The sequence below is a fragment of the Castanea sativa genome, chromosome 11 (assembly GCF_040712315.1).
Source record: "Castanea sativa cultivar Marrone di Chiusa Pesio chromosome 11, ASM4071231v1".
Classification (NCBI taxonomy): Eukaryota; Viridiplantae; Streptophyta; class Magnoliopsida; order Fagales; family Fagaceae; genus Castanea; species Castanea sativa.
The window spans coordinates 24,251,944-24,324,032 of record NC_134023.1 but is presented as its reverse complement, the minus strand read 5'-3'; the positions used below and the strand labels follow the sequence as shown (position 1 = coordinate 24,324,032).

The window sequence follows — 72,089 nt, the reverse complement described above, 5'->3', positions numbered from 1 at the left end:
ATTAAATGACACAGTGATTTGTTTACGAATGGGGAAAACCTGCACGGCAAAAACCCCACCAGGTGATTTTAAGGTCACCACTCCCTAAATTCCATTATTATCACAACAAGTGGTTACAAGTAAAGGAATCCCAAGTACCTTACCAACCTACAGTTGAACCCTTACCCCAATACCCAATTGGACTTGTTCTATAGTGACAATTTCTCCTTTCAATGCACGGCTCCCAAGTACGTGACTAACCAATTGCGCGGATCTCAGTACGCGACTTCAATCACCAACTAGAGAAGATTGTTGGCTGCAAAGTTCTTCAATTCATCCACACGATGAAAATCAAGAAGATGCTTGGTTACAAAACCCTACGGTGCACATTACAGAGCAACTTCTTCACAAGAGAGATGAACTAGGGCAAGAACTTTGTCTCTAGTCACAATTTGCTTGAACAAGGATTTCTCAATGCTTGTGCAACTTGTGACCACTTTGACGGCCCTTAAAATAATCCTTTTATATGTCTAGGGTTAGGACAAAAGAAGGCCCAAAGACACATCTACGGATTGGAATCAAAACAGAACTCAAAATCTGTTTTTCTTAAACCTCGACAGATAGAGGTGTTGAGATTACTGTCGAGCAGTAGTCGAGCCATCGGGCTGGAACAGCTTTTTAAACCTCGATACATGCTAGCTGTCGAGCTTTAATGAACTTGCACTTTTCTGCTTGTTTTTTGGACAGAATTGATGACTTCAACACTTGATCTTGAAACACAGTTTCTTAAATCATAAAACTCATCCTAAATCTACCCAAATACAAGTAAAGTGCATTTTGTCAAAGGATTAGCCAATTATATAAAAGAATGACATATGTTCTAAACAAGTGAAATACATATGTCCTAACACAATGCTCCCTCACTGAAGTACCTTGAGCCATTTTGGTATTATAAATCTGCCTCATAGTTTCTTGCCTTGCAGAACGGCATTGCTCACCAAACATCTCCTTTAGACTTAGCATAATATTCTAAACCAATTCTACATCCTGCATTTGATGTTTTAGAACATTTGAGATAGATGCCAGGATATAGCACTTGGCCATCTCATTATATTTTTGCCAACGATCATATCGATGTTTTTCCTCAAGAGGAGCATCTAATGATGGAAAGGTAGGACATGGTTGAGTAAGCACATATTTGTGCTCTTTGGCAGTAAGAACAATGTCCAAATTTCTCTTCCAGTTTGTTTTGATCCATTCAGTTTGTTTTGATTAAGAATAGAAACAAGTGAGATAAATGATGCCATGATTTAAATCTGAAAACAATAAACATGAATATAATAAGTAAACTGGACATTATCAATTTAGCATATAAACATATAGCATGGAACCTTAATAAAACCATTTTATAATTTATGCAACGACAACCCAATCCCATATTCAATATCCCTTAGCATTGAGTGAATCTTAAATACTATGATTGATTGAGAATTTTTCTCATTATTAGTGCTATCATGATAACTCTTATCAAACACTAATAATATGTCGTATACATTTGGCCTCTAAATAATAATAGTAAGAACTCAGCATAGAGGATACTATAATATTTAGTCTAGTGTATACTATTGTCTAGAATCATGTGTAGCCGCATTTCATCTCACTTAACAGGCTTATTTTGTAGTACCATGATACAAAACACCATTTGCATGGAATGCAAAGCTTAAGGCTAAGACAAGGTGTTTGATCAAACTACTATAAACTAGGAAATTCAATCTTGTAGGACCATCAAATAAATACTCTCTGCATGGAATGCTAAGTTTGAAGCAAAGACAAAGTATATATTTCACACTACTATGAACCGACAATGGAGGCCATGAGATCCAATCCTTGTATCTCTCTCCCACTAGATGTTTTAAAAAGAAAGGTTTTTATTTTGTAAACATGTGTAATCTAATCACACACAACCTTGCACTTTATACATTTGAAAACACTTAGAAAAAAAAAAAATCAAAATTTCCCTTTCAGAAGCATTTTCGCGAGAATCTCGCGACTAAGCTCTTCCCGTGAAAATGGGTTAAGGAAAAATAGTGAAAACACAAAATTCAGATAGAATCTTTCGCAACTGTCTCGCCACTGTTTCGCGAGTAAAGCTTCCCTACGAAAAGTTTTTCATGAACAAACAACCACCATATGAACATAATAGATAGAATTTGATATCAAAACTTTATTTCATTGATGTTATAGCCTTAAAGATCAATTTAACATACTTAGATTCAAAATTAAACAACATCATAATATCAATATCAATTTTCATCAAATCATAGTTTCAACTACCATGGGGAAAATTAAATGCATAATCTTCTAACAACATGAAACTATTATCTCTAATTCCAAAACACACAAAACATGTTATACAAATTCAAAATTGAAGACCACTCTGATACCAATTATTGGTTAAATACATGTTTGTATCGCATACAAAACATACGCAGTGAAAAATTAACGGATCTACTTCATTCGCAATTGTTAACATGTACTATGCAAATTTCGGAATTGAATAACAAGAGAGCGTACCTTGGTGTGGTGAAATTCAAAACAAAAGATCAGAAGTACTCGAGACCACTTTTAATCTTCACTCCAATTCCACTTTATGCCCAAGAAGTGTGATCTCTCAATCAGTTTTCAAATGGAGAATAAGAGAGTGTCTCACACTCACATACATACCATTTCATGTTCTTACCAAAAATTCTGTATGTTTCTCTCTTTATAACTAATTATTTAATTAGGCTAGCATTTTGGGCCTTTTTAATTGGGCTTTAGTATGTGAATTGGAGTGGGACCAAAAAGACACTGGGACCAAAAAGACACTAGCTCCAATGGGCCTTGGGCTTTTCTGTCAACTCTTTACAAATTCAAAGTTACCATTAACTACATTTAATACCACTATATAAATAAAGTTGCACTCTAGGCCTTATTTATAAATTATATCCTAAGACTTTATTATACATGCAACCCCTTCATAAAATATTCGTAGTAATACAAAGTCATGAATGTAGACTGCCACTTTGTAAATTACTACATCTTAATCCTTGAGTACCTAGTTTAATCCTCTATGTTATTCATCATATATTTATGAAATCCAATTTCATAAATATATACTTTAGTAACTCCTTACTAAAGTGGTTAAACCTAACACTCTGAATAACCAAATCCATTAAACTTATCTCAATGGAATATTTTGTATCTCCGTTAAGAGACTATGAATTCCATCTTGAGAATATATATTCCATCAACACTAAATGTGGCTGCCCAACATATTGAGGTTTTGATCCTATCTTTAGATCTCACTCCTGATATATCAAAGCAACCTACATTTCATGATCAGGTCCATTATCCTCTCAGGATTAAGAGTTCATGTAAATAAAAATCGTGAGATTAATTATTCATTTGACAGTCGTTAGGAGAATAATAAATCTCATAGCGGTTCAGTTCAATATGTCTTAACTCTTAAAACATATCAACATACCAACTAGAAGTCTCCACTTCCATGATAAAGACAAATCATCTTAATTGATATGTTATAGTCTTCACAAATGAAATGCTCGATTTCATTACCAACTACGAACTATAATTCTGAGTTTACAAAGAACTTGTGATTTATATCTTCTATGACTTTTCACATAAATCACATACTATGCATCTCATAGACTATATGATAATGTCCAATATTCATGTTACCGTTATTTTAGATTATAATAAAACAATTTTACTAATTACAACATTAAGTCATACATAATGTCATACATAGCATCATACAATAGGATTTAAGGGCATACATCCTAACAGTGTTTTCTATGTATTCTCCTTTGTGACGGCCTTTAAAATAAGTCTTATATGTGTCTAAGGTTGTGAGAAAAGAAACCCTACACAAATACACTTGGATATGCGTGAAAACAAATCTGGAAATCTGAATTTCGTAATTCTCGATAGATACTGTTTCTGTTGAGCTGCTGTCGAGCAAACATATTAAACCTTAATAGATATTATCTGTCGAGATATCTGTCGTGCTTTGCTGAACAACACTTTATTCACTTGTTTCTTGGACAGTTTTGCATAGCTTCAATAGTAGACTTGAACTTTTGTTCCTTGAAGTATTAAACTCATCCTAGATCTACCCAATTACAAGTAAAGTGTGTTTTGTCAAAGGATTTATCCAATATACAATAATATATGTTCTAACAAGTTTCACATATGTCCTAAAAAGGTTCAAGTTGAAACCACTATATCAAAAGGTGAAGGCCAAAACCTTAAGGCTAGAAAGGTAAAACATGTGACAGATGAACCCAAGAGTAAGAGAGGGCATGAGAAATTGTGCAGGTAAAAATTATATATGACTAATTTAATTCACACAACTATGGGCATACATATTAGCTCCATTGGATAAAATGTTCAACATTAGATACTTCATTAAAACATAGTTGGAAACCATAAACGATTCTTTACCTTGATTGAATTTGCAAGCACACCAACTATCCACACAATCAAATACAAAGCTGAAATCAAACTCAAGTAATATTTCCCACTTTCACATAACTTAAAGACAATGATACTCAAAACCAAAAGAAAGTTTCCACAACATTGGTTCTCACCTGAAAAAATATAGAACAGAAAAAAGCCATTTGTTGGAGTAGCACAGAGCAAAGGTTGTGATGTTCATAATGACCCTTAGATATCCTGCACTCAATTAAGTATAAAATCATTCAACCAATACACAAATATCATAAAAAGAAGGCCAAAATACACGGTTAGTCCCCCAAACTTTAGCTCATGGGCAATTTGAGCCCTTGAAGTTTAAAGAAATTGCTTTTAGTCCCTAACAAAATTAAAGTGGTCACTTTTAGACCCTAAAAAAATAAAAATGATCAATTTTTGTCCCTGGCAAACTTAAAGTGATCATGTCTAGTCCCATTGAGTGATGAGGTGTCAATTTTTAGTTTGGCCACGTCATCTAAGGGACAAAAGTGACCTATTTAAACATAGAGGATGCTCATGGGCTAAACCTTAGGGACCAATCTTTAAGAAAAATAATTGTATTAGAACATAATGAATTCAATTGATTCACACTTCTGTTGCAGCAATCAAAGGGAGGAAAAAGGATAGCGAAAAAGGATAAAAGAATAAACCACAAGTAAGGAAAAAACATTGTCTCAAATCAATTGAACTCTGTAAATCCACTCAAATATATTCAATATCCAAAGACTCGTACTTTAAACCTAATGATGCATAAGTTCATCATACAAACCCCAATAACTCCTTCGTGTATACCCAAAACGACAGACAATTAACAGAACGGTTTATTAATCAAAAAACCAAAACATAACATAAATATAGTTATTTAATATACCAAGGCCAAAAACAGATGGCCTAAACCGAATGAGGCATCAAGCTTAAATAGTTACAAGTCAAAAGATGTACTCTATTCATAAGCTCATGTGTGTGTGTGTGTGTGTGTGTGTGTGTATATGCTACAAAGGAAAAAAAAAATAGTAAAAGGGCTTTGGGAAGTACCTTGAGATGTTGCCATTTCAACATCTTCCATGCTAACTAGACCCTTCTCTATAACATCCTTCTGCCCCTAATTTTTTTCAAAAATAAGAAAAAGAAAAAAAGAAACAAAATCTTAAAAACCAATAACAGAAAACAAGTGCAACAACCATTCGCTTCACCAAATCCAAACCCTAATTTCACAAAATTCATAAATAAAGAAAATTAAATAAAGAATTTACATGTTACAACAAAAAATCCAAACCCATATTTCATAATAATCAAAACAAAAAATCAAATAAATAACTTACCAAGCAAAAATCAAAATGGGTATGGGTATGGTGAGGAAAAAGGAATGGGTATGGGGGTGGCTGAGGGCAGCGGAGAGATTGAGGAGGAGAGGAGTCGACGAGCTAGGTTTTACTCGACATCGGCACTAGGTTGGGTTAGGATCGGCGGCGCTGGGTCAGGCTCGGCTTGGCTCATCGATGCTGGGCTAGGCTTTGCTCGTCAACACTAGTAGGGTGTGTGTGTGTGTGTGTGTGTGTGTGTGTGTGTGTGTGTGTGTGAGAGAGAGAGAGAGAGAGAGAGAGAGAGAGAGAGAGAGAGAGAGAGGCCATGTGAGATATAGAGAAAATGAGAGAGTTTTGTGTAGTGGGAAATGAAATATTTGTGTAGTGGAAAATGAAAGGTTAAGTGGGAAATGAAATATTTTAAGTGGGAAATGGAATATGATTTAAAAAGGAGTTTGAATCTAATTTGAGGCCTTGTGGGTAGGTGGTAATGTGTGGTTATAGATTTAAGGGAAATTAAAAAAAATAAAAAAAATAAAAATAAAAACAAAAGAAAACAAGAGTAAACATGTGTGAGTCAATGAGTGTGAAAATTGCTATGAAAGTAAGTAAGGTAATGAATGACTTGTCTAGTCATTTTGACATTTACAGCTTTGGTTTTGGTTTTTTTTTTTAATAAATAATTAAAAGTTGAAAGTTAAATATCAAACTATTATTTATATAATTCAGCAAAAAAATATTATTTATATTATATATATATATATATATATGTGTGTGTGTGTGTGTGTGTGTGTGTGTGTGTGTGTGTGTGTGGAACTTAAATAGCAAATTATACTTTTTCAACAATTATTAATTAGGAAAAAATGAAGAATAAAGAAAATCTTTAATTTTTTAAATACTTTCTTAATGTAATTTATGAAAAATAAAAATTCACATAAAATTTATTTAAATATTTTAAGTTAAATTATTTATGACATCATCAGTTCAACCATCAATTTAGCCCCAGTCAAACCATAAAACTGATAACGAATCCATTTACCGATTCTTTGACCATACTTGTTTTTTAAAACCATGGTTTCCCCCCTTTTATTTCATTAATTTAATTATGATATATAAAAAAATAGTGGTTTTAATAATTAATTAAGTAAAAAATCTTAAAATTCACTTAATTTTTCTTTAAAATGAATGCATAATATATAGAACATTTTGAGGGAAAAAAATAAACCTAAAAGAAGGGTGTCACTAAATGTTATGTTTTGAAAATAATTTTTGGTTATTGTTTATTTACGTTTGGTTATTAGTGTTTTCTACATGTAAGATGTAAAAACTCACATAATTTTTTAAAAAATATGTTATATTTTTTTTTAACATAATATTATAAGTAATAATCTTATTATATATTTTATTAACTATTTTTATAATTTTAAAATTATTAATTAAATATTTATGACATCACCGATTAATGTTGTATGAAGAATGTGTCAAAAAAATTAAAACAAAAAAACCACATTCCAATTAATGTTCCTCCAAATTTTCTACAAAACACATATGGGTTTCTTCATCAATTCTTGAAAATAGAGGCACATGGACAAATAAAGCCAAATAAAAAATCATGAGATTCTTACAAGAGATTGGCGGTGGCATGAGTAGCAGTGGGTCTCTATTGAGTTCGATCTCCGGCGTGAGTAGCAGTGGGTCTTCGGCGATGTGAGGTTTGGAGATTTTGAGAGTGAAAGAGATTTTGACAGAGAGAGAGTGTGTGTGGGTTTTTCCTTAGAGCTAACGGGGGGAAAATGAAAAGAGGAGGGAAAATGAAAAGCCATTAAAATGAAACGACAAAAGTTATGTGTCTACCTTTCTTTTTCTTTTTCCTTTTTTTCATTTTTCTTTCATTCCTTCACCTTTTTTTCCTTCAATTCATTACTTTTTTTTTCTTCAATTCATTCTTAAATGGTTAGTATCTAACGCTATTTTTTCCCTCAAAATTTAAAAGTAAATACTGTTTTTGAAAATGTGGAAAGGATGATGATTTTTTAGAAAGTAAATTTGAATATATATATATATATATATATATATATATACCAGATAAACTCGTTAAAAGTATAACTTGAGTATTTTGAAAACCATTGACCTTTCATTGGCCTATTCTTATACTACCACACAAGTTTTTAAAACCTTTATTTTGGTCATTTTTTGGGTTTCAGGGGTATTTTGGTCATTTTTAGGTTTCGGGGCCATTTCCGTCATTTTTTAGGCTTCAGGGTTATTTTGGTCACTTTTAGGTTTCCAGGTTATTTTGGTCAATTTTAGGCTTCAGCGTTATTTTGGTCAATTTTAGGCTTCAACGTTATTTTGGCCATTTTTAAGGTTTTGGGGGTATTTTGGTCATTTTTTGGATTTTTAGGGGGTATTATGGTCATTTTTTGGGTTTTGGGAGTATATTGGTCACTTTGTAGGTTTTGGGGTATTTTGGTAATTTTTAGGTTTTGGGGGTATTTTAGTCCTTTTTTAGGTTTTGGGTGTATTTTGGTCATTTTTGAAGATTTTAGAGTACTTTGGTCATTTTCATTTTAGGGCATTTTGGTAATTTTGATAATTGGGTAATTGGGTGGGTTGGGGTTTACCCATAATAATTGAGTTGGGTTGGGTTTGGGTTAGAAGAAATTAGTTAATGGGTTTTAATGGGTAAATGGGTTTTATATACTCAACACAATTATGCCCACTCCAAACACACCCACTTGACACCCCTAATGTTAATATATACAAATTATAATTTATATATAAAAAAACTTATATTTATTTATTTATTTATTTATATATATATCGGTATTAATTGGTATCGAAATATTTCGTTTTTTTTATCAAACCGAAATAATCTTCAGTAGGGTATTAACTCCCTTGATAGAAATGCCGCTAAAACATTTATATTGCGGGGGTTTTTAATACTGCCACTGTAGAGGACCACAAATTATAACACAAATTCTTCGATCAATAACAATTAATTAAAATAACATTTTATTAAGAATTTTCTCGCACAATCATATACTCAAAAAAATTGATTCTCCAACTTTTCTAGCTAAGACATTCGCAATCCTTCCTCTCTCCCTCTCTCCATTTTCCAAAATTATTAGAACTCTCTCTAACTCCATGACTAAGCATTGCCATCTTTGCTCTTTGCTCTTCACTCTTCGCACATTTCGCTTATCGATCCACTCTCTTTGTCTCTCACTTTTGCCCAAACTCATACCCAAATATGCCTCAAAGTCCTCCACTCTCATACTAACTCTCTCTCTCTCTCTCTCTCTCTCTCTCTCTCTCTCTTAAATCGATGTCTCTCTCTCAAAGATCGATGCTTCACTCACGCTTTGCTCAAATCAGTGTCTCTCTTTTAGTGGGTCGCTCTCTCAATGGGTCTCTCTCTTTCTGCCTTGTCCCCCCATGGTGGACCATGGCGATTGGTGGTTGTGGAAGTGGTGGTCATTTAGGTTCGGTGATAAGTCGTGGGGTAGGTTGTGGACGTGTTATTGAAAGTCATTCCTATATTCCTAGTCAAGCCTCAATGGCTGTTTTTGGGGCTTCAATCAGCTAGTGGTAGCGGTGAGTGCTAATAGAGACAAACCCAATCTAGGGTTTGAGAGTGAGAATGCGTGGCGATGGTGGGAAGATCAATTGTTAGGTTTTGAGTTCAATGACGTGAGATTTTAATTTGAGAGTAAGAGAGAGAGAGTGTGTGTGTGTGTGTGTGTGTGTGTGTTTTTTTTTTTTTTTTAGAGGGAGACAAACAGATGAGAAATGAAAAGGTTGGGGTCTAAATTGATAAGTTTATATGAAAAAAAAGGGGGGGGGAAATTGGCCTTTTGGGCAATTAACAGGTCTGTTGCGGCAGTCGCTTGAACCATCGCTATAACTAAATCAAACGCCGCTAAAACTAATATATTGCGGCGGTTTTATATACCGCCACTATAGCATGCCGCAAAAGGATATATTTATTGTGGCAGGTTTATAGAGCACCACCATAGCTATGTCTAACGCCGCTAAAACACGTATATTGCGGCGGTTTATATAACGCCGCTGTAGTACGCCGCAAAAGGCTAGATCTATTGCGGCGGTCTAATGAAACGCTGCAGTATATCACATCTATAGCGGCGGGCCAAAAAAGAGCCGCAATATGTGACATATAGCAGCAGTTTTCGCACCCGCCGCAATAGCTCGATTTTCTTATTTAGGTTAAAATATTTTTTCCTCCCTAAAGTTTGCACAAATTCTTTTTTTCGGTCCTAAATCTTTAAAGGTTCACTTTTTGTCCCCAACTATTGAAAATATTACACATTCTATCCTTCGACTTTTTTTTTATTCAAAAAATATAAATAATAATAATCTTTAAACTATTTTCATTCTTAAACTATTGAAAAAAAAAAAAAAAAAACTCCTTTTAAAAATTAGGAATGAAAACCAAACTTGTAAAAGTTAAATAATGGAAAAACAAATATATGCATACCAACTTTGGAGATGGAAATAATATTTAGGGTCTGTTTGGATTGAGGGGGAAAGGGAGGGAAGTGGAGAGGAGTAGAGTAGAGTTAGTTTAAAATAGGTAATTTTGAGCTAAATCTACTCTACTCTCCCCTCTCCTCCTCAATCTAAACAAACCATTAGTTTACTATTAATTAACCGATCAAAAAAAAAAAAAGTAGCTTACTGTTTATTAAAGTCTACTCTCTCCATGTCTTTTAATTAAGGACTAGCGGACTATGAGCCTATGAGTTTAATTTGCCATGTTTCCTCCATTTTAAAAAAACAAAACAAAACAAAAACAAAAACAAAACTAAATGATAAATTTATGAAAGGTTTGTCCTTTCATATAAAATAAAGAATATATATATATATATATATATATATATATACATATATATATATATACATATATATATATATATCCAAAAAATTCATTAATAACCATGTTTTGTCAAAAGCTTTATAGTTCAATTATTGATAACCCATTCACCTCCATTTCTTCTTTACCTATAAAAAAAAATAATCCAACTTGAAAATGGTGTTGCATTAAAAAAAATTAATGAGTTTAATCAAATATATATCTTAAATAAAATAAGTACTAGCTGTAATTGTAATTACCGCACTTGGTCCACCTGCCTACTTTTTCCCCCCCTTCTGTGAAGAGTGGTGGAGTGGTGAACCGTGAAGTAGAGAAAAGAAGACATGTTGGGAGAAAATCAAAAGAAGGAAGTCATTTTTGTGTGCCCAAATTAATTTGATTGCGGAGCAAAAAACTTTATTAGCCAAAACTAGCAACCTTACTAGCAATTTCAAAAGCTGATTTATAATTTTTGATGTGTGAAGGTGTTACGGATAAGAACCAAAACTAATCCAGCTGTGATATTGTGTTGTACTTCAGCAGCTGTGATAAATCAAATATGGATTACAAATTGTAACCACTCTATATTGTGATAAGATAGGATAGGATAGGATAAAGGTATTTGTAATTCAAACTCTTTTGTATTTGAGTCCTTGTACCTGCACAACTCTATATAAATGATAAGGCCTAAACTGAATTGGGTAAGGCAGAAAATATTTCAAGATATTATTGTGTTTACAGAAGGCAATGCGATGAAATGAACGTGATTACTCTTCTTTCAACAATAGAGAATAATTAAATAAATAAATAAATAATTGGTGTCCAGAATATGTTGGATAAATACATGTTTGTATCGCATACAAAACACACTCAGCGGAAAAATAACGGATCTACTTCTTTCATAAATGTTAACACGTATTATATAAGTTTTAGAATTTAAGAACAGGAGAGTGTACCTTGGTGCGGTGAATTTCAAAAACGAAGATCAAAATCACTTGGGAACAATTTTAATCTTCACTCCAATTCCACTAACGCCCAAGAAGTGTGGTCTCTCAATTAGTTTTCTAAGGGAGAATGTCAAAGTGTCTAACACTTCTTACACACCTTTTCACAATAGTGTTATTATTTTTCACACAAAAAATTCAGTATGTTTCTCCCTTTGTATCTAATTAATTATCTAATTAGGCTAGCCTTTTGGGCTTTTCCAATTGGGCTAAAGTGTGTGGCTTGGAGTGGGACCAAAAAGGACCAATAAGACACTAGTTCCAATGGGCCTTGGGCTTTTTTGTCAATTCTTAAGAAATCCAAAATTACCATTAATTATATTTAATACCACTATATAAATATAATGGCACTCTAGGCATTATTTATAAATTATATTCCAAGACTTTATTGTACATGCAACCCTTTCATAAAATATTCGTAGTAATACAAAATCATGAATATAGACTGCCACTTTGAAGATTACTATATCTTAATTTATTGAGTACCCGGTTTAATCCTTTAAAATTATTCATCATATATTTATGAAATCCAATTCCATAAATATATACTTTAGTAACTTCTTACCAAAGTGGTTAGACCTAACTCTCTGAATAACTGAACCCATTAAACTTATCTCAAGAGAATATTTTATATCTCCATTAAGAGATTATGAATTTCATCTTGAAAATATATGTTTCATCAACACTAAATGTGATTGTCCAACATACTGAGGTTTTGATCATTTCTTTAAATCTCACTCCTGATATATTAAAGTAACCTACACTTCATAATCAGATCCATTATCCTCTCAGGATTAAGAGTTCATGTAAATAGAAATCGTGAGTTTATTATTCATTTGACAATCGTTAGGAGAATAATAAATCTCACAGTGGTCTAGTTCAATATGTTTTAATTCTTAAAACATATCAACATACCAACTATAAATCTCCATTTCCATGATCAAGACAAACCATCTTAGTTGATATGTTATAGTCTTTGCAGATGAAATGCCCAATTTTATCATTCAATATAAACTAAAATTTTAAGTTTACAAATAACTTGTGGTATACATCTTCTATGACTAAATCACATAAATCACATACTATGCTTCTTATGGACTATATGATAATGTCTCAATATTCATGTTACCATTATTTTTAGATAATAATAAAACAATTTTATTAACCACGACATTAAGTCATACATAACATCATACAATAGGATTTAAGGGCACACATCCTAACAATCTCCCACTTGCCCTAAAGACTATTGTATACTAATCTAACTCTCATTTCCTCCAAATGTGACTCAAAAGTCCTTTGAGGCAAGGCTTTGGTAAAGGGATCTGCTAGATTCTTTGCACCATTAATCTTTACGACTACTACATCTCCACAAGCAACAATGTCTCGAATGATTTGGTACTCTCTTTCTATGTGCTTTCCGTTTTTGTGATTTCTTGGATCCTTGGATTGTGCAACCACTCCACTATTGTCGCAGAACAAAGTAATAGGAACTTGCTCAATTCTCACAACATCAAGATCAGAAAGGAATTTTTTGAGCCAAACTGCCTCCTTTGCTGTGTCACAAGCAGCAACATATTCTGCTTCCATAGTGGAGTCAGCAATACAAGATTGCTTAACACTCTTCCAACTTATGGCTCCACCTCCCAAGGTGAATATACAACCTGAAGTGAACTTTTTGAAATCAAGATCCGATTGAAAATCTGAATTTGTATAGCCAATGGGAATCAAATTCTCACACCGATAAACAAGCATATAATCTCTTGTTCTCCTTAGATACTTGAGAATATGTTTTACAGCTTGCCAACGTTTTGGTCCTAGATTTGATTGATATCGGCTGACCGTACCAACTAAATAACAAATATCCGGTCTAGTACAAAGCATGGTATACATGAGACTTCCTATCGCAGAAGCGTAAGGAATTTATCTCATCATGTTTTCTTCCTCAAGAGTCTTAGGCCTTTGGTCATCAGACAGAGGAACTCCATGTTTGAAAGGAAGTAACCCTTTCTTGGAGTTTTGCATGCTAAACCGTTCTAGAACCTTATCTATATATCCAGCTTGTGACAAACTTAACATCCCATTCTTTCGATCTCACCAAAGCTTGATCCCTAGAATATAGTTAGCTTCACCCAAGTCCTTCATATCATATTGGCTTGACAACCAAACTTTAACGATGACATTACCCCTACATCATTTCCAATGAGTAAAATATCATCAACATAAAGCACTAGGAACATTACTACTTTATCTCGATGTCTTTTGTACACACATGGTTCATCAAGATTTTGTTCAAAACCAAATGACTTGATTGTTTGATCAAATCTGATGTTTCATGACCTACATGCTTGTTTAGGTCCATAAATGGACCTTTTCAACTTGCATACCATATGTTGTTGGTTCTTTACTATGAAACCTTCCAATTGCAACATGTAAATTTCTTCTTCAAGATTGTCATTAAGAAATGCAGTCTTGACATCCATTTGCCAGATCTCATAATCATAATGAGCAGCAATGGATAAGAGAATTCTGATAGATTTAAGCATGGCTACTAGCAAAAAAGTTTCATCATAGTCAATGCCTTATTTTTGTGTATACCCTTTCACCACTAGTCTTACTTTAAAGGTTTCAACATTTCCATCTATCCCTCTCTTCCTCTTGTAAACTCATTTGCAACCAACTGGTTTAATGCCATTATACGCCTTTACAAGATCTCATACATGATTGTAATACATAGAATCCAATTCATACTTCATAGCTTGGACCCAATGATGTGCATCTATATCATTCATTGCCTCCTCATAAGTGTGGGGATCCGATTCAGCCTCTTTTGAGATAGCTTTATAAGTTTCTCCCAAACCTATAAATCTTATAGAAGGCTGAACAATTCTCCCACTATGATGAGGTACTTGTGTACTAAGACATCTCATAAGTAGTATCTTATGGTGTATCTAATACAACTACATCATTCCGAGTTTCATCCATTGATTGTTCAACTACAAGTTCATCTATTTCAGCCAAAACAACTTTACTCCTAGGATTAAAGTTATTCACATAATCATCTTTCAAAAATTTGGCATGGGTACTAACAAACACTTTGTTATCCTTATGATTATAGAATAAATAACCCTTATTTTCCTTTGAATACCCTAAAAACATGCATACTTCTGTTTTTGCTTCCAACTTATCAAACTTCCCTTTTAACGCATGTCATTAAGAAATGCAGTCTTGACATCCATTTGCCAGATCTCATAATCATAATGAGCAGCAATGGATAAGAGAATTCTAATAGATTTAAGCATGGCTACTAGCGAAAAAGTTTCATCATAGTCAATGCCTTCTTTTTGTGTATACCCTTTCATCACTAGTCTTACTTTAAAGGTTTCAACCTTTCCATCTATCCCTCTCTTCCTCTTGTAAACCCATTTGCAACCAACTGGTTTAATGCCATTATACGCCTTTACAAGATCCCATACATGATTGTAATACATAGAATCCAATTCATATTGCATAGCTTGGACCCAATGATGTGCATCTATATCATTCATTGCCTCCTCATAAGTGTGGGGATCCGATTCAGCCTCTTCTGAGATAGCTTTATAAGTTTCTCCCAAACCTATAAATCTTATAGAAGGCTGAACAATTCTCCCACTATGATGAGGTACTTGTGTGCTAAGACATCTCATAAGTAGTATCTTATGGTGTATCTAATACAACTACATCATTCCGAGTTCATCCATTGATTGTTCAACTACAAGTTCATCTATTTCAGCCAAAACAACTTTACTCCTAGGATTAAAGTTATTCACATAATCATCTTTCAAAAATTTGGCATGGGTACTAACAAACACTTTGTTATCCTTATGATTATAGAATAAATAACCCTTATTTTCCTTTGAATACCCTAAAAACATGCATACTTCTGTTTTTGCTTCCAACTTATCAAACTTCCCTTTTAACACATGTGCTGGACATCCCCAAATGTGGAGATATTTCTACTAGACTTGCGCCTACTCCACAATTCCTTAGGTGTGTTAGGAATAGATTTTGATGGAACTAAATTTAAAATATGCATTGCCGTTTTTAGTGTATATCCCCAAAAAGAAACTAATAAAGTTGAATAACTCATCATGAACCTAACCATTTCCAAAAGAGTCTTATTCCTTCTTTCTGCTACACCATTTTGTTGAGGAGTTCTAGGTGCAGTCAATTGGGATACAATCCTATTTTGAATTAGATAATCCTTGAAATCCCCAAGGTATTTACCACCTCGATCAGATCAAATGGCCTTTATGCGTCTACCCAATTGATTCTCAACCTTAGCCCTAAATTCTTTGAACTTGTCAAAGGCTTTAGACTTCTGTCTCATTAGGTACACATAATCATATCTTGAGTAATCATTCGTAAAAGTGATGAAGTACTCATAACCACCTTTTGCTTAGGTTGACATAGGACCACATACATCCATATGAACTAATTCAAGCAACTCTTGGGCTCTTCTACCTTTTGCATTAAAAGGTTGTTTGGTCATTTTACCCTTCAAACAAGATTCACAAACTGGAAATTCATCAAAGTTGATGGGCTCTAAGAGTCCATCTTTGATCAGTCTTTGAATTCTATTTGAATTAATATGACCTTAACGCAAGTGCCAAAGATATGCATCACTAGAAGGAAACTTTCTCTCTAATAATTTTACATGAGAGTTATTATCTAATTTAGAATTGAATAATTCATGCTTATCAGGAGTTAAAATATAAAGACCATCCACAATATTGCCAAAACAGATAAACACTTTATCCTTCTTTATTACAACATTGTCGTTCAGGATAACACAATACTCATGTTTGCCTAAATAAGTTGAAGAAATTAAATTCTTAAGAACATTAAGTACAAATAGACAGTCTTCCAATATTAAAACTCTAGAACTAAAACATAAATTAAACACTCCAATAGCTACAACCGGAATCCTGCTCCCATCAGCCAAAGTAAGAAAAAGTTCTCCCTCATTCAGTCTTCTGGTCTCTTGGAACCCCTATAAAGAATTGCAGATATGATTAGTACAACCTGAATCTACACACCAAAAATTCGTGGGATTTTGTACTAAACATATTTCAAGAAGGAATGAACATTTCATACCCTTATTCTTGGCAGCTATGAATTTTGGACAATTCCTCTTCCAATGCCTTTTCTCACCACAATGGAAACACTTTCCTTTGGTTTACTCCTTCTTCTTTCCCTTATTGACAACTCTCAAGGAAATTGTTTACCATCCTGCTTGGTGAAGTCCTTCTTCTTCTTCTTACCTTTGCCTTTCGACTTAGGTTAAGAAGTAGAAGCTTCACCAATATTGGCTTCAACACTAGAATTACAAAGAATGTCTTCCACCGCCACTAACTCATTCATTAATTCAGACAAAAAATAAATCTTTTTGTTCATGTTATAATTAAGTCTGAATTCTTTGAATGATTCTGGTAGTGACTGGAGTATCATATCCACTTGAGATTCTCCATCAATGTCGGCACCTAGAACTTCCAATGTGTTCAGATTAGAGATCATTATAAGACAATGCTCCTTCACTGAACCACCTTCAGCCATTTTAGTATTATAAATTTGCTTCATATTTTCTTGCCTTGTAGAACGACCTTGCTCACCAAACATCTCCTTCAGACTTAACATAATGTCCGAAGCTAGTTTTACATCTTGCATTTGATGCTGTAGAACATTTGAAATAGATGTTAGAATATAGCACTTGGCTATCTCATTATATTTATGCCAACGATCATATCGCTGTTTTTCCTTAAGGGAAGCATCTAATGAATGAAAGTTAGGACATGGTTGAGTAAGTACATATTTGTGCTCTTTAGCAATTAAAACAATATCCAAATTTCTTTTATAGTCAACATAGTTAGATCCAGTCAATTTGTTTTGATTAAGAATAGCAACAAGTGAGCTAAAAGATGTCATGTTAAAATCTGAAAACAATAAACGTGAATATAATAAGTGAATTGGACATCATCTATTTAGCATATAAGCATATAATATGGAACCTTAATAAAACCATAATATAATATATGCAATGACAATCCAATCCCATGTTTATAATTCCTTCGTAGCAAGTTTATTAGAAACACTATGATTGATTGAGAACTATTCTCATTATTGGTGTCATCATGATAACTCTTATCAAACACTAATAATATGTCGTATTACCTTCAGCCTCTAAGTAATAATGACATAGCTCTTTTGGGAGGTTAACATTACACTCAGTCTAGTGTACACCATTATCTAGAATCATGTGTAGCCACATTTCATCTCCCTTTATAGTGTTTAAACTTGTAGTACCATAAAACAAAGCACCCTCCTTTGGGATCATGAGGCATATACATCAAAACGAGGTGCTTGTCCACACTACTTTAAATGGGTAAGTTCAATCTTGTAGTACTATGAAATAAACACCCTCCTTTGGAATCGCGAGGCATATACGCCAAGACGAGATGCTTATCCCATACTACTATGAACCGATAATGGAGGCCGTGAGATCCAACCCATGTATCTCTCTCCCACTAGATGTTTTAATAATAAAGGTTTTTAATTTAAAATATGCGTAAAAAAATTACACATAGCCTTGCTCTTTATATATGTAAAAAACACTTAGAGAAAATTCTAAATCTTGAGTCCTCGATCGATCGAGGATGTACCTCTATTGATCGAGAAAAATTCTGCCAGCTCGATTGATTCTCGATAGATCCTCGATTGGTCAAGAAAAATTCTATCAGCTTGATCGATTCTCGATAGATGCTCGATCGATCGAGCTTCGCAAATTTTGAATTTTCCAGAATTTTTCTAAGACAGTTTTTTAACCTTTTTTTATGAACAAACAATCATCATATGAACATAATGGATAGAGATTGATATCGAAACCGAATATCATTGATGCTATAGCCTTAAAATTCAATTTAATATACTTAAACTCAAATTTAAACAACATCATACCATCAATATCAATTTTCATCAAACAATAATTTTGACAACTATGCAGAAAACTAATTTCTAACAACATGAAACTATTGTCACCAATTCCAAAACTCAAAACATGTTAAATAGATACGAAAATGAAGACCGCTCAGATACCAATTGTTGGATAAATACATGTTTGTATCGCATACAAAACATACGCAACGGAAAAATAACGGATCTACTTCTTTCATAAATGTTAACACGTACTATGTAAGTTTCAGAATTTAAGAACAAGATAATGTACCTTGATGTGGTGAATTTCAAAAACGAAGATCAAAATCACTTGGGAATACTTTTAATCTTCACTCCAATTCCACTAACGCCTAAGAAGTGTGGTCTCTCAATCAGTTTTCCAAGGGAGAATGTCAAAGTGTCTAACACTTCTTACACACCTTTTCATTAGTGTTATTATTTTTCACACAAAAAATTCTATATGTTTCTCCCTTTGTATCTAACAGATTATCTAATTAGGCTGGCCTTTTGGACTTTTTCAATTGGGCTTAAGTGTGTGGCTTAGAGTGGGACCAAAAGGGACCAATAAGATGTTGGGGTTTAGGCCTAAAGTCCAATTTATTGGCATGTCATAAATAATTAAATTGTTTAATTATATGAGACTATTTATAAATGAACTAATGAGACATTATCTTAGTCCATGAGATGCATTGTAAGTGATTTATGTGATTTAGTCACAGAAGATGTAAGTCACAAGTTCCTTATAAACTCAAAATGTAGTTCGTAATCGGTGATGAAATTGGGTGTTTCATCTGCGAAGACTATAACATATCAACTAAGATGATTTGTCTTGATCATGGAAATTGAGATTTCTAGTTGGTATGTTGATATGTTTTAAGAGTTAAGACATATTGAACTGGACTGTTGTAAGATTTATTATTCTCCTAACGACTGTTAAATGAATAATAAATCTCACGACTTCTATTTACATGAATTCTTAATCCTGAGAGAATAATGGACCTGGTCATGAGATATGGATTGTTTTGATATATCAGGAGTAAGATCTATTAGTCACAGTCAAAACCTTAGTATGTTGGGCAGCCACATTTAGTGTTGATGGAACATATATTCTCAAGATGAAATTCATAGTCTCTTAACGGAGATACAAAATATTCCCTTGAGATAAGTTTAATGAGTTTGGTTATTCAGAGAGTTGGGTCCAACCACTTTAGTAAGGAGTTACTAAAGTATATATTTATAGAATTGGATTGCTTAAATATATAATGAATAACTTAAAGGATTAAACTGAGTACTCAAGGATTAAGATGTAGTAATCTTCAAAGTGACAGTCTACATTCATGATTTTGTATTACTACGAATATTTTATGAATGGGTTGCATGTACAATAAAGTTTTGGGATATAATTTATAGATAAGGCCTAAAGTGCAACTATATTTATATAGTGGTATTAAATATAGTTAATAATAACTTTGGACTTGTCAAATGTTGACAAAAAAGCCCAAGGCCCATTGGAGCTAGTGTCTTATTGGTCCCTTTTGGTTCCACTCCAAGCCATACACAAGAGCCCAATTGGAATGGCCCTAAAGGCTAGCCCAATTAGATAATCAGTTATATATAAGGAGAGAAACATACAAAATTTTATGAAGGTTTTCAGGATTCTCTTTCATAAAGATTTTCATGAAGAACATACAAGAGATGAAATGGTTTTTATGTGAGAGTTGGACACTCCTATTCTCTCTTTAGAAACTGATTGAGAGACCACACATCTTGGGCATTAAGTGGAATTGGAGTGAAGATTAAAAGTGTTCCCAAGTGCTTCTGATCTTCGATTTTGAATTTCACCGCACCAAGGTACGCTTTCTTGTTCTCTAATTCTAAAACTTACATAGTACATGTTATCAATTGCGAGTGAAGTAAATCCGTTATTTTTTCACTGCGCATGTTTTGTATGAGATACAACATGTATTTCCATAGATTTTTCAACATAAAACACTAGCTCCAATGGGTCTTGGGCTTTTTTGTCAACTCTTGATAACTCCAAAGTTACCATTAACTATATTTAATACCACTATATAAATATAGTTGCACTCTAGGTCTTATTTATAAATTATATCCCAAAACTTTATTGTACATACAACCCCTTCATAAAATATTTGTAGCAATACAAAGTCATGAATATAGACTGTCACTTTGAAGATTACTACATCTTAATTCTTTGAGTACCTGGTTTAATCCTTTAAAGTTATTCATTATATATTATGAAATCTAATTTCATAAATATATACTTTAGTAACTTCTTACCAAATTGGTTAGGACTAACTCTCTGAATAACTGAACCCATTTAACTTATCTCAAAGGAATATTTTATATCTCCATTAAGAGACTATGAATTCTATTTTGTATGTTTCATCAACACTAAATGTGATTGCCCAACATACTGAGGTTTTGATCGTTTCTTTAGACCCCACTCCTGATATATCAAAGTAACCTACACTTCATGATCAGGTCCATTATCCTTTCAGGATTAAGAGTTCTTGTAAATAGAAGTCGTGAGTTTATTATTCATTTGAAAGTTGTTAGGAGAATAATAAATCTCACAGCGGTCTAGTTTAATATGTTTTAACTCTTAAAACATATCAACATACTAACTAGAAATCTCTATTTCCATGATCAAAACAAATCATCTTAATTGATATGTCATAATCTTCACAGATGAAATGTCCAATTTCATTATCGACTATGAACTAAAATTCTGAGTTTACAAAGAACTTGTGATTTATATTTTCTGTGACTAAATCACATAAATAACATACTATGCATCTCATGGACTATATGATAATATCACAATATTCATGTTACCATTATTTTTAGATAATAATAAAATAACTTTATTAACCACAACATTGAGTCATACATAATGTCATACATAGTATCATACAATAGGATTTAAGGACACACATCCTAACATAATATTGTCAAAAATGACTCTTTGTCTAACCACAAAGCATAAATTCCCATCTCCTCTGTCCTTAATTTTCGTTTTTTGCCCTTAGGAGAGAGATGATGAATTTCCCCTTTCCTTTTTTCTTTTTCTGTTTTTTGTTTTTTCTTTTTTTAATGCAATTCTTATTAGGGTGTTAGGGGAGATCATAATTGTTGTGTTTTTTTTTAAGGCTTTTGTTAACGGGTGCCGTATAGCACCCGTTAAGTATGCATTGGTACTTGTTTAGTCTGCATGCTATTACTGAAATAACCCTACTTTATGGGGAAATGAAGAAAAACATCAACACGTGTCAGGTAGCATATGAAACATCAAATGTTGCATTATTTTACTTAAATACCCTCTCAACAATCTTTACCATCTCCATATATTTTAGCATTTTCTCCTTGTGATTTCTTCCACATTGTATGGCTTCATTGTTTACCCTTATCTTTTGATTTTTTTTTTTTCCTTCTCCTTCACTGCTACAAATTTGGGAGGCACCATTTTTTTTCCCTTTTCTTTTCTTCTGGTGGGATCTAGGGACCTTTTGAACTTTAAACCCACCCAAATTTTCCCCAACAAATCTTCAATTTATTTTTCCTCTTATTTATGTTCCCCTTTCCCTTGTGTTCATAAAGAACCAGACTAGCTTCCCACTCACATTCGCCATCATGGCGCTACCATGGAACTCAATTAACGGTGGAGTTTTGGTAGTCGATATCTAGACGAGGTTGACTTGCTTGCATGAGCGTCATTTCAGCCTAGTCAGACTCGCCAAAGTTGATGACCACTTAGCAGGCACTTCTTTGGGTTTAGTTTTATACAGACTATCTCCTCCCTAATTCACACCCAAAACCCATATGAAGTTTTTAATTTCAAATCAAATTGTTCTTATTTTGTAAAAGAGTGTGATTTTGTTGTTTTTTGAAAGGTTTGAAACTGTTGTTTGTTCTGGTTTAGAATTTTTAACGAGGCTAAACTAGTTTTGAGCATAAAAGATGAGAAAAGTTAAAAGATGAAGAAAGGTATTTTTGTTTTATAAATAACAAATTTAATAGTTTCTCTTTTCTCAATAAAAGTTGCTCCACATGTAAAAAAATTATTATTAAATTTCTACTTAACAGGTGTTGTAAAGCACTCATTAATAGGATCATTTTTTTTTTAAATGAAAAACTTATGAGAAATATTTTTATTATTATTACATATCGGTGCATGACAGTAGTGTAGTGAAAAGACAATCCTGAAAATTGTAGCTTAGATATGGAATGCATTCCGTGCATATTTGATTGGTAACCAACAATACTGTCTGCCGTGATCACTGTTATTAACTTGTCTTTTTTGTCCAAAAAGCAAGCAGATAAAAAGGGCATGTAGTACTACAGTGTTAAGTACATCAAATTTTGTCACCTTGCATGCCTCTTTTGCATAAATTCCTTCCGTGTCAATCACATCACCTTGGCTTGAAACATTACATGTGCAATAGTAGAAATAATTTACGCATGTGGTATTGATGTCGCCCCTGGTTTCTTCTTAAAGGGCATCTTTTTCGTTCCAGATCGATGAAGCTGTTGCAGATAACGTGTCGACAAGGAAAGATGCACATCATTTAAAAGTTTGCGTATAAAGAGCACCCCTCATTCCTGTCGTCTTATATATCAAACATCAACGTAATCATGGTTGTCCAAGTGACTTTTTAATGTCAAGTGGTTTTTTGATTTTGTTAGTGTGTATCTTAAAGGCATATAATAATTAAATATTTTTTTAAAAATTGAGAAAGTATTGATAATTTTTTTAATTTTTGAAAAAATATTTTCAAAAATAGACGGCTTAATGTGTGTCCTAAGAGCATATTAACCAGATTTTTAACATATTTATGCATTATATTGGCCCTTAAGAGGGTTTACATCAGTTTGGGTAAAAAATTCTATATATTTTAGTATAAGAACTTACTTTTTATTTATTTTACATACTCACTTTTCAAAAAATCTCACATTAAATTATTTATTTTACACTATATTATATTAAAATGTTGTTATGGTCATATTTTTATATAATTAGTACATTATTTGTCAAAAACATATTTTACTTGTATTTGAGTAGTTTTAAGTAGATTCAAGAATATCATGAAATTCAGTTCAAAAAAGAATATCATGAAATATATTTGAAAGACTTTACAAGTGATAATATTGAAGACATGAAGACTGAACAAAGAAACAAGTTTTAAAATGTTGAAAATTGTTGTCTTGACACCTGGCTCGATACATGTATCTATCGAGAATAAATGAATCTCAATACTTCTCGATTTATCGAATTTCGCAAATCTAGAATTTTCAAATCTAATTTTCGACTTATGATGGTGTGTCTTTTCTAGGGTTTCATTTTCTAACCTACTAGATGATATAAAAATATTATTTTATAGCTGTCATTATACACAGAGGATCTATACACTTCTTGTGAAGCTATTGCATTCTTATGTGCCTTAGGATTTTGTGACCAAGTTGTTTTCTCTTCTACAAGTGTGTAGTGAAGAACTTTGTATCTAACAACAAGTTTCAAATTACTGGGAGTTAGTCACACATTGGAGATTTGTGCAATTGAAGAATTATCTACAAAATCAAGTCTAATAAGAAATTAGCGTAAAGATTCTACTATGGTTAGGTACTTTGGAATAGACCAGGAGGGTAAGATTCCTTATACTTGTAATCACTTGATTTTGATTAGTAGATTCTTGGAAGAAGTGACCTGAAAATTACTTGGTGGGGTTTTTGTCTTGTGAAGATTTTCCCCATTAGTCAACAAATCATCATGTCAAATTCATTTTTCACTGCACTCTAGATTAGAATTTTGATTTGTTGGTGCTTCCATGATATTGCATATAATTTGACTTAATTAATCAACTTTGGTAATTTAATTAATTAACCGGGGTCAATCATAACCTAACAAATATCAATTTTTCTTAATTTTTTTAATTGTTTCTCTTTCTTCAAACACAATAACCACCATCCACTCACTTTCTTAAATCTTGGGATACATAAAGAAAAAAAAACTATATGTAAAGTGAATAGTGTCAGTATAAATTTATGCAGTTACTGTAGCAACTTTACAAATTTACACATTTTTAGCATGATTGATGTGAGTGATTTCGGGGGTTGGATATATAAAGTTGATAAATTTTTCTATTTTGCATTGAATCGTGCAAATACTCTAATATCATTTGCATCAGTCAATGCAAAATAGAAAAAAGTCCTTAATTTTACGCATTCAAGCTTCAAAATCACCTACATCAATAAGCTAAAGATGTGTAAATTTGCAAAATTGTTACAATAAACATGTAAATTTAAACTAACACTATTCATTTTGTATTTAGTTTTTTGTTCTTTCTTTACATATCACGCGAGTGAAGAAAGGGAGTGGATGATGGTTGTGTGTGAAGAAAGAGAAACAACTAAAAATAAAAAATAAAAAATTGATATTTTAATGAAATAGAGTGTATAATAATTAATCTGATGCAGGTGTTTTTAAAAAGAAATTGTTTAAAATAAAAAGGGTAGACTCTTATACTAAAATTGTTAGGTTCTAAGACCTTAAGGATTAATGTATTAGAATTTCAATATGTAATGTGTTGGCAAACCATGATCAAAACATAGAGTCTAGGTTTAGGCTTGCTCAAAGTATGTTTAATAGTAAAATTGGAATGGAGTGATTGTAGAAATTATTGGACAAAATCTACAAGCCTCGATTGATCGAAACTCATGCAGATTTAATTTTCTGCAAAATTTCCAATTTAGTCTAAGCCCGTTTGACGTGTATGGTTTTATGTTTTACTTCACATATAAAAGGAAAAACTCTAGTCACGTTTTAGAGGTCTTTTGAGTGTTGTGTGGTGAATCTTATGTGAGATCTTGAGGTGTTTACCTTCATACACACACATAGAGTTATCAAGATCAAGATTTGTATCAAGAGCTTGACGATCGCTTTAGTTGCTGCTTAAAGAACTTAAAGAAAATCTGAAACCTTTGAGTGGAGTCTCAAAGTTACAAGTAAGAGAACTTGTGGTTGCTGCAAGATCAAGGAAAGAAGTAGTCCGTGGATTCGAAGCTGTCACATAATCGTGGTAGTATGTTTTCTACACGAGGTAGTAATAGGATGTTAGTGGTCTAAGTCTTATTGTAAAAACTTCAATTCTTTTATAGTGGATTTGTTTTACCCTGAGGATAGCTAGGTTAAATCCTTCCAAGATTTTTTACCAGTTTGGTTTTCCAAGGTCATCATATTGTTGTGTTCTTTATATTTCCGCATTATTCACATGATATGATTTATATGTGTTAACTTAGAACTGAATAATTTATTTAAGTAATCACTTGGCTAAATAACTAGGTTAAACATATTGTGTTTAAGGGGTCTAAAACTTTACAAAAATAAATAGAAATTTTGCACGAACGGATATCAATGCTTTGGCAGAGATGATACACCAAATGCAGTGATACTGTTACGTCCACATTGAAGTTGCTGTAGCAGTTTACTGCGGGAGCATTCAGTTTATATATTATCTGTTATTTATTTTGAATCTTTGAATAATGTGGGGAATTATTCTTGGTAGTTAGGAAGTCTTTGAATAGGAGTTAATAAGAACAGTGTTTATCCTTATCTAGTTGCTTAGGTTGATTAGTTGTTTCTTTCAATTTAGAGTCTAAAAGTCTAGAAATGACTAAACATCTTGCTAAATAATATTGGTCAGAAAATTATTACACATTAGTTTTTTGGGAGATCAGGTTAATTTTTCCTCGAATTAAAACCAATACATGCTACTTTGCCAAGAAATTTACGTTGTAACGATACCAAATTATTTGTATTTCATTTATCTTCATGAACTTTCTTTGGTTAATAATTTACAGTTCTATTCTGTATGTACTGTAGTGCTTGAGTGAGATTATCAATCAATCGGAAAAAAAAAATGTTTGAGTTTGCTACAGATTTTATACTTGAAGTAATTAGTCTACATTGAGTTAGGTTTCTCAACTAGTTCGATAAGTTTTTATTTTTTTTTTATAATTTTAAAATATTATAAATTAATGGATAATTATCATATGATTTATTGGTGCAAGAATTGTTAGGAATTTAACTTAATTCTTAGAACAAGTGAGATGGAAAATTAGAGAAAAATTACACAAAGAAACAATCACACAATTCAAGATTTTACTCGGTTTACAATGTGCCCTACAACCACGGAGTTGCAACAATTTCATCATGTCAAGGAAAAATTATGAGGCAATACAGTATAAGGTTTTTAATATGTCAAACCCTAATTATAACCCCATTATGAAGTGGCAAATATATATCCTAAAAACAAGCAAAAAATGGGTCCAAAAAGGCAAAAACAGAACCATCTAGGAACTAAGTCTTAGAAAATATCCAATTTTAAATCCTAATGCTTCTAAATTGGGTTGAGTCTCACAAAGCGAATCGAACACAAACCAGGCTCCACGTAGCCCAACAACAATTTTATACAATTAATCCAACCCAAACATTTGGGAAGAGGAAAGAAAATATTGAAAGAGCCATCCTAATGAGCCTGGAGGGGGAACCTTTTTTTTTTTTTTTTTTTGAGAAACTGGAGGGGGAACCTTTGATTCCAAAGTTAGTAACTAAAGTGTTTTCCATGAGAATAATATTTTTTAAAGGTATTTTTCTCATACATGCTTTTGGTTTGGATTTTCCAATATATAGGTACAATATTCTCTCTCTCTCTCTCTCTCTCTCTCTCTCTCTCTCTCTCTCTCTCTCATATATCTTTATGATATTAGCCATTTTCTTTATTATAGCCATAATTACCCATGATGAGGAACATAACATTAACTACATCCATCAGATTTTGGATTCTCTACATTATGAGTGAGATTCTAGGCATGTAGTGATCACGCCTAATCATGAAGAGTCAGTTGGAATTTCTCATGCACTTCATGTCCCATTCTGAACGTTTCACTTTATATTTTACCAATCATAACTTGTCATATGTTTTCTTCCCATTTATATAAAGTGGCCGAAGTTTAAAATGGAAATATAAAGAATCAAACACTTGACATACTATAATGGTGAAGCACAAAATGGAATACTACAAATTACTTACCTAGCTACTTAATTCTTAAAATGCCTTCCTATGCTAAGAGCTTTGTAGCTTATTGGGATTTCCTGCCCTCTTTTATAAGGAGAACTAAAATTTGAATTCTTCTTTTTCATTATTGTAACTATTGAACCTATCCAATTTATACTTTGGCATTTCAGTCTATTGAACAAAGAAAAATGCCATCTTAGGAAAATAGTTAAGGAAGGCAACATCTTCCATCTTTTACATGCAATTATTTTCATATTTATGAAATTTTGAAACCATTTAAATTATTTTCATTTTGAATTGGCGAATTATTTCTCCTTATATAAATGAATTTTATTTCTTTGTGTATCTTTTGAAATACATGCCAAATTAATAAATCATTAACAACTGTATCTTTTGATTTATTTCCTCAATAAAAGTAAACTCAATATTCTTTATGACATGTCTTATATGTATTAGTTTGACTATATTAATCTCTAATTTGTTCTAATTCTAAAGAATTATGTTAGGATATAAAAAAAATTGTATTAAGTGTGATTAGTTGAACTAGCAGTGGCGGCGCCACATTCAGGTCAGGGTGTTTCCAAGTACACCCTGACCTAAAAAAAAAGTTATATATAATATTTTTTTAAAAAATTCATTTTTTTACCCTTAAAAAAAATTAGGAACACCCTCAACCAAAAGCGGATTCTGGACCAAAACAAAAACTCTTGATTTTCCATACAACATAATGAAAATATAAACCTATAATCCAAACAAAGCAAATATAAATTAGTAATAGAGGTGAGAAGACGTTGTGTTGGGTAGAGGTGGCTTGAGAGAGGAGCATGGAGGTGCTTTTAGGGATGAATGATGCTCGTTGAAAGAAGCACGGTGGTGGCATAAAAAGATGCTTGTGGAGAACATTGAGAGAGAAGAAATGCCGTGACTAAGAAATAAGGAAGAAGAAAGAAATGAGGAAACTCAGTAAAGTAGATCTGAAGAAAAATCTAGAAGAGACAGGATAGTGATAAGATGTAAAGCACGTGTGTAGGGACCTGACGGAGAAAACAAAGGAAAAGAAAAAAAAGTTATTAAAAATAAAATTAAATTAAAGGGTGGGCCTTGGTTTATGGTTTGGTTATGACATGGGTATTGTAAGTGCACAATTGCACCTGGACCCAAAGACAACTACGGGCTCAGGCCCAATGAGCCTTAAACAATGAAATTTGTAGAGTGTGAGCTTGAAACCTAGGTTAGAAGTACTGAGAACTTGATAACAGACTAAAAGTTACAAACACTTGTAAATAATAAACGATAATTGCAAATAGACCTCCTCGGACGTAAGCCGAGGACCCTCTCTGTATTATTTCTCTTTCTTTCTCAAAGATTACAATTCTTAATTTCTTTCTTTGTTTCTTGGCCTCCTTTTTCTTTGGCGTTCATCCCCCTTAAATACTTCTTTTCCTGATACTTTATCCACGTGTTGCTCAAACCTCCTCCCCCCTAGATATTTCTTTTCTTAGTGCCTTTGAATAGTGACCAGAAGTTTCAGTTCTACTGTTTAGGAGTCACTTTCCCATTAATGCGGCCAGGGAGGTAGGTGCAGAGTCTTTAATGTGGAGGTGACAGCCTTTGCTTTTGGTATTTTTTTAACACCGGTGTACCTCGAAAGCTCAGGGTTTTCCCCTTTTAACCAACAGTCCTTCCAGAATTCTGTCTTGCCCTTCGTAGTGAATCTCCAAGTTCTCTTGGATCTGTCCGAGGAGAAACTCACCCTCGGCTGTATTCTCTGACCCTCGGCGTATGGGCCAATTCGTAGTACTAACAAATTCTTAGATTAAGAGCAGATCGGCCCTCCTTGCTACAGCCTAAAAGGCCCAAATGCCCACTTGGGTTCATTTACACCCCACAGGTATAATTTAAGGCTTGGGTTTATCACTTGATTAGCCCACTCAACTTTTAATTACATTATACATATTAATTATACACATAACAAATTATAGAAGAAAATTAATAAAAAAATTAAACAACTAAATTATGTTAGGCTAAACAATAATGAAACAATATATTATATATAAATAAAAATTAAAGAATTCATAAATTTATATACTAATATTAGATTTAGACCCCTGAACAAATAGTATTTAACCAGTTTTAAGGCCAAGCTGTTAATTAAATTAATTATACAAGCCTTACATTAAATAAACAATCAAACGTATAATGCATAACTAAAAAGTAAATGACACAAGATATGATGATCTAGGAAACCTTATGAAACAACTTGTTCCAAAGGAAAAACCTAGGGGGGGCCAATCCTAAGAAGAACAATCTACTATCAGATAGAGATTGATAGTCAGAATATCAATTTATAGTAAACCTAACTAAAGTTAACAAACATAGCTACAAATCCCACAAACTTCTTTGATATAGATATGTTCCAAACGTAAATTTCCAATCCATGATTCCAAGACCACCCTTGAAGGTTTTCTCCAATGTAAACCTCTAGTCTAAGACTCCAAGATCACACTTGAAGCTTTAGATCCTGCACCTTTGATGAATGGTTTACAATAACTTCAGATCTACCAATTTAGATTGTATGTACATTGATTTTCGGTAGTGACTTTGAAAGGAGGAGGTACAGAACCTTTTAGATATCAAACAAGCAACTCCAAAGTCTTTAAAAACATGTCTTAGGGTTTCCTTTATATACTTAGTGAAATAGGTCTAAAACCTTAAACATTTGATGGACTAATGGGCTAAATTTCTGATTCTGCAAATATGCATTAATTTTGATTGATCGAATTAAAGTTTCAATCGGTCGAAACTGATGAAATTTCTATTCTTGAATCATTAGCTTTCCTGTTCTTGCACACTGACTAATAGCACATTGGGCATTGTATAATTATACCTATAGACTTTATGATTTATATATAGACAAGTTTATGTTTACATGTTTGCCAACAAATCTATACATAGAACCTAACAACTACAAATTGTTGAGCTCACCTTTCGTAAAGAGAGCTCAATAATTAATGTAAGGACACAATTCAATTTCCCAAACCACGACTGGGAGGAAAATGGGCTTGAAATGCCTTTCTTCACAATGAATTTGTAGAGGGTGGGTTTGTAATTTAGATTTCAAGGATGGCTTAGACAATTACAAAAAGAACGGGCTTTGGGCCCAATGGAACAAAACAAAGAATCGTTTGCAAAGAGTAAGACTGAGAATTCCTCCTCGGACTGTTTCCGAGGATAGTTTCTAATAGTATTTCTCAAGTTTGGATACAAATATTGATTATCATACACTTTTTCTTTCCCAAAAAGCCTCCCCTTTCTTCTCTTCATCATCTTCCACTTTATGGTTGCAACCCTCATTTTGGATACTTGTCCCATCCATTCTTCCCTAAAGCCTGCTGGGATTTGGGACCAAGTTCCAAGCTCTATGCTCAGGTCCCATCCTTCCATCTATACTGTTAGCGTATCAATTACAGAGTCTTTAATCTATGGGCGGTGGTAGCAGCTTTACTTTAGACATTCCACCGCTCTTTCTACTGTCCTCCACGTATACTTTATATCCTCGGCTTAACATTCCGAGGAAAAATCTACTCCTCGGACGGTATGGGACACTTAAATACACCACGATCATTTTGATGTTTTCGGATTTGGGTTTCTAGCCCAAAAGACCTCGTTGGGCCGTCCTTCATAAATTACTGGGCCCAATACCCCTACAATTAATATTGTATCAAGTACATTATTGTGTATGTGTGTGTGTGTGTATACTAGTCACTAACCCGTGCAATGTACGAAATAGTTAAATAAAAAATAAAAGTTATTTTGCTACTATAACTTGACTATAAAAAAAATGCTATGGTAATGACTTCACACATATAATCTATGTTATCTTGCACATTTGTTTGCATAACAAACGGGCTGTTTTCATCTTTAATAAAACAATCAATGGTAGAGGAAAGAGACAAACTATTCCATTGAAGGATGCATGATTAATGTCAACTTTCCCAACTTGTTTAGTGTAGAATGATGTTCTCTTTCCTCTTCTTTTGCACTACACTGCATTTGGGTAGTGTTCAGCACAAAGGATTGCGCAAAACTTCTTGTAATCACAGATGTTTTGGTTGTAAACCTATGCACATATCATAAAGAGTAAATCCTTCTTTGGATAGTTATATTATACAATTATTCAAATGGTTAAATTAAGCAAGAAATAAAGAAGGAATGTTGCACCAGCCACAAACTCAATTAGATTTCTCTTGAATAAAATGGCGTTATAAAGTGTTATAAGAAATGAAAAAAAAATGAAATACTTTGTGAGGGTCCTTTTTGGACAGTGTCTAGGCCCAAGTAGAAGCAAGGACCATGGGCCTTTTAGTTGTTGTTTTAAGAGATTGGGCTTGGTTCACCACAGCTAAATGAGCTGATTACAAACTAAGTAGTGCACAGAGCAAGAATCCTACAATACATACATACTAGCAAACAAGGAATATATATATGTATGGAATAGCAAAAAACAGTAAAGGAGCAATGTGATAAATGAAGATACAAGATAAACGTTAAGGATCCTTAAAGCAATGTGAGATATTCCATTACTTTCTTATTTGTGTATTACAATATGCTCACTAAGGCGTGTTACAAGATCCAAATAAGTTCAAAAATTATAGACTTAGATGGCTCTCCTAGCCTTTAAGATTTAACAAAGTTTGAATCCATTTGAATCCAAGTATGCTCTATAATGGTTGTTTAATGATACCGGACGATATTCTCCTTTCTTTTGTTACTTTGTTTGAGTCTTTATAGAGTTTTTTCAATGCTTTTGTTCTAATTCACTGTTTTTTCATACCCTTTCACTATTGGCTGCTTCCCCCTTTTATAGTGTCATCCTAGGGTTTCGGGATACCACTGATTCCCCTCCTTTGCTCCCTTGGGTACCAGAACCAATGTTGTGCTAGCAACTTTGGTGACTGATCCCTTCCTTGTTTCTCATAATTTTTTTCTTTTGGTGCTTTTTTCCAAAAAAGCCTCTTGCTGACTTTTCGTTCTAGGGTGTCCCTAGAGAGCTGACCTCTAATCTCTCTTCCTTCAAGGCCTCTAAACCTTATCTTTTCAGGCTTAGCTTTTTTTGCTGCCTTTCCTTTTGTCATTTTTCCCGGGTGAGCCGATTCCATCCCTGTCAGGTTGAAAGTTTTTCTACCTACTTCCCTTCATAGTTCTTCTTTCTGGGCTCCTCAAGGTACCAACCCCTTATTCATGAATTGTTAGTCTCCAAGCTTATTAGTTCCTTTCTGCATCATTATGTGGTTGATAAGGACGTATCTGGTCTTCGTTCCTTGTGTTTCCTAGCACTCCTTTTGAGCTGTCTTAATCTCATCTTAGCTTTGTTGCACGTCTTGAGGTTCCTAAGCTCTTAGCAGTCCCTAGGTATCTTGGCCCAGTTCTTACCACTGGACTCCCTAGTGATTTTCTGATCTCGGTGGGCTGGGCTTTTTCTTTCTTCCCTTCGCTTCATGGGTCTTAAGTCCTATCCCTTCGTGAGTCTTGGGCTTAAATCTTCTTTAATGAATTTGGGCCTACCATCTTTTTTTCTTGTTGTGAGCTCAAGCCTTTTATTATTATTTTTCACTGAGTTCACTCACTGTGCTATTTTGGGCCTTGGTGTTATAACTTTTTAGACCTCAACATACTTGCACTTGAAAATCTACAAATTCAATGCTTGATAATAGATCTACAAATTGCATTCTCATATCCTCCATCTTCTGCAAGTTAATTGGATATAATTAAAAAGATTTCCCAATCGAACACTCTTTCCTTTCCATTATGCTTTGCATATTTTCATCCTTACAAAGTTTAAGAAGTGCTCTGTGGTCACTGCATAAAGAATGTGTGCACAAGTTTAAAATCAGTAATAGAATTAAGCTTAACCATTAAAAAAACCTACAAATGCCATGAAAAGGATCAGTATGGATTAACTTAATAATCAACCTGCAAGAATCACCTGTAAAGGATCCTCTTTCCAATTACTGGTAGCATAAATGGGTCACTATGTGCAAGAAAATCTACAATTGTTAAGGATAGATTGAGGCATTAAAAGATAGAATCCATAAGAAGCATCTTTCCAATACTTGGGTCCTAATGGTACAATGCAAAGATGGTGACCTGTTACCCAAAATGTTTTTTTTTTTTTAATAAATTTTATTGCAGCGAACATCCTAAAGCTATTAACCAATACATAAACTTGTATCCAATGGTATACCAAGTGGGGTAAATGCCTCTATATTATCTAGAGCCCAATTGTTTTAAAGCATTTTGAATCACAAGAGCATCTGATGGCTAAAGTGCTTTTGCAAAAAATGATCAAATAGTTCCAAGTACCAAACTTTTAATATGCAATCATAGTTCTTGTAAATATGATATTCTGAGGTAACTGATACTGAATCAATGCATTATGGATCATCTTTGCATACAATCTATAATAAATAAACGGAAAAAAAAATGAAGAAAGAAAAGGGCTTAAAGTAATCAATAAACAAATTAGGCTACCTAAGTTGGAGAAACATGTTTCATAGAAAGAGAATCTTGTATTTGCTAATTAACCTTTCATGGTACTACCTCAATACACAACAAAGATACGAAATTTTCATTGATCTAAATGCTCAAAGAATAGTTGAGAACTATTATATCATTTAATTATATGTCTCAAATTACTTCGTTTCTATAAGGTTTTGATCTTCACTACTTACATCGACAGAAGAATTGCTAAGCATGAACCACCATTAAATTTTGGCTTCAAAAAGATTTATATGCTTATATAATAGTGGCTGTGAACATTAGAAAGTGCTGACCATTTTAATAGTGCATTCTTCTGCTTCCCTCTACTTCTCTAGTTCCATCAATAGACTCTCTATTTCATGCACTTCAGCCTCAACATTGCAAAACATTACTGTGTCTGCATATTTGTAAATGTTATTTGCAAGCATATAAATGTTCAACTTGTTGTATATTTATAAATGTTCTTCCTCTTTGATCCTTTTTTATGTTCTCAATAATAATGTAATACTGAAATGGTTACTTTAATTTAACTAAAATTTTTCTCAAATTTGAATCACATACACAAACCAAAATTCAATAATACATATAATTATTCCACCATTTTTCTAACAATTCATGTTAAAAACCTATAAAAAAAGCTATACTAAGTCTTAAAATAAATATTACAAATTGGTGTCATATTGAAGTATATGGGTTATGGTTAATAAATGCAGGGAAATGTTTGTTTTAGTAACCTTTTCAATTAGGCGTCACATTGTTTGTCCCACAAACTGACACAATGACAAAAGCCAGACTCTTATCCAACTTATATGCACAAAAAATATAAGGTAAATATTCAATTTTCCTTGATATATATTTCCTAGGGATTTCTGTCAGCTTACTTAGTAAATCTGCGGTACATGTTGAGAGGTATAAGTTCAGTAGAAGATTGTTCCTGAGGGCGTATTTGCCTTCTTCTGTAAGTGGGATTGTAGATGTCTTCGATTTTGCCCTTCTATCAACCTTAATCAAAACCAATAACCCAAATGATCAAGGGTGTTACTAATTGAGTGGATAACAGACCAAACGAATCGGCTCATATACCAATTATCAATAACACACCCAAAATGATAAAAATCTACATAGATTAAAATGTTAGATTGCAAAAGAAACTGTTTATTTTTACTTCAGTCAAAGAATTAGACAAACAAACAAAAAGAGAAGAAAGATATAATAACTGTTTCCAGAGTTTTCAAGGGCTTTAACTAAGTCCTCATACTTATACTCCATCTCCACCTCTGTAATATCTTTTAAATTAAAGCATGGATACAATACAAATGAGTGAAAAAGATCATAAATTTTTGTAAAAATTAAAAAATTTGGGAATTTAGATTCAGATTATGTAATAAGAATAAAACGGTCGGGAATTTTATCTCAAAGGTGTTGTCTAACATAGAACAAATTGGATGGCCAAGTTGTTTTTTCTTTCTTTCCCACTAACAAAAGTAAAGTATTGTTTATGAGCAAAGTTTGAGTTGAAGCCAAGAGAAGAATTTTAATAGATACAAAATATTATGGGCAATTCATATTGGAGTGGAAGAGATTGTACCTGTCAAAGTCTCTATTTCAACAACTCTATAAAAAAACATCCATTGGGTTTGAAGTTGACCCTTGGGAGCCTGACCAAACTCTACAGTAATTATTAAAATCTTATTAGAATTCTAAATCTTCATGCAATCATTATTACTTGTACAATATCAATTAATCCGATACAACAGCTATTTTGAAGTATCTGTGCTTCCTATTCTGAAGTATCTTTGAAACCTATTATTTGAATTATTTTTCCGTGCAACAGCAAGAGTTTGAAAAAAGAATAAAAAATATTATAGTATGGAAGGGTAAAAGTTAAATGTAGAAAGCTTGAAGGAGAAAAAAAGGTATAATTTTACCTATTTTCGCACAGAGATTGCAAGCCTCATTCCAATCTATCTCATGATAGGGAACCATATAAAGCTCCTTTCTCAAAGATTGGATTGTGGACGTGATAGGACTGACAAATCTTTCCCATATAAATAAGACATGGGCAAATACACCATTCGGCAATGACACAACACCCTTCCTATTAACAGAAAAGATGGAAATTCATAACCAAAAAATTGAGGACAAAGCCATGCTACTGCAATTAGCAGCCCCCTCAGTTGATACTCATGAATCAGAGTTCTTCCTCACAAATTTTAACAGAGAATATGCAAATTGAACAAATTTTAAGTGATATATGACATTTTCCCAATGTTTTCTAAACCATGTTAGTAAGATTTTTAAACTGTAAGCAATACATGATACTTTTTCCTTGACAAAATAGAACATACATTGTGTTAATGGTATAAGAAAGTACAGTCAAATAGAGACCTGGATGACAAGGGAGAAGGTAAGGGAAGAGCCATATTTCTGGTGGCAGTGGATTATTCCCAGACCATTCATACGCTCCAAGTACCTGAAACCAGAGAAAATCAACCACAAGTCAGTTGATATTTTCAAGGTATTAACTTCTTTGGCAATATCTTACAAAAAATAACACTGAGGTCATACTGAAAGCCACATTTTCCCCCATGAAGTGATTGCAGTGGCACCACTATGATCCAAGATCCACTTCCATGCTTGTTCCACTGCCTCTAATCCATACTCAGCTCCTTCACCAAGCAATTTCAATGTAACATAATTTAGTGCAGTACCAAACATGGTGGTTGGGCCCTCAATATGTAGACCCCAATCCCCATCTTTATTTTTCAATTAGAAGAGTCACCATTTCAAGTTCTTTTTTTCATCAACATTATTAATACCACCACACCCAAAGTAATTAGAAGTTTAAAACAAAGCTCTATTGAGTTTAATTCATAACGCTTTCATCAATCATATAAGCAATTTACCAGAATATGAGGAATAAAATCATTAAAAAGATTTCCACAAAATTGAAGCCAAAAAAAAAAAAAAAGCTAGTTATCCTTTTATTAACAGTGTGACTAAAAGTGAAATTCAAAGTGGAAAAGTCTTTCAAAAAAAAAAAAAAATCAACGAGGAAAATGAACATTATATATAAAACTGTCCATGTTGCAAGAAAATAGCCTTACCAACCAAACATGAGATGTTTGTCTTCCTGTTCTCATTTCCTCCATGAAAGCAGGATTATAATTGAATGGAGTTATCTGCTTTTCGTCTATTCTAAACCAAGCCTTTCATACCTCTAGAAAATTTCAGCAACCAATTAGAACAACAATCCCAGTATTTTAAAGCAAATCACCAACACCCCTTTAAAATGACTGGAATGTGCAAACCGCTTTTAAATTAGAATCTATATTTTCTTAAAGGATCAGACAACGGTGTTTTTTCTCCAAGAGTTTGTTATATATTTTCAAAGTCAAATTGGAGCTTTCCCAATGCCTATGATGTTGTCAAGAATAACCACATATGATAGTAGTACAGTGTAAAATTTTGAGAGAATGACTATAAGATATCCCATGCATACAATCTAATAATGTTGTAAAAATTTAAATATTTTTGCTTTCTTTCTTCTCCTTTTCGTGACATCCAAGAAAGGCTTTCAAATTGTGGTTTCTTAGCCCCAAAATGGCCAACAATGTAATTTATTTGAGGTTCTAATTTCAAATATTCACTTTAGCCACAGCATTCCTTGATTTCCTTTAGCAACCAAATACAATCTTTTTGGGGAGGAAAAAAAGAAGAAAAAGAGAAAAGCCCAAACAGCTATATAAAGAAGATGCCCAAATTTCAACCAAACTAAATAAAAACCTAAAACTATTCATATGTATTCTATTGCAACACTTTCTTAGTAACTAAACACAAATCATTATTAAACAAAGAAATTGTAATGGCATAAAGAGAGAGAGGGTGACGTAGGACAACCACAAAATAATAATAGGGCAGAAAAATGGTAGGACAAACCCTAGGAGTCAGCACCTAAGGGACTGGAGTCGGCACCAGTGTAAAAAGAAAGCAAACATTTTTTATATTTCTCAAAAGCTGTGTTACAATAATCAAAAAAGTGTTTAAATAGCTACAACATCAAACCCTAACAACACAAAACCCTAATTATTAAATGTTCGGGCTTGCTTAATCTCAAGCCCAATAACTAATAGGCTCCATCCATAAGACCACAGGTTGGGCCGTCTTCTTTTTGTTCTTCCTCCCATATGTGTGTATAATTGGGGGCCTATATCTCGTGTCCGCACCAACTCCCCCCGGGTGAGAGGAACTCGACCCCGTCGAGTGGAAAGCTGAAGAGCTCTGATAGTACTCCAGTAAGTCAGGATCCAGTCGCTGTAGCTCATCTCTAGTAATCCATGTGCAATCGGAATCTGGTCGCCCGTGCCACCGAACTAGGAAACGGTGAACTCCTCCATCCCCGTAGAAACAATTTGCTCATCTAAAATAGCATCAATAGATTCTTTATGTGCATAGGGTAAATTTAAGGGTAAAGGGGTAGGCATAGGGGCATCAATAGGATTAAGTAAAGGCTCATCAAAAGGAGTATCAGGAATAGCTGTAGGGCTTTTATAAGCAACTAGATCCTCAATATTAAAGGAGGAGCTAATACCATAATCATGAGGGAGGTCAATGAAATATGCATTTGGGCCCATTCGTTTCAATACCTTGAACGGACCGGCACTACAAGCCTGCAATTTCTTAACGGTCCCAAAGGGAAACCGTTCAGGTCGGATCCGAATCATGACATAATCTCCTACCTGAAACTCTGCATGACGCCGATGAGTATCAGCATGAATTTTATATTGAGAATTACTTACCTGAATTTTTTTGTGAATCTCAGTATGCAAATCATGAACATGTCGTGCGAATGCCTCAGCAGATTCAGAAATCCTAACATGTGGGGACATGGGCAAAAGATCTAAGGGCTTCCTAGGTGTATATCCATGCACAACCTCAAAAGGACTAACGCCTATAGACCTATTGACAGAGCTATTATATGCAAGTTGGGCTATAGGAAGAATTGAATCCCAATTCCGATTGGCTTCACCCACTAGACACCGAAGGAGGTTTCCTAGGCTACGATTAACCACCTCAGTTTGACCATCAGTTTGAGGATGAAATGCCGTGGAAAATTTCAATTTGGTGCCTACTAAATGCCACAAGGTCTTCCAAAAATAACTCATGAATCGAACATCCCTATCTGACACTATGGTTTTGGGGAGACCATAAAGCTTGACAATCTCATCAAAGTAAAGCTTTGCAATTTTAGAAGCGTCAGAAGTCTTAGAACATGGTAGGAAATGAGCCATCTTAGAGAAGCGATCAACAACTACTAGGATAGAATCATGCTTCCTAAAGGTGCGGGGCAAACCTAGCACAAAGTCCATACTCACGTCCTGCCACGGGCGATCTGGCACAGGTAAAGGCGTGTACAGACCAGTGTTTTGCTTGCGATGTTTGGCTAGTTGACATGTACGACACTGACCAACTATCTTAGCAACGCCCCTCTTAAGACCAGGCCAATAGAATTGACGTTCCACTTCCTCAATTGTCTTATCTCGGCCAAAATGACCTGCAAGGCCTCCTGCATGTATTTCCCAAACTAGAAAATCTCTCACTGACGACCGAGGGATACACAACTTGTTGGCCTTGAACAAGTAACCATCTTGAAGGGTATAATCATCCAAGACGGGGTGTGAAGCATTACTTAGGCTAGTGTAGAGCTCCCCAAAATCTTGGCATGATTGATAGTCATCCTTAAGTCGTTCAAACCCAGTGACCTTAACACTCATGACTGATAGCAAAGATACTCTTCGACTCAGTGCATCAGCAGCCTTATTCTCAACTCGCGCTCTATGTTTCACCACAAAGTAGTAGCGTTGCGAAATTCAACCCAACTACCGTGCCTAAAATTTAGCTTCTTTTGGGAATTGAGATAACGCAAAGCTTCATGATCAGAGTAGATAATAAACTCTCGAGACAACAAGTAATGACGCCAATGCCAAAGAGCTCGTACAATGGCATAAAATTCTTTGTCATACGTGGAGTACTTCTGCTTAGCATCATTCAACTTTTCACTGAAATAGGCAATTGGGTGACGCTCTTGACTAAGGACTCCCCCTATGCCAATACCTGAGGCATCACATTCCACTTCAAAAGGTTTGGTGAAATCAGGGAGACGCATGACAGGTGCCTCAGTCATCTTCTGTTTCACCTCCTTGAAGGCCTTAGTAGCAGCCTTTGTCCAAGTAAACTCCCCATGTTTCAAGCAGTCAGTGATGGGAGACATAATGGTACTAAATCCTTTGATGAATCGGCGATAAAAGGAAGCGAGCCCATGAAAGCTTCGAACCTCATGTATAGTTTTGGGCTCGGGCCAATCCATAATTGCTTGAACTTTTTGGGGGTCGGCAGAAACTCCTTTAGATGACACTATGAAACCTAGGAAGACAACTTTATCTGTAAAGAAAGAGCACTTCTTGAGGTTACCATATAAACTCTCCCTCCTAAGGGTTTTGCAAACTTGAGTTAGGTGGTCTAAGTGTTGCTCCCTAGACTTACTATAAATGAGGATGTCATCAAAGTACACAACCAGGAATTTTCCCATAAAAGGCTTGAGCACTTGAGTCATCACTCTCATAAAGGTACTAGGAGCATTGGACAATCCAAAAGGCATAACCATCCACTCATATAAACCATCTTTTGTCTTGAAGGCAGTTTTCCACTCATCACCAGGACGAACCCTAATTTGATGATAGCCACTTTTCAAGTCTATCTTGGAGAAGATCGTTGCTCCAGCCATCATATCCAACATGTCATCCAATCGAGGGATAGGAAAACGATACTTTACAGTGATCTTGTTGATGGCACGACTATCAACACACATCCTCCAAGTCCCATCTTTCTTTGGAGTTAAGAGTGCAGGGACTGCACAAGGGCTCATGCTCTCACGAACAAAACCCTTCCTAAGTAGTTCTTCTACTTGTCTTTGCAACTCGGCATGTTCTGCAGGGCTCATCCTATAGTGGGGCAAGTTAGGCAGGGTCGCTCCGGGCACAAAATCTATGGCGTGTTGGATATCACGCATGGGCGGTAATTGATCGGGGAGTTCCTTAGGGAATACATCCTTAAATTCTTGGAGCACGGACCTTACTTCTCCAGGTTGCTCCTCACAAGTCTCTCCATGAAGTTCCCTAGCAACCAAGACAAACACAATGGATTCCTGAACTGCTACCCTCTCAAATGCCTTTGGGCTTATGATTTTCATACATTTAGCCTTCGGTACTTCTGGCTTCTTGCTCATGTCGATTGGCTTGGGTTTCAAAGGATTAAGCACAATCTTCTTGCCTCCAAACATAAATGAGCAAGAATTGGATCGCCCATGAAGGGTGACATCCAAATCATAAAGCCAAGGTCTACCTAAGATAATGTGCCCTACATCCATGGGAATTACGTCACACCATATTTCCGCCTTGTAGGTGAGGAATTGAAGTGGGACAACACATCTTTCTTTTATGGCTATGGAGGAAGTATCCACCCAAGAAACTTTATATGGGTTAGGGTGTGGAATCAATTTCAAGCCTAGGCGGGAAACAACGTTAGAGGACACCGCATTAATGCAACTCCCACTGTCTATAATAACCTTGCACGTTTTATCTCCGCACTTAGTGTAAGTCTGGAAGATGGCACTTCTTCGCCAATCATCAGTTTCCCTATGTTCTGTCAAAGCACACCTCACCACATTCACTCTAGGGACACCAAAAATAGCCTTGGAATCATCAACCTGAGGAGAGATGGCTCTAATGCACGTGAGGTAACTGGGATCATCTTCCCATTCGGCCTCAACATCTTGGCCTTCTTCAGCATTTGGGTCATACACTAGCTCTTCAACATCTTCTACCTTTTCATCATCCTCTTGAATGACAAGGGTTCTAGAGGGACATCTAGCTGCAACATGCCCAATCCCATTGCATCTGAAGCATTGGAGGCGAGAGCCTAATCTTGAGGGCTCATTGATCACACCTTTTCCCTTGTCCTCTTTTTGTATCGGGGTGCTATTGGGGTTGACCTTAGGGGGTAAGGCAAGTTTAGGTTTGCTACCAAAAGGGTGAGGGTTGGGAGGAATGCTTCGAAGCTCAGAACGTCGCCAAAAGATAGATTTGGATGCTAACTCACAATTCCTAGCAAGGTCATAGGCTTCTCTTAAGGTGGTGCCTCCTCGGGTGATAATCTCGCCTAGTAGGTTAGCATTTAAACCTTTCTTGAACCTATTGAGTGTGACAACTTCTTCCTCAACTATTCAAATTCGCCTCTGGAATTCCTTGAATTTCTCTATGTATTCGGTCACAGGAGCAGTGCCTTGTCTTAGGCGATCCCATTCCTCAAGGAGGGAGCTCCTATAAGTTGGAGGAAGATAATTCCTCGAGAGGGCATCCTTCATCTCCATCCAATCAATAATGGGGGGCTCACGTCGTCGCCTAAGGGTTTCCTCAAGGTCCTCCCAGAAAAGATCAGCTCTCCCAATTAACTTCATTCTAGCATATCTCACTTTCCTATTCTCAGCCCAATGGTAATAGTCAAAGAATTTATCCATTTGACGTAACCAATCAGTGAAAACCCATGGATCTAGGCAGCCATCAAAGGTGGGTGCTTCTATCCTTTCCTTAGACATCCTATCATCATAATCCCTAGGACCATAGTGATTATAGTGATCATGTTCAAAGTGTGGAGCCCTATTAAAGTGACCATTATTATTTTGCCCATGCATGTTATCTCCTTCATGGTTAGTGGTCTCTCTTTGAGATGTTTCAATTCGCTCTACCCTATCCAGCAAATCACGGACACTCTTAGGTAGGTCTCCTATGGTTTGTTCTAAAGAGGGCCTAGATTCGGACGTGGATTGATGTTCAGGGTTTGACATGACACGACCACTACGTAGATGCATGCAACGCAATATTTATGAATGCAGTTGAGATTCCCAAAATTTCAAGTAATCAATTCTCAATATAAATTTAAAGGTCAAGCAAAGTGCATGTAGAGACTAGATCGATGAATCAAAGGAAGAAAATGCAGAAAAATAGTGACAGTGTTCACAGTATTACGAGATAGCCCAAATAAACATCAAATTCCAAGAAGCTCCACAAAAAGAATAAGATTTATCAAAGAAATTGGTTTTTTTTTTTTTTTTTTTTTTTTTGGGTTTTTTGAGTGGGTACTAAAAGAGGACACAAACAGTAAAATGATTAACCTGAGCACAAATTGGATAGGATAATGGAGTATGGTGGGATATGCACATAAAAAACATAAAGATAATATTTTTTAATGAGATAAAATTGAATCCACCAAAAAAAAATAGAGTCAGAATTGTACCCTAGTCAGTGGCTCCACGTAATGCATTAGGTAGCCACGGTCTGATCTTCAAGTAATGAATTGACTTGGACTGAGGAACCTGTGAGAACAATTACAGCCCAATGGGCTGTCACAGCAATAGTTTTTTTTTTTTTTTGGTCACAGCAACAGTACTTTTTTTTTTTTTTTTTTCAAAATAAATTACACTGTGCTACAGTCTTTAAAATAACTCAAAACGACAGACTGAACTCAACCCACATACTGAAAAAAGAAAAACAAGACCACAGAAACTAAAAGAGGAAGAAGAAACGGTGGAGTCTTCGGCTGGAGCGTCGACGGAGGCAGCAGCTGCAGTCGCCGGAATCATCGGCGGAGCAGGGAGCTGTTCGTCGCGGCCTTGGCATCGGCGGTGGTCGAAGTCCCCGGCAGCGGCGACGGTTGGGCTTCGCGGTGGTTGGTGAAGCGTTGGGTTTCGCGGCGGCTGGCGGCGGTGACGGTTGGGCTTCGCGGCGGTTGGCGGCTGGTGGCTGGTGACGGTTGGGCTCCGCGGCGGTTGGTGGCTGCGGTGACTGGGTCCGTGGGTCTCTGCCTCTTCTTTTCTCCTTTTTTTTTTTTTTTTTTTTTTTTTTTTGACTTTGTGGGTGCTGGTGGCTGGGTCTTTCGTGAGCTCCTTTTTTTTTTTTTTTTTTTTGACTTTGTGGGTGCTGGTGGCTGGGTCTTTCGTGAGCTCTTTTTTTTCTTTTTTTGTGGGCTGTGGGTTCTGAGATTAGAGGCGGGCACGGATGGTGGTCACCGGCTTGGGAGGCGCCGCTGGCTGCTCTGTTGGTTTGGGGGTGAGAAACTCATGTGGGGCTTGGGGGAATACACGGATGGCAGGGACTGGTTTGGGCTTGTTTAGAATCTCATGGGGCAAAAACTTGAAAGGTACTGTCATTCTCTTTAGTTTTTTTGATGGCTTTGCTTTGATGTGGTTGGCTACGGTGGTGTTGAATGGATCGGAAGTCTGCTCTGATACCAAAACTGACGTAGGACAACCACAAAATAATAATAGGGCAGAAAAATGGTAGGACAAACCCTAGGAGTCAGCACCTAAGGGACTGGAGTCGGCACCAGTGTAAAAAGAAAGCAAACATTTTTTATATTTCTCAAAAGCTGTGTTACAATAATCAAAAAAGTGTTTAAATAGCTACAACATCAAACCCTAACAACACAAAACCCTAATTATTAAATGTTCGGGCTTGCTTAATCTCAAGCCCAATAACTAATAGGCTCCATCCATAAGACCACAGGTTGGGCCGTCTTCTTTTTGTTCTTCCTCCCATATGTGTGTATAATTGGGGGCCTATATCTCGTGTCCGCACCAGAGGGTTTAGAAGAAACCTCATATTATATGCAAAGGTACTCATCAAAGTCCGCTGGCAGCCCATGTAAAGAATACTTGTAGTCAACAATAGTGCAAGGCTACAAGCAATCTGCTATACAGGTTAAGATCATTCCCCAAGAAAATATTTATCTAAAATAAGAGAGAGATATGGGACGGGACATAAATAATAAATTTGAACATCTTGTTTGGACTACATGATCTATGTTATTAATTGAAAATTTCAAAGTTTCCTGACTTTCATATGAAAGGTTGCTAGAGCAACACGTCAAGGAATTTAGGATTTTGAAGATAGTTGAGTCAAGATTTGTATCAACGTACAAAATAGTCCATCAGATTTGTGTAGAAAAATCATCAAATTTAAAACTTAAAAGGTACTAATTCTGAAACCATTGCATCAATAAGAGGAGAAAATTGAACTTTAAGAGCATAAAGATAAACTCACTCTTCTTTAAACATTTAACATCTTTACTCAATTAGAATTTTTTTCAACATACCATCTAGCTACCACTTCTATTTTGGGTTATCATCTCTAATCACCACCTAAAATTTTGTGGTGGTCTATGCTTCCCCACCAACAAAAAAATTATGTTCCCCACCATTAAACTGACTTCTCAATTTTGCAAGTATTATGGCTTCTAGAATAATAGCAAAAAAACTCTAAGAAATTTCGTCAAATACCTTGTGTACATGTAAAAGAAAAAACACTTATTGAAAGTGGACATTATTAGAAATAGTAGCATAACAGTCATAAATCATTGCAAAACTTTAATTTAACAGCAAAAATTCCAAAACAAGTATGTATCAGTACTTCCAAATCTACTATCCAAGCCCATATCCTACCAATCAAATTGCTTGGACATTCAATTGCAGATAAATATTATGCAATGGATTTTAAAATCTCCAATGTACTACCTATGGCCATATCTTCAGTGTTATGACATGCAATCATGTATCAATCACCCCTTCAACGCTGTTAATCCTTTATTTTTTATTTTTCTCAATAAGTGACCCTCTTAGTCCTTTCCCTGGTCTAAGCACCCTCAAAATTTCACAGTAGTACTTGTTAATAGTGCAGTAATCAGTTCTTACAATTAAATTAATTGTGAAAACTGGTTCCTGCAAAGCAAATCCCCCCCACTTTTCAAAGGCAACAAAGCAATGAAAAATAACCCACTACTTGCCTATTAGATTCAATTATCAATATATCAGCTTGGATCACATTGAAGTCTCACAAAATATGCTTAAAAAATAGATATGGAAGAAGAAAAAACACAACTCTACCTTTTCACTTTGCTATTGCTGGAATTTGTAGCCAGCCTCTAAACTCTATAGGTTCAGTCCTCCGCTGTGCATGGCAGAAAGCAGAAACTAAAAATCAGTAGTAGGCACGGATCTTAGTTTCCATGGTTATTCCTGAATTTAAAATGCAAACCTTACCATAACAAAAATAACTATACTTGGGTTAGATTTTATTTTTTTTTATTTTTTATTTTTTATTTATTTTTTTTAAATTAAGGTCTTTGGGTTAGAATTGATTTCGTTTTAGTAGAAAAGATTAAAACGGTATCACCTCGCAGTAAATGAAATCTCCCTCCAAGATACTCCCATACGGAATAGAAGAAGAAGAAAGTTCCACAAACGAAAAACTATCTTAACTTTTTAAAAATAAAATAAATAAATAAGAGAAAGAAACAACAGTGATTTATGAACAACATACTTGGTAGCATTCTTGCAAAAAGATACGATTATGAGACATAGTTTTGATTGAATTTGCTAAAATATGAAAGAGAAAGCAATGCGGCCAATAATTGAAATTAGCAAACTCCACTACCTGTTCCAAGCCCATCAATCTATGCTAATCATTCAAAAGAAACACTCCCAAACGTAACCCTAAATCATACTTAACAGTCAAAACTATAGAAAAAAATTAAAAACTTATCTGTAATGTTTTTGGAGAAGTTCTGGTCCGATTATAAAGTTCCTCAGATTTTTCTCTCCCTCTCTGACTCTCTTTGCCCCTTATTGACGCTCTCAATGAACAATAATAATGCAAGGCTCTTTTGGTTTTTTTTTTTTAAACCACAAATTTACTCCAAATAAAGAGATTAGGTAAGGGGGAAAACCTAAAATTAAAATAAAAACATCACTAACCATTCTTTAAAACGCCAAGAGACAAAGCCCACATAGCATTTGATCTTCTATTGGGTTTCCCCAAGTTCAACGAAGCCAACATCGTTTAAATCTGTAGCTGATAGCAAATCCTGATCTTAGACAATTTAAAAACAAATTAGAGTCTTTACTTTGATGAAATTTGGAACTCTAACTTCAAATTGTTACTTATCTAATCTTAAATTGCAGAGACATTGAAAGTTGAGAGAGACTTGGAGAGAGACGGTGGCTGTATAAGGATTTGAATAGGATTGTAGTGATCAGTGTTTGTTTGAGATTTTGAATATGTTTAATGAGACACGGAGAGAGGCTGTGGTTGTGTAAGATTAGAACAAAAAAATAGTGGATTGTGGGAGAAAATAGTAAAATAGGCCTAACTTTCTACCTATATAATTAGTTGTTACGGTTCGTAAACTATATATTTTTACTAGCATCTCGAGTCTAAGAGATTCGATTTTGGGCCTAAAAATCGAGTCTTTGAAGGTCGATTTTTATAGTCTAATTTCATCTGATGTGGCATATTTTTCACGTGGCGTCTAGTTGGAAATCGAGTCTCTGAGACTTGATTTATATTTTATATATATACTCTTCTTTTCTCCTTATTTTTTCTGCCGCCGCCGACCCACGTGAACCTAGGCCGCCGCACCCAGGTCGCGCCCAGGCTGCTCGCCCCAGGTCGCGCGACCCAGGCCTCCGCGCCCCAGGTCGCCGTGGATCTGGGGCATTGGTTTTTTTTTTTTTTTTTTTTTTTTGTGCGTGCTGGGTTCTGCTTTGTTGTGATCTTCCCATGGTGGTGGATAATTTTTAATGGTTGTTGTGTATTTCTGCTCTGCTGTGATCTTCCCATGGTGGTGGATAATTTTTTATGGTTGTTGTGTATTTCAGGGAACAGATGGTAAAAGTCTTAGATTTATTTTTTTGGTTTGTAAATTGAGTCTCTAAGACTTGATTTCCAGGTAGATTTTACGTGGAAAAAATGCCACATCAGATATTAAAAATCGACCTTCAAAGACTCGATTTTTAGGCCCAAAATCGAGTCTCTTAGACTCAAGATACTAGTAAAAAATATAGTTTGCAAACCGTAACAACTAATTATATAGTTAGAAAGTTATGCCTATTTTACTATTTTCTCCTGGATTGTGATTGTGGGAAGGAGTAATAATGAAACACCCAAAATTCATAACCACCCTTAAGCCAAAACGTTGTGTCTCTACTCTCTAAAATAGTTTTTACTTTTTATAAGGTTGTCTCTAATAGTTTTTATCTCTTTCTCTCGCAGTTTTTTTTTTTTTTTTTGGTTTAAATATGTACCTTATGCCAAACGTTAGGAGTTAACGAAACTAAATAAGCAAACCACTGAAAAGGCACAATTGTTGTTTTAAAGCAAATGTGGCATTAATTTGTCTAGCCACATGGACATGGAGTAATAAGGAGCAGTAAAAAAAAGAAAAGAAAAAAAAGTTAAACGTTTCGACTATTAGTTATTACTAGTTGCTAACTCATGCAATGCATGGAGAAAGTATTAAGTACAATATAAAATTTAATTTTGGTTTATTTCACTATAACACCAAAATTGAATTTGTAAAATAAAATCATGTAGCTATAACATTTGCTAACAGCTATACGTTTGAGATATTTATTAAACTATATTATTATTATTATTATTATTATTATTATTATTATTATATCAACTTAATATTATTTAGATATATGATATTCATTGAAATCTTCTTGACAAAAAAGAATTGGGGCGAAAAAAAAATCAGCACAATCTATTAAACAATAAAATTCCAATATAATCTTTGGAAAATATCTCTCCCATTGTCATCTTCATTGTTGTACATTGTCATAATACCTATGCCATAAAATAGATAAATATTATTAACACTCACAAAGAAAAACCAATAGGTGAAATGAAAAATAATGAATTTTTAAGTCCAAGAACCATCTAAAAGTGACAACATTGTCTCAACGCATACAAACATGATGAATATATCATACTTCATTATAAATAATGGTCTGCTTTACTAAAACATTCAACCTTTCTCACAAAAAAGAAAAAAAGAAAAAAAAAACCTTTTACTGTGGGCTTGTATTGCTTTAGCCCATGGTCTGTTAACCCTTTGGGTAGCCCACAGTGAAAAGGTTAACTTAGTAGAACTACCAGGGGAAAAGAAAAAAGAGCCATTAAAACCAGACAGTGGACAAACACAGGCATGCATCAAGAAAGCTTCCACACGTAGACAAAACCAGTAAACTGCCAAAAACATGAGAAAACAACAGGTGGACAATCATGCATCCATCAAATAAAACCATTACACACGTAGACAAAACTAGAAACACTGCCAAAAACATGAGAAAACAACAGGTGGACAATCATGCATCCATCAAATAAAACCAATACAACAGGTGGACAATCAATGATCCATCAAAGAAAACCATTACACACGTAGACAAAACCAGAAATACTGCCAAAAACATGAGAAAACAACAGGTGGACAATCATGCATCCATCAAATAAAACCAATACATGTTGAAAAAAAAAATCCCAAATTCTCAGAATATTTAACACCAACTATTCCTTCGTCACCTATTTTGTAAGTTCAGCTATCTATTCTCAACAAAAACAGAACACCTTCTAATGGTGATTACATTATTGTAAGAAAAGTTTAAATAATTTGTAACATAAGCTTCAACAGATTAAAGGACTCTTTGTTTCCTCTTCCTCTTTTGTCGATCTGCAATAGGTGTGAGCTGTACATCACTTGCATCATTTGTAGGATTAGCATCTTCTTCACTTGGTAAGTTGTTGGCAGAATCATTTGTAGCATCACTCATATAATACTGTTAAAAGAATATGATCTAAATTGTATCATGATATGAATAAGTAACATTAAAAATATCTAATTTTTTTATTTAAATTTAATATAAAAGTACTCACATCAGTTATTGGTCAAAGTTTATCTGAATTGTCAGTCTGTATAATAGGATCAAAAAGTTTCTTCACAAATATGACATGGCTTCAAAGCATTGGCAGGAGGAGTCACATGTTCCAAAAGAAACTCATTTGTGAACTATAGTAAAACTCATTCGATTGTGAACTATAACAATTCTCATTGTATGCTGCAAGTACTCTTACCAAACCACAAAATAAAAAGAGAGCAAAGAACAAAGCATTGAAAATATCAAGTATGAATACCAGGCTTCTGCATTATTTGAAAAAAGAAAAGAAGAAAAAAGACTGGTCAATACGTTGAATTAAATACCTTAGAAACAAAGTTCTACCAAGCACCTATCTAAATTTGAATGCTTGAAAGTTGAAAGTAACGTTGACAAACTGTGCTTTGTCCATAAGGCTTTTATTATAGTCGCTAATACAAAGAGGGTCTAAGAGTGTCTTCATCCTTTAATATAGACAGCAATGACTTGGCCAATAAATTATGATTGATACATAACAACAAGTGGTCAATAACCAGTAGCAATTAAAACCAAGATGCACAAACCATAAAGTGGCTACAAACTAATGCAAGAGTAAGCAAGGCATTTTCTCAAACGCATGGTGTGCACAAAATATTTCAACACCTTAGTTATAAATGTTTGTTATTATAAAAATTAAAAATTAAAAACAGAAAACAATAGCATGATTGTAACACAACAAACAGGTAGAACAAACAAATTGAAGAGTATTTAATATATGGAACTACATAACTAATTAAATTCTACCATGAATAACAATATTTCTATCAAATTAATGGAAGGTTACCGTAGTGATTTTGCTGGGTTACTCTGTTTTTTCTCCACAACCTTTGCTTGATTTCTTCTCGCAGAGGGAAAAAAGAAAACAGAAAACATAAAACAGAAAACAGAAAACGAAAAGAAGAAAACAAAAAGTCAACAGTATGGGTTGGAAAGAGTTAGACCAAGTAATGCAAGAGTAAGCAAGACAAACTAATGTTTGTGAAGAAAAGAATTACCAATAGCAGTAGCGTCAAGCGCACTCTGTTTTTTTGTTCACAACCTTCGCTATAAGTAGTTACCCACTGAAACGGTGTGGGTTTGAAAGAGTTAGACCAACTAATGCAAGAGTAAGCAAGACGAACTAATGTTTGTGAAGAAAAGAATTACCAATAGCAGTAGCGTCAAGGGCACTCTGTTTTTTGTCCACAACCTTCGCTGGGTTTGTTCTCGCAGTGGGGGAAAAAAAAAAAAAAACGGAAAAACGGAAAGAAGGAAATAAAAAGTAAACAGCGTATGTAAACAACAATAAGTAGTTACCCACTGATACTAAATAAGCACCACCGAAAAGACACAATTGTTTTCGCAGCGGGGAAAAAAAACAGAAACAGAAAACGGAAAGAATAAAACAAAAAGTAAACAGCGTATATAAACAATAATAAGTAGTTACCCACTGAAACTAAATAAGCAAAACACTGAAAAGATACATTGTGTTTTTAATTGTATGTGTTAGTAATTTATGTAAGCACTTGGCCCAACGATCAACAAAAAGTTAAAGTTTCAACTATTAATTATTATATAAATATAGATAAATATATATATATATATATTTATTTGAGATAGTTACCATATATTATTAACCAAGTAATTCAAACTTTTTTTTCTCTAGCTCCTAACTAAACTTTCAAGCACTTCATACATGACAAAGTTTCAATTAAGCGCTATGAAGTTATTGCATACATAGTTGTATACTTATATCTTTGTATGGGAAGATTGCTGGAACATGTGTCGTGGTTTAATATGTAAATATAATTAAAATAAAATTTCGGTCACCCATTAACCGCTACCATTGTTCTTCCCTTTAATTAATTAAATAATATAATTACTGAGTCAAAATAAAATGGAGGTGATGTCGGAACGGAAGCTTATAATACAAGGAAAGAAATAACTTTTCCTTTATCGAATTATAAAGCATATAGCGACAACAGTGAAGGCCTCAATGGTAAAGAAAGACATCCAACAACGCTAATGTTAATTGTGACATGCTAATGTGGTGTCTGACTATACCATGTAGCTTCTAGTGGTAATAGGAATGCAAATGTAAGAAGTAAGATATCCAACAGAATGCCTAAATAAATAAAGTACAGTAAGACAATAAAAAGTCCAATAATGCTAAACAAACATTCTTAGCTAATTAATGTAAAGAAATTTTAACATAGAAAGAAAGAAAGAAAGAAAGAAATATAAAACATATTTTGTAGCTTTATGGTGACTTTGATTCACTTTCCCCAATGATAGCACAAAATGGACCGGATAGCACAAAATGGACTTATATGTACTTTATAGGCCAAATCGGCCCAATACCATCATTATTAAAAAAATTTAGGCAGAAAACACTGTTTCGGAAGTAATTGGGGATATACCACTTTTTCCAGTACTCGAGTACTGGATTTTACACTTCCACCGTGGCATGCTAGCATGGAATTTCTATTTAAAAAAATTCACCTAGTACTCGAGTTCAACAAACTCGAGTACTGTATGATCTGGTCCCCGAGTCCACTAAACTCGGGTACCAATCTGGATTGTCCGGCAGCTTGTGGTTGGATAATCCAGATTGATACTCGAGTTTCATCTACTCGAGTACCTTGAAAAGTACCCGAGTTCTTGAAACTCGAGTACCAATCTGGATTTGCCCGAATTTGTACCAATCTGGATTGTCCGGCAACATGTGATGGGAATCCAGATTCATACTCGAGTTTCATATACTCGAGTACTTTGAATAATACCCGAGTACTTGAAACTCGAGTACTAATCTGGATTGCAATTTTGTACCAATCTGGATTGTCCGGGTACACGTGATGGGAATCCAGATTAGTACTCGAGTTTCAAGAACTCGGGTATTGTTCAAAGTACTCGAGTATATGAATCGCGAGTACTAATTTGGATTGCAATTTTGTACCAATCTGGATTGTTCGGGAACACGTGATGGGAATCCAGATTAGTACTCGAGTTTCGTGTACTCGGGTATTATTCAAAGTACTCGAGTATATGATACTCGAGTATTTCTCACTAAAACCGGTAATTTTAATCTCTCATCTCTCATTTCTCACTCACTTGTACACTCTCACTCTCCAAACCCCAAACCCATTTCATCGCCAGCAAAGTTGAACTCCCAAACCCGTTTCATCACCGGCGCCGCTGTACAAACCCCAAACCCCTTTCATCGCCGGCAATCTCGGACTCCCAAACCCGTTTCATCGCCGGCGCCGCCGTACAAACCCCAAACCCATTTCATCGCCGGCGACCTCGCACTCAAAGGTTAGCAATTTTGGTAATTTTTTTTGTTCTTTCCATGAGTTTTTAAGTAATTGTGGTAATTTTGATTATTAATTGTGCTATTTTTTATAATTGTGTTGGATCTAAAATGTTGTTCATTGTTGTGTAAAATGCAGAGGAAACAATGAAAATTGTTGTGAAAGTTTAACAAGAAATGAAATATTGTTGGCTCGTTTTTTGTTTTGTTTATATGTTTTTTGAAAACATTGTGAAACGAAAATGAGAGTAGAGGAGGGTGCATGTTGCATTGTTGTAATTAAAAGGAATAAACTTCATATGGTAAAGGTAAGTGTAACTAGTACCAAAAAGCTCAGACATTATAAATGGTTTGGACAAAAAAGGACATGCATTCTAGTAGAAGAGTGAGTACATACTTCCTTCTGTCAACAAGCTATACTACAATACCATTAAAAACAAAGATAACACGTTCTATCACAAGAAGTTACAGCAGCAACCATGTAATATCATCCTCATAGACAGAAAGAAAAGCAACAGCACACCAAACATGAACAGACACTATTTTATTTTATTTTACTTTTAACATTTGTACCATAAAAAAGTTCAAAGCTTACCTTTGTCACACTCTCCTTCACCCAAATCATTCATCCCCATCACATCTATGTTAAAACCAGCCCTATTATTCTACTCCTACCAAGAAAATGGGAACCCATATAAAAATGCTTCATCCTAATGTCCTACCCCTACCAGTTATAAAATAATTGATTAATTGTTTGCTTACTTTCTTCACCACACCTAATCTCTTTTCTGAGTCACTAACATAGTTTTTTGCCATATTCCCCATAGAACAGAAGTGAAGTTTGATGTCTATTCTGTCACATGTTTCCTAACATTTCTTAGTATTTCTAACATATCACTCACAAGGTTGTGAAGTCATCTATTATGAAATTTAGCCTTAACCCTCCCAACTTTGAAATAATAAAGGTTACATAGTCATCTCCAAATTCATAAGGGTAGCCCTATTCCACCTTTTTTTTAATTAGTAATTTACACACACTACCAATGGATCTTTAACCCATGACTCACCCTCCAACTAATTATTATGGAAGAAGGAAGTGCCAATTGAACTATAGCTCACTGGCAACCCTATTGAACTTTCAGTTACCCATACTAGGTCATGTCTCTTTTAAAATTTTCTTTCAAGTTCACAGTGAGTTTAAAGTTATACGGCACATTAATGTAATCTGTCATAATTATACTAACCTAGAAAAAGTATGCCAAAATCATGTTTTCTACTTCTCCTTCATTATTTTTTTAGTAATCTAGGATTCTAAAAGCTTTTTACTAAGAGAAAATCATTAAATTCCAATTTCCTTGATAAAATCCATTTTCTTCTCAAGGACAAGGGATTTGTTTTAACAAGTTACAAGAGCTATTCTTTTTTCATGTTATGATAACTAATCAAGTGTATGGGGTGTTTCAGGGGCCTTAATCTACAGTTGGGACTTGACAAATTTACATTTATGAAAGAAAAAGTATTTCACCAAAAAATATGCAAACATTTAAAAAAAAATGAAACTCAATTATAAATGACAATTCATACTATAATATTCTATCATTGTCAATCATCAATGCTTCAATGTATGTCTAGGCATCTTTTAATTGTAACAGTATCTCTCTTGTTAGCCAAGAGCTATCGGTACATTCATTTTACACTACTGAACATTAGAATGTAAAACATGTCAGGAAATTTCAAACTTTAACAGCAAAATAAATGCGCTTGAAGTTAATTTTCTTGCAAAGACTAATTGATATGAATCAGACAAATGAAATGAAGGATTTTCTTTACGCTTGAAGTTAATTTAATGCATGTTTGGTTGATGTTAGCCTAAGCTAAAAACTTAGAAATAGGAAACTCACCCCTTATGTATGCTTGAATCGTGCTTGTGTTTATTTTGATCTATGTTTTCTTAAAGCAATTTGCATGTTTAGGACATATCCCACTTAGAAAAACCCTTCCTAGAATATGGATAGAAGGTCTGTAGTGGAGGCCAATCCATTGAATTGAGGATACTTGAGTGCCTAACACTTTCTGAAGAATTTATCCTAACTTTGGACCATAGTTTGGTAATGTAATTCTGCATAAGGGTCGAGAGCGGTTCCTACACCTATTGTTTATATTTTGCAATTAATCAAACAATTGGTATATTCATTGATATACAAATTCCAATACTAACTTTAAAATACAACTAAATATTAAATATAACTTAAAACTAAACAAAGGGATGAAGAAAGAGAACATGTATATATAGGTACTGACTTTAGCAATTTGGTTCAATAAAATTACACTTGAGCCACCCTCAACAATAGCATTTCCCCTCTTAAAGGCCATCAAAAAATTATTGATATAAAAACAAATAAAAAAATTAGTGAGATGCTATCAATGAGATGCTATCATTTTGATTTAGCTTATGGGTATTTGATGAATATGCTAATGGGCCATTAATAACCTTTAATTTATGCCAGGTATGGACCCACATCGAGCAGGACCCTCTATAGGGACTGTCTTGACGAGGCAACCTATGCATCGTTCAAGTTTGCTTTAGGATGCTCCTTTGGCAGGCGAGGTATGCACTTGTGTCCAAAATCGTAATCAATATATGTAGTAGAAAGATTTTGGGCATTATGTTTGAAGTGTAATTATTACGTGGTTAGTGAATGCTATTATTAATACTAAGCTGCTTTGTTTGCAGGAAGTGCCAGGTGTTCTGACTTGTCGTCACCGAGATAAAGGTCTGTTTGATGGTGGGTTAGATCCACGGATTGCCGCTTATATCACAGATGCGGGGTTAGATGGGCTACTTCGGGTCCTACATATGGACCTTGACCATGCACTGATCACGGCCTTAGTGGAGAGATGGCGGCGAGAGACGCACTCATTCCACTTGCCCCATGGTGAGATGACCATCACGCTACAAGACATAGAGATCATCATGGGGGTACCTGTACATGGCTTGCCGGTGGTAGGATTTACCCATATGGACAACTGGCGTGACTTTTGCATGGATTTGCTAGGTACCCCCTCTACCGGACAGACCAGTTGGTACAAAAAAGAACATTGCAGTGTTGGAAGGGCCGAGGATAAAAGCCAAATGGCTGGAGGAGCAGTTTCGCAACCCTCTTCCCGCTGACGCCACTAAGGTGCGTGTGCAACAGTATGCTCAATATTACATACTCCAAATGTTGGGTAGTATACTGTTTATGGACAAGTCTGGCGAACGGCTCTCAATCATGTATCTACAATTTTTCAATCCAATCAGCAATGGAAAGAATTATAGTTGGGGTAGTGCAACACTAAGTTGGCTATATAGACACCTCTGTAAGGCATCAGAGAAGACAGCCAAGCAAATTGGTGGTGCACTGCAATTAGTGCAGTTGTGGGCGTGGGCGAGGTTTCCACAAATATGTCCTGTGATGAGGCATCCACACCAGGCACTGCCCCCAGGTCCACTTGCTGTCAGGTATGTAGGATCTTCAACTTAGTTATCGTTTTACATTTCCGCATTAATTTTTTTCGCATGGGAATTATGTAAAGTAACTAATATGAAGGTTATGTCTGTGTTGTTTGGTAGATGGAAAGGGGCTAAGATAACAACTGACCATCCAATGCATGTCCTACGCGCCTATCGTGTGTCGCTTGCTTTGCTCTGGCCAAATCAGGTATCGTGCCTTACAAGTGGGAACCAACCACTTTATGGTTGTTTGTATGGTTGTTTGTAAGATATCGTTACACATATATTGTTAATATGGTTGTTTGCATTTGTTGGATCATTGTAGATTGTCTGGGAGCCATATAGAGATTATTTGGGTTCCCTGCCCGCATATTGTACGGCAGGCCAACACATATGGAGGTCCATCGTGCCGCTCATACATTTTTGGGTGGTTGAAGGCCATCACCCTGAACGTGTTCTTCGACAGTTTGGGATGAAGCAAGGCGTACCGGACAATGTCGATACTTCAATTGAACTTCACAAGATAACACTCCAAGGCAAGCACGAAAAAAATTGGGTTCAAGAACATGCCACTCATATTGCTAGATGGGCTGTGCATGCCACAATTGCTGAAGCACCGCCCTTTCATGGGGTAATGAGCTACAATGACGAGTATATGGTGTGGTATCGTCCCATCACTGTTCGGCATATTACAAAAGAGACCTCATACTGGGACACTTTGGTAAGTTTACAAAGATTGTTCTATTATAAATGTACCTCGCTTCGCATACTTTAGTTCCAAATCCTAACACTACTCTTGTATACTTGTGACAGGTTGAATCACAGTTGAGGATTATGGCGAAGTTCGAACTAGGGTCTGAGATCTACACTGACTGTATGAATGCCTTGCAATCTGTTGAAGAGATTAGTCGATTGACCTTGGACGGTGCACGCACTGTGGGCAACGCAAGTGAACCGGCTGTAGGGCGTGGTCGGCAAGCAGGTGGACGTCGAGGGCATGGAGGTTGTCAATCTAGTCAGCGCCATGCATCTAGTCGGCGTCCCACAACTGCGAGCCGTCACAAATCGGGTGGGCGTCACACACCCGTGCATGACCACACGATGGAGGAGGCAAGTCAGACATCAGATGAGATGTGTTTGGACACTGGTTATGACATGGGCTCCATGGCACATGATGATGCAGGTCCATCCCGTACGTTTGCCCCGACATGTCGGTCCCCATCCATGGTTCGCGATGATACATGCCCACCCACATCCTCTCCCCCACCGACTACCGGCACTATCCCCGCAGATGTATGTGGTAGAGATGAGATGAGATTCATGCCCACCCCTGGGCTACCCACCCCTGGTGCCATCCAGACAGAGATACCCACCCCCTACCTGAGGCTTCACACAGTGAGGATCGGCCGCGAAGGCCGCAACGGACACGAACACATCCTCCTGACTGTGGGACTGGACATGGTACTCCCCCTCTTATACTGATTACATATGCATCTCTTTATAGTTAAATGATTTGAATATGAGTATTTGCTTTTGTTCTTTTCAGGCAAGGTGAGACCAGTCAAGGAACCAGTGAGGAGAAGAAAACGGGGATGATTTTCGATGGTCAATCGCATTGGTGGAACCAAAGGGTGAGACCAGTCAAAGGTCTTAGAATCCAACCTTGAATATTGTTGTTTATGATTTGCTTGAATCTTCTATTTCAAATAATCAGATACTCGAATTTGACTTTGCCTTATATGATTGTATGTTTTGTCTAATATATAAGAATATAGTTGTATGTGCAGTCAACTAATTCTTTAACTAAAAGACTTGCTATACACTTTTCCCAGCAATGACATCAATCATTAGAATTGAAATGAATGCATTTCCACAATTAATAGTGATAATTTAGTTCAATGAATCCCAACCCCCTTGGCAGAAACTTTAGAAATGATTCAATTGTACCGAGGACCTGTCTGGTTTCAAGTTAAAGATCCTGTGATTGTTGTCATAGTTAAGGTTGTTTTTTGGGTCTTGAAGGTTTCAACTTTAATATTAGTTATTAAGTTCTTATTATTTCTGAGTTTGGAATTTTATGGTTTACTTGGTTATATATCTAATTTGCATTCTTTCACTTCTCAATTTCACTGTTCAAAATTACTGCTTCACAATTCAATGTATTCTGCAGAAATCTAAATCTTCAATGGCAGCAATGCTGGCTTCTCACAGCTGTTATTTCTGCAATATGGAGTCAATAAACCAAGGAAGAACACTACACAACCTTGTGGGAACTTGTCACAACCCAAACTCCATCGGACAATTGGTTCTTATGAGTCACAGAAATGCAACCATATTCTTCGGCACACTTCTGTTCATGCAACCATGAATAGACAGAAGAATTCCCAGGACCAGCTCCTACTCAACATGGCTCTCAAATAGATCACTCCTTCCCTTTTCTGGAGTCATTGAATGAGGTTCCTTTGAACAATCTTGCATTATAAAATTGTCTTTTTCGTACTGAGTTTTGTACAAGAAAAGAAGTCTTCACATACAGCTTTTGTAAGTTTTGCTCTGTCTCTACCCATGATATCGGATGTTAACAAGGTGCTATTGATATACTAGGTATTGGAAACAAACAGAGCTGAAGAGTCCCAGATTCATGTGCATAGAATGTATTTCATGGGTCCTAATACTTTCAGTGAACCTTGGCATCTACCTCATACTCCTCCAGAACAAATAAAAGAGATTGTGTAAGTTAAATTGGATCATTTTTTTCCTGATTACTTCAGTTGCCACTTTATGGATTTCATTGTTATTATCTCTTTGTTAATTTAATTATATTTGATTAGAAGTCTTTCCTCTTAATCTATCTAATTTGGCAAATATGAGGGTGCATTTAATACATTTGAAGATGAGATCAATGCTATAGCTTCCTATCAATGGTGGGAGGGAGCAGTATACATCATTCTTTCTGTTCTAGCATATCCTCTTGCATGGTCATGGCAACAGTGGCGTCGGAGATTGAAATTGCAACGATTGCGTGAATTTGTTAGATCAAAGTATGATCATGCTTGCTTACGTTCTTGCCGTTCACGTGCTCTCTATGAAGGGATCAAGGTTTGCTTTTGCACAAGTTCTGGTTTTTTGTCGTGGCTTCATTAGACTATGATACTTTATGTTGCATGTGATGCATTTTAAATGATTAATGAGTTATTAAGGTTTTTTAGGCGATGCACCCATATGTCTATGATATGCTTGCATAAATTATCCAAGATTCTACCATTTGTGCTCTGGCTGAGCATTCAATGCTGTAGATACTACTCTACCAAAGTGGCTGTGAAGGTTATTTTTTGGTATGCTCTGGGGGTGAAATTGGTGGGATGAACTCACTGAAATTTATAGAAAAAAAGAAAGAAAAGGTGAGATGACACGAAATGTATCAAATTTACAAGCGTCGTTGAAGTTGAAGGTTTAGAGACCATAATATCAAACATACATAATAAAAAGAAACATGAATGCAAGTATTAGGATCAGAAGAGGTGTAGGTGAAAGAATAGACACATGCACCTTATTACTTACGTGTTATGAACATACACACGCTCACCAGGCTTATTAGCAGAAACACACACAACGTCAAATATAGAAATCTGAAGTCTTATGCTGTGTTTTTTTAGCATATTTAGGATAGATAAGGGAGGTGAATTGTACATCACTCTCTTCTACATGCTGACCAACATATGCACACATATATATGATAGTAATTGAATTGAGTTTGACTTGTTTTTCTTTCTCCCTTGGTCTACAGTGCGAAAAACACTTACAGAGAAAATCCTCCATCCAGTCATCTGAGAGAAGAAACACCCTTAAACCAAGCACATGGAAACAATGAAAGTTTAATGAGGCGAAGAAGGATATTTGGCAGCATTTTAGATGCTAACAGTGTACTAGAAATTGAAGAAAAGAGAGAAATATTTTATCTCCTCTCTTTTGTACTTCATAATACTAAACCTGTTGGACACCAGGTATAATGAGTTGATTATGGCATTGTATTGGTTAAATTTCACTTGAAAGTTTGATTACTTCTCACTCCTCTCTCTCAACAAATTTCTTTTTCCTTTTTGGTCCGATTGCAGGATCTTGTCGGTTTAGTAATCTCTATGCTACTTTTAGGAGATTTTAGCTTAGTGTTGCTTACTTTGCTCCAGTTGTATTCATTTACACTGTTAGACGTCTTCCTAGTTTTGTTTATTTTACCCCTCGGTATTCTTCTCCCATTTCCTGCCGGAATCAATGCTCTGTTCAGTCATGGACCTAGACGTTCTGCAGGCCTTGCACGTGTTTACGCCTTGTGGAACATTACATCCTTGATTAATGTAGTAAGTTACAATATCTACTCATTAAGATTCAGGTTGAGTGGTTCTACTTATTCTTGAGCCCTGATTAGTCTACTTTCACCAATGAACATATAGGCTGAGGAACTTACATTATACGTATTTTGCTAACAGAAAAAAGTGTGTGAAGAACATAAATCTTGAAATCTTTAGTGGAGTTTTGGTTGATATAAGTATTTGAAATAGACATTATTTTTCAGTTTGAAATTGACTGTCATTCTTCTTTTAATGAGTTAAAATGTAATTACCTTATTTTCTTTCAGGTGATTGCATTTCTATGTGGATATTTTCACCATAATGCTCCATCGCCACCAAACTTTCAACCTTGGAATGTTGGCATGTGAGGGTCAGCCCATAACATAGAGAGTGACAGTAATTACCTTTATGTATGAAGCATTCATGCATAGTAACTTCACAAGGGTCAGCCCATAACAAAGAACAGTTTTGGTTTGGCTAAGTTAGGGGCCCCGATTCCATCCCAAACATTTTACATGTAACTCCAAATAGGGTTGTTGAGAATGACTTACTTTTAACATTTTAAAGTGATGGTATCGGGAATTTGGAATATGAGAAGCCTTTGCTGTTGTGGTATTGTTGTCTTAATTTTAAATTTATTTGTTTAGTAAATGAAGAAGCTCTACTTGGAAAAAATGCCTCTTTGCTTGATGTGGGTAATTTTGAGAGAAAGAAATAGTTATACATTTTAATGATATTGAGCTCTCAGTTATCAATATGATATCATTATTTTTTCGAGAATTGGGGTGTACACTAAAACATCATTCATGTTCGGTTGGTTCTCTTAAAACTTGTTTGTGCAACATTACTTTGTGTCTGGTTCACTAAAAAAATGTAGAAAAGAAAATGGATAGTATTTCTTTCCATTTTTTGTACTGAGGTTGTCTTGGTTTGGGAATTTGAATATGAGGAAATGAAGAGGTCTGAGAAATAGCAGTCAGACTTTGATTTTTATTTGTATTTTTCTTTTTAGGTGGATGAATGGAGGGTTAGGGTTTCATGATTTATGATTCTGATTGTTGATTGTTATTTTACTTTAATGGAAGAATGGATGTTCTCTTTGGTTGTTGAGAATGTGTGGGAAAGCAAATCCATAAACACTTTTGAATTTTGTTTGGGGGGGGGGGGGGTGTTACACTATAAAATCCATGCTCAGTTGGAGACGAATGCATTATTTTGTTTATTGAAGTTGCATTTTTTATATATTAGAAATTCTTTGTAATCACTATTCTAGGTGATTGTTCCCTTTGGTTGTAGAGAAAATGTTGACAAAGAAAACAGCAAAAATGTTTGGAGGTTTTATTATTTTGGTTCTGGAAATGGAGAAAACTTTAACTGTAAAATTATTTAGAATTAGTTTTTGAAAAATAAAAAAATAGAGAAGAAAAGGTTGGTATTATTATTAATTTTTTGGCATTACTCTATGTTGTTTTCTTTCATTTTCAGGAAGGTCTTTTTTGTTTTGATTCTAATTCTGATTCGTGGTTGCTCAGGATTTAACTGCAAGGAACTTCTTGCCAAGCTTTGGCTTCAAAAAGACTACAAATTTGTTTGGAAAACCAGTTATTAGTTGGGAGGTCATTTAAATTGAATTGCTTGGTAGACAGAGAAATGGATGTCAACACATCTGCCTTGGTTGATGGTGTTGCAGAGTGCTTAAATGGTATGTGTGGTTGTCGTATTGCGGCTATCAAGATATATGATTTTGTTAATTCTATCCAAATTTATGGTTTTTCATCATATTTGTGGTTAATTTGTTTTGTTGGTTGCAGAAATGGAGGTCAAGGTAATTTGTTTTGTTGTTTTGTTGGTTGCAGAAATAGATGAAACCCTTTTCTTAAGCCTGACAAATATGACTTTATTAAATGAAATTTACTGACCTTAAATCTAGTCTCCTTAACTGCCCAAAGAACTAAAAATCTTTTGGTTTCCTTATGTTTTTATTAGCCTATGCTTTTTGTGTGTGTTTCCAAGTACCGATCTGTACTCTGTTGTTCCTCAAACATTGTTCTGATACCCAAAAAAAAACAATAAAGGAACTAGTTATTTAAGGTCCAGGACTTAGAACCTTTGGCATTTTCCTTCATTGATGTCATATCATCTTATACGGTCTAAATGTCCATAAAAGCCATGCTTTTTGGGACGACCGCCATGTCTTAAATAGCATCATGTTCTGAATGCTATTTTCTTTTTTTAATTTGAACTAATTGGAAGTTGTATTGTTAATATGCTCATTCTTCCATGATACAACTTCCAATTTCCTGGCCTCTGCTTGGCCAATGTAGTTAGGCTCTGACACGTTGGATGAACCAAAATATAGGTTGATAAGGTCAATTGCTTTAACTTTGTCAACCAATTTTGTATCAATTTTATTTATTTATTGTTAATTGTGTTTTTCCTGGGTTCTACAGCTGTAATTGAGGTTTTGGTAATTAGTGGAAGGCAAATTGATGTTGTTAACTTGGGTTTTGCATTTGAACTGACTGGGCAGTTCTCTCCTGTGCCTTTACTGAAATCCTACTTAAAGGACGCTAGAAAAGCATCTTCACCTGTAAAATATGGAAACACATCTCCTACAGCCCAGGTATTTTCATCACTGTACACTATATTACACAAATTTATTTAGAAACTTCCGTTTTGATAATTCTAACTAGTGAGTCGACTCACTGATATGGATTCTGGTGGTAGCTCCTGCAGAACGATTATTAGGTATATTATTGAGCTTGTCAGTTGCAACTGAATAAAAGATGTATAGCTGACTTTTGCATTATATTATAATTGGGTAGAAATAGTTGTATGGTATAAACTTGTTTAAGATTATGATAGACACACTGATGCACTAGCACATTTAAGCATGTTTGAGGTGCTATCTAAATGAGACTGGTCTTGCTGGTTGGATTGGCTTTACAATACTTTCATGTGATTCAAGTGGTTGGATCAGTTGATTGCTAGATGTGTTCTTAAACATCAAATCTTATTCTGGCTTCCTTACTTCTCAAAGACAAGCACCCTACATGTTTTGGATCCCCATCACCACCTATTTAATCTGATTGTGTGCTGCCTTTTAACTTCAATAGCATTTTTTATTTCAAGCTCTATCTGGGTGATTTGGTGGTGAATTAGTGATGAACACCTTGAATGGGTTTTAAATTCTGTGTGACAAGTTTAGTTATTTTATGTTTGAATGTTTTCACAACTTGATTTCACTTCATTCATTGTTGGCTTCTGTTGCATAATTGTTGACCTGGTCGCAGTCACGTATGCTTGCTATTTTAATGTAATTTCTTGTTTGATGAATAGGCAGCAATGAATATTGAGGGAAAAGTTGGATGGGAGGAAATTGTGGATTCCCACCTGGAAGGGAAATTTGATGTGCAAGAACTCAACGACGTGGTAACTCTTGCATACAAATGCATCAACCGTGCCCCAAGAAAACGACCTTCAATGAGGGATGTTGTGCAGGTGCTTTCGAGGATCGTTAAGTTGAGACACAATAGGAAACGTCACAAAAATTCTCTATCTGCCACAGCAGATGAAGTCTCCATCGATGTTGACCAACTAGAAACCAGGTCTCCAATCTCTGAACACCGGAGAGAGGAATCTATGGATAGCACAGTTGACACCTATGAACTATAGATGATGGTTTGTCCATTTGTTAATTTGTTTTGTTCCTTGGTTTCTTGGTTTTGCTTTTTGCTGTATATCCAGTCTAAAAAGAGTTTAAAGGCTAGTAGATCTGTTGTAGTTCTGATTTACTCTCGAGTGACTTAGGATTTAGATCAGTTTTTCATGAATTTTGTGCAACATAGTTGATAGTTGTCTTTTTCCCTAGGAAGCATAGACGCTACATTTGGAGTGCCATACCGGTGTCTTACCAGTGTTGTATATTCTTGTGTCATGTTATAATTTTTCAGAAATTGCTTGTATTGCCATGTCCTGTAAGTACCCATGTCTGTCTGTGCTTCCTAGCTTTTGCCCCCTCCACCCCCCCCCTCTCTCTCTCTCTCTCTCTCTCTATGTATGTTCGCTAATATGACACGACACATCTTTATGTTTGTAAATTCATACTTCAGAAATGAAAATGAAGGAAATAGCTTCTTGCCTCTTTTATTTTGGAGTGGTATTGGCTCTTTGTCAACCCAATCATTATCATGCTTATCTCTAGTATTACCCCCTCCTAAGGTTTCACTGTGATAACTGATAACCTCTTTAAAACAACATACCTTTTTAAGATAGGATGTTTTTATCTTCAGTTTTCTCTCTAAATAAATTACTTTTTTTTTTTGGGTGCCGAATCTCTAAATAAATTACTTGTGGGAGAGATGACTCATTCTCATCATTCACCAGTACCACCACGGCACCACCGGTCCATTCATTATAGAGTAGATGGTTGTTTTTCTCAGTCAAACCTTACGGCATATTTCGTGCGAAAGAACATACTTAGAATTGGATGGCTATAAATTTGTAATAAGCTAATACTCATTTGGACGTGTTTTCATTATAAGGATTCTTTTTTTAGGGGTAAACATTATAAGGAATTTAAATAAGGGTTTTTTTTTTTTTTTTTTTAAGATTGGAACTCTCTCAAATAAATAAATAATTGCTCCTCTATAATATTGTAAGATCATTTTTTGTTAATAAAAAAAAGTAACATTTCTAAATATTAATTGCAATAATATAATACCATAATCATTTTATATTATAGTGCTAAATTTAATATTAAAAAAAAACAAATTGCAAACTCATTTTCTTTATGTATTAATTTAAATTTAATATATGTACTACCTTTTTTCATGAAACATGTATTTTTTTAAAAGAAAAAAAAATCAAACTTGTTTAATATATAATCATGTTTTACAAGCGTGAATTTGTTATTTATTAGAATTCAAAATTTAGGGGGAGATATCTTATTTATTAGAATTCAAAATTTAGGGGGAGATATTAAGATAGTATTTTTGGGGAGATCTAATAGTACTCGAGTCCTTTAAGCTCGAGTACTAGTCTGCATGATTACTATATCATACCCGAGGAATAGTCGAGATTAATGGACTCGGGTATCGCAGAACACAGTACTCAATTCCTACAGACTCGAGTAATACATTCCATACTTATTGCACACACCGACTTGCCTGGCGGTAACCACCAGAAAAATGCATAATGAATGATACTCGAGTTCCCTAAACTCGAGTACCTATTCACAATAGTACTTGAGTCCTTTAAAATCGAGTACTAATCTGTATGATTACTATATCATACCCGAGGAATACTCGACTTTCAAGGACTCGGGTACTTCCTAACACAGTACTCGAGTAATACGTTCCATACTTATTGCGCACACCGACTTCCCTGACAGCAACCACCACATAAATGCATAATCAATGGTACTCGAGTTCTCTAAACTCGAGTACCCCTTCAGAATACTAACCCTATCACCTTTCACCTATTTTTGGTTAAGCAACTTCTGAACTCTACTCGCGTCCATCTTCCCAACTCCACGTGACGAGTCAGAGTGCTACGTGGACACAGAAGCTACTGGTAGTTGGGTCACCATCTGCAGGTCCTTGAGTTTGCAAGACCAACGTGCTGTCCATTTATCCTTTGGGTCAACCCTGCTGTGACCAGAACATAGAGGTAATAGCTAAGTGCTTAGTTTGAAATTGTGTTTGTATGTGCTTCGTATCAGATTGTTACGCATGTGGTGTTTTTGTACTCCATGCATGAGTAGTTTTTTGTACTCCCTAATTTTTCAATAATAACTATGTACAACTGCTGATATTCACACCTTTGTATTGAAGTTTCAAAAATTTGGAAATTTAAAAATGTGGTTAATAATAAATAAAGAAGTGATATAAGTAGTCAGTGTATACGAGTATTTGCAAAAATATACAAACTCAACACATGTGAAAAAGTTGTGTAATTTCTTGTGAATGTAATAGATGTTTTTGGGGGACTCTCCGTGGAAAAAATGTGTGGCCAACCCATAAAATTATTGATGATTGGAATCATTTTTCATTGTTGGATTGGATTTGAGTTGGGTCAAATTCAAAGTAATAGTTTTTTTCAACCACGTGGGCAAAAAACTCCACCCACCATATATACAAATTTATTTTATAATATTATTTTCATTTTCAGTTTGATTAAGTTTGGTATCTTAATCATTAATTTTCACAAATTTGAAATTTTGAAATATAATTTAGGCAAATTATATGAATGGTAAATATTTATTTAACTATTTAAAAGTACTTAAATAGTTTATAAAAACTTGGCCGTTTGGTATAGAATTTTAAGCAACAATTTTCATTTTTGAAACAACATCACACGTATTTCTATACATTTTTTCATCCACATGTATTTCCGAAAAATACAAATAACGTTACTAGAACAGCATTACCAAACGAACCCTAAAATTTTAAAAAGCATGAAATATATATGCACAACCCTTCGACAATCCAACCTAGGCTTATACACATGTAATAAGTCGAGCTGAAAATTACTTCTTTATAATAAAAGCGCGAATGCACGCACAGTGTCTTGGCACTGTACATCCAATATTTTTGCACTATGCAGCACTGTAGCTACAATAGTGTTTTGGTTTAGTTAGTCACTTTTTTTCCCGTTTATTCAATCCTTTTGTTTATTCAACTGGCACTGTAGCTACAATGCCTAAAGTTTTAAAAACAATTTATTCTCTGTAATTGGTTTGTGTTTTTTTTGCAATTGTACTCATCTTTAATAAAATCCACGAGTCTTTAATGAACTCATGAACACATTCATCTTTTGTACATATTATTCGACGTATAAAATCCACAAGTCTTTGATGTCTTTGAATAGTAATATTTCAAAGTTCAAACCTCCATTATTCGAATAAAAAAAAGTATCATCAAACTATCCTAGCTACATATTTGTGTCAATGTCCTTATGTTCACCAAAAGAGTTTAATAACTAATCTATTGTAATAAAAAATTTAACTTGCTAAGAATCTTGTAACTTAATTTATTGTTGCATTTTTTTATTTCAAATAAAAATATATAAGATTCAAATACATAAATCATCAACTATATATGTAAAAAAAAAAAAACTTAACCATAGCCAATGCACACCAACAGTGGTAAACCGGATCCTTTTAAGAGTAATGCATAGTCTATTTCGCTACAGTCATATTGCAGTAATATGTCAGTTTCTGTGTTATGCGTCATATTGTAACTTAACACAATAGTGAAAATCTTGTATTTGAATAAACAACTTAACACAATAGTGAAAATCTTGTAACTTAAATCATCGCCCTAGTTTATGGTAATAATAACGCATAACACAATGTTGTTTTAACTTGACTTTATTATTATTATTTTTTTCTCATTTAAAATGTAAATATGATTGTATTTGAATTGTCAGTCTGATTATGGTTCTTAATTATGTGAAAACACTAATAATTTTTTTTAGATGTGATTTAATTTTAAAAACCATGTGAGTTTGACAATAAGAGATTTTATAATTTTTTTTATGAGAGAAATTTTATAAATTGAGTTAACTAGAACGCAGAACTCGATATACTATTAATTGTTTTTATATTTGTCAAATATTCAATTATTTACATGTCTATGATTGAGTTTGAATATAAATTGTTTTTATCATACGCAAGATCAGTTGCAAGTGGTTATACATTATGAAAACTTTTATATTGATGCCAACAGGTCAGTGATGGATTTTCACTTTTTCTATGTATACTACGATGGAGAGATGTATTATCATGACTTGCATGGGTTGTCATACCAAGGCTCGAACCAAAAGCAAAATTGTGTTAGGGTGAAGCGTGGGATAGGCCTTATGAAATTGCAACGAAGAATATTGAAGGTGATGAGGTTAGACCACTCTAGGCATAACATTTCCATCATGCATCGAGCACCTCAACGGGTTCTAGACACCCATGTTTTCTACAATTCACTATAGTTATCGAGTGGCGCCCAAGTGAAGATGATGTGGGAAATTGTTGAGCAAATGGTGGTGAAAGGATTTTTTGCTTCGGATCTCTATGTCACTGTTGAGCCCACCATAGTAGAGGCCGGGGAGGGTTCACAACACACTGTTTTAGATGGAACTGTAGATGAGCACATTGAGTCAATACCATTACAATCTTATCAAGGGTGTGCAGAAAACACAAGAGATGAGTATGGTACTGAACCGTGGCAAACATTTCCCCATGCTTCACACATTGAGGAGGAGCAAGGGCCCCAGGAAGTGCATGTAGGAGAGCATTTATCTCATGATGAGCTGCATGGGGGCACATCTGAACCCGAAGATGATCACGGACTTGGTGACAATGCAACCCATATTGATGTTACTAGGGATGAGTTTGAGGAGCTTCTAGAAACCATGGGTGAACATGATGATGTTGATCATATCGAGGATGTGGTTGTAGAAGAGAATAGAGACACATGCCCTGGTCCCAATCCTACGTCGGAATGGTTCACCAAAAACACTTGGGATAATATGTTTGATCCATCACCGGTTATGCAAGCAGAAGAATCAAGTTGGACGCCTGGGGAGCAGCCAATGAAAGGAATGGTATTCGCAACTAAATTTGCGGTGCGACATGCATTGACTTGGTATGCACTGCGAGAGAATTTTAGGTTTAAAACTGAGCATTCAGACTCAGAGAGGCTTATGGTGAGTTGTGAGGATGATTCCTGTCCATGGTCAATCCGTGCAATTTGTTGCAAGGGAGACAATGTTTGGAAGATCGCAAAATGCAAGGGCCCCCACACGTGCGACAAAATTCAGAATGCTCATGATGGACGGATGATTGATTCGATGTTCCTAGCATACGTACTTGAGCGCTATATACGAGAAGACCCCACGTATAAGCATGATTGTAATTTCCAAAACCCATGAATACCTGATGTTATGAAAAATGAAATTGAGTTGAAACAAAAAAGGAATAAAGAGAAAGAAATATTATCTTCATCTTATAGCCTTACAAGTCTTGATTTGTTTTCTTCAACTATAATTATTTGACTTGTATTCATTTCTAACATAATCATTATGGTTCAAATACAAGGTTTGGGATGCCAAACAAAAGGCCGTTGCAGCTATATACGGGGATTTTAAGGAGTCTTATGCAGAGTTGCCGCGTTTTTTGGCAGGACTGAAGGATGCAAGTCCGAGTACAAAGTATAAGTTAAACGTGGACGATAATTATGAACCGGGAACCTGTACATTCAAGTCCGTATTTTGGGCGTTTCGTCCATGTATTATTGGGTTCAAGAACTGTAGGCCTGTGATTAGCATTAATGCAACCCATCTCTATGGAAAATATAAAGGGAAATTGATGATTGCAATGGTGACAGATGCTAATAATAAGATTTATCCACTAGCCTTTGCCATTGTCGAGAGTGAGAGCACAGAGACTTGGGGTTGGTTCTTGGCTTGTATAAGAAGGTATGTTACTGACCAGAGACACTTGTGTGTCATATTTGACAGACACCCTGAGATACAAGCTATCTTCAGAGACACTAATCGAGACTTTTTGCAGCCTCCCATGATAGAACATCGTTAGTGCCTTCGTCATCTATACAGTAATGTCAACACTAGATGGAACAATGAAATTTTAAAGAATCTAGTATGGAGGGCAGCAAATGCAACCCAGGAGCGAAAGTTCAATGCCACTTTCGATTTAATTGAGAATGTGAACCGGGATGTGCACCAATATCTGAAGGATGTGCCCAAAGAGAAATGGGCTCTAACTTTTGACGAGGGTTACCGTTATGGGGCGATGACTACAAACATCTCCGAGTGCTTCAATGGTGTTCTAAAGGGTGCTCGTAGCCTGCCCATTATAGCAATGGTGAAATACACATGGTTCAAATTGAATGCTTATTTCAATGATCGTCGCAACAAGAGCATAGAGCAGTTGAATTCAGGAAAAAAAATGGTGTCAATATGCCTTGGATATCTTCATGAGAAATAAGGAGAAGGCGGAGCATCACAGGGTGACGAGATTGAGTGCGCAACAACAATCATATCAAGTAGATACGCCACATAATCCAGGGACTGCTGGACATGGGGATCACACACATGGAGTTAATTTGTTGCAAAGAACTTGCACATGTCAGAAATGGAAATTGTATAAGATACCATGTTCACATGTCATTGCAGTTTGTATTAGGTATCGACATGATGCAGAGCAGTACATTGACCAATGCTATAGAGTGGACGCACTGTTTCGGAGCTATGCTCCCGTTTTCCCTGTCTTGAAAGATAGATTATCATGGCCAGATCCTAAGAAACTCGAAGGGTCCTCCCTAACCCCCAATTGATTCGAGAGAAAGGTCACCCTGTCTCAACACGAATCAGGAATGAGATGGACGAGGGCGGGAAATGGCCTAGAACCACACCATGGAAGGAGGGGGGGAGGAAGGTGCAATGCGGGTTGTGTGACCAAGGGGGGCATAACTGAAGAACATGCCCTAAGCGGAACGAGGCCTCGGCGAGTGGTGGTCTCGCAGACTAGGTACGCTAAGTTTGAACTGTGGCATCCTTCTAATTCTTGAACGTGCAGAGTACAAACATTTTTTAACTACTCGATGTGTACATGCATCTTTTCTTCAATGTAAAATTCCCCACGAAATATTTTCTGGGTTTGTGTTGTTTTCACTATAAATCACAATTTTTTTTTTGGTGTTTTTGGGGGCATAAGGGTTGTGATTGATACTGGGTTTTTGCTAGATCTGTATCTAAAATCG

The 72,089-nt window shown here is 35.0% G+C and overlaps 1 protein-coding gene and 1 long non-coding RNA gene across 2 annotated transcripts; one reads left to right on the top strand and one right to left on the bottom strand.

The window, feature by feature from the left end:
* Nucleotides 1–49,697: 49,697 nt before the first annotated feature.
* On the bottom strand, nt 49,698–51,538 carry LOC142617743 (uncharacterized). Its single transcript, XR_012841036.1, has 5 exons — nt 51,327–51,538; nt 51,176–51,241; nt 50,965–51,018; nt 50,143–50,221; nt 49,698–50,045 (listed from the first exon to the last, which is right to left on the bottom strand). It is a non-coding gene; the product is annotated as an uncharacterized LOC142617743 (long non-coding RNA).
* Nucleotides 51,539–58,894: 7,356 nt separating this feature from the next.
* LOC142616256 (uncharacterized) lies at nt 58,895–61,679 on the top strand. Its single transcript, XM_075789137.1, has 9 exons — nt 58,895–58,963; nt 59,133–59,228; nt 59,335–59,418; nt 59,567–59,694; nt 59,827–60,061; nt 60,218–60,297; nt 60,750–60,966; nt 61,078–61,320; nt 61,599–61,679. Exons 1-9 carry the CDS (start codon nt 58,895–58,897, stop codon nt 61,677–61,679), a joined length of 1,233 nt encoding a protein of 410 aa, XP_075645252.1.
* The last annotated feature ends 10,410 nt before the right edge of the window (nt 61,680–72,089 follow it).

Excerpts from the sequence above, each read along its gene's own strand:
- LOC142616256 (XM_075789137.1), top strand. The coding sequence starts at position 58,895 with ATGATTCAATTGTACCGAGGACCTGTCTGGTTTCAAGTTAAAGATCCT. Across the intron at positions 58,964-59,132 it reads TGATTGTTGTCATAGTTAAG|AAATCTAAATCTTCAATGGC; the intron begins GTTGTTTTTTGG and ends TGTATTCTGCAG. Across the intron at positions 60,062-60,217 it reads CTCTCTATGAAGGGATCAAG|ATTCTACCATTTGTGCTCTG; the intron begins GTTTGCTTTTGC and ends AAATTATCCAAG.